The sequence below is a fragment of the Triticum urartu genome, chromosome 5 (assembly GCF_003073215.2).
Source record: "Triticum urartu cultivar G1812 chromosome 5, Tu2.1, whole genome shotgun sequence".
NCBI lineage: Eukaryota > Viridiplantae > Streptophyta > Magnoliopsida > Poales > Poaceae > Triticum > Triticum urartu.
Genome location: NC_053026.1, coordinates 480,049,979 through 480,122,067, shown reverse-complemented (window position 1 = coordinate 480,122,067; position 72,089 = coordinate 480,049,979). Strand labels below are relative to the sequence as shown.

Genomic DNA, 72,089 nt, shown 5'->3' with positions numbered 1-72,089 from the left:
CCGTTAGAACATGTTTGTTAACAAAGGCAGAAGAAACATTTATGCTTAAACTGTTAAACATGACAGGATGGCCAGACAAATATTCTTTGGTGTACGCAATTGCAGGAGAAGAGGAAGTTGTGAGGGGAACTAAGCAATCCCACTCTACATAACCTCTAGGGTCAGGAAAAGATCATAAGTCCTGTTACTTTCCACATTTATGTCTGAAACGGATAAATAGAACTTCTTTACATTGAAGTAATATGAGTATTCTTGGTAGGGGCAGCAGATTTATCTAGGATAAAAAAATGATAAGTGCAAAGAAACTATAACCATACATAAATCTAAAAAAGGAACAAAAAAAAAAACCTGTGGCAACATCACAGCTGTCGTGACTCACTTTCATCTATAAATGAGACATCAAGAGAAGTACACAGAATGGTTACAAACTGATAACTATCTCAAGCCAACAAGTAAAATACGTGAAGAATGAGTAGCAGGCTAGCAGCACCAAGGTTCAAGCTACCATGGCCTTCTCCTCTTTTATATATCATTGAAAGCTCTAACCACACTTGCTGAAAGTCAAAAAACCTTGTGACGTGCAGCCTACATCACAAGGCTACGCCTGAGCATTCAAATAACACCGTACACCTCCACAAGATATTATTATTTTTTCACAATGAACACAAGATATTAGTTTTAATCATTTGTATGCGGCGTTATTAAAGTAAGACAAATATCATAGTGTCTTATATGTCATGTGTATGTCACCCATCAGACAAAGCAGGGGAGGCAACATTTCTACAAGATTCTGAAGTCACTTCTTTACTGAGTTCACTCGAGTGAATTGCAGAAAACCACCACATTGAAGCATAGATTTGCAGAAAAGATTGGTTTACGAATTTCTGCCATAAACCACTGATTCTTGGCCTAATCTTTTGCAACAAACACTACACTAGTGCAGAACCGGACAATAGCACCGGTTCGTAAGGCCCTTTAGTGCCGGTTCGGTAACCGGCACTAAAGGCCCCCCCCCCCTTTAGTACCGGTTTAGCACGAACCGGTGCTAAAGGGCAACCACGTGGCATGAGCCAGCTCCGGGGGCAGGGAGCCCTTTAGTACCGGTTGGTGACACCAACCGGTATTAAAAGGCTGGGGAGTTTTGGGTTTATGATTTCTTTTTCATTTAATTTTGTGTTTTCCATTTAATTCTTTTTTGTTTGCTGATATTTTACGATACTACATATTGTACACGTTATGCATATATATAAATATAATTCTTAGTAGAACCGATCACACACACACACACACACACTTAGCTAGCTATATACAATTTCTCCTAATTGGTGCCTTCGGACCAATGACATTAGCCTAATTGGTGCCTTCGGAGCACGATAACAATTGGAAGTGGTTCATGGGGGCGGTAGCGGGTAAAAGTATTCTCCTTTGGGATCTATGACCCGGTCGAGCAAAAATCCCACTATTTCCTCTTGAATTGCTTCTATGCGGTCCTCTAGTAGGAGGTTCTGTCACACCTCTTTGAACTGTTAAGAAGGATATCAATATGCATGTGTATTATTTGTGTGACTAGATATCGATAATGGTGTAAAAATTGTGAATAGTGTTCTGACAAACGTACCTACTCCTGTCTTTGAGATCTGCTCCTTTCGGACGCCATCATGCGAATGTTCTCGCAAACGTAGTATGCACACAGATTATTCCCCGGCGCCTGCTTCAGGGCCTTTACGAGAATGGAATTTGATCAGATAATAATTAATCAAGCATGATAATTAAAGAGATGGCAGCTAGCTAGTACTACTTAATTACTTACCATGGGTCGATACCATTTCAGATTTCGTTTCCATTGACCTGGAGTGACGCTGATGAACTTTGCCCAAGCCCTGCCCGCCGACAAAGAAAATGAATAAATGGGTTATTAAATAGTTGTTATCAGGAAATGATGAACTAATTAAATAGGCCGAGATATAGTTAATAATGATTGAAATTACCTGTTGACTATCCCCTTCACGATGGTGTAGTCAGTTGGTTTCTTAAGTAGTGAGTCTAGTACTTCAACTGTTCCTTCATCAACTTTAATGATTAACAAGATCCAGTGAAATCTGCATGCACACACGTTTGCATGTCTTAATTAAGCGGGCATATGTAAGCAAAAACATGTAGCTAGCTAGTAGGCAAAAACAGAATTTGTAGTACAAGACAGTGTGACTCACTCGAAGTTGTAAGGAAGTAGTATATCTTCATTGTATTTGAGGCGCTTGAAGAACTCTAGCATGCTTTCCTCTATACTTTTTTTGTAATATGGATCTAATTTCCATGTGTATTCATTAATGGTATTTGGGTCAACGAACCCAATGCCATAACATCCACCTTTTTTCATTTCATAAATCTTCATCCTGCATAATACCACAGAAAAGAATATAGTGAGGATAATTACATGTAATGATTGATCAAAATGATCACTACAGCTAGCTTGAGACTTAAATTACAGAAAGAAATCACTTACAGACAATAGCAACTGACGATAGATTTGTCGAGTGCATCTTGATTGTATAACTGAAATAGTTCTGAATACTCAACGGACACAACTTTCTCATGGTAGTAATGATCCTTCTTGACATTCACCATGAGGGACTCTCGATTGGAATTCTTGGTAATGTCCATGTACCATTGATGCAATTCATACATTCTCGTTGGGAGCTTCTTGACCTCGTCTGGCTCGACCAAAGGTTGGCCCCGGACATATTTTCGTTTTATTTCCTCCTCTCTAGTCGGAGACATGGGCTCGATATCGAGGAGTTGTCCAACAGTGATCTTGAGCATTTCAGCCTGCTCAATATGCTCCTCGGTTATTACCACATCGCCCAGCTCGGGAACGTAAACGGTTTGCCCACAATAATATTGGGCGCGCCTACTCTCATGTGTTGTTGGCACAACAAGCGGGGGGGGGGGGGGTTTGATTGCGCCGCCTGTTCTTCCAGCTGGGGAACGGTTTTACCGCATGTTTTGCCAGCTGATTTGCTCGACCTCGAGCTCGCCTCTTTCTGTAGACGTGCTCGATTTAACTTCCTGAGGTGGCGCTCATAGTCTGTGTCAACAGGCTTGGTAGCTGGTGCGCTAGCCATACGAATGAAGTGGTCAATCTTTTCCTTAGGCACTTTCTCCCTTGGCGGCGGTGGCGGTTTCGGTGCAAAATGGGCTTCCACCTCGGCCTTCGATATGGCTGCGTTTTCCTCCTCGGACTTGTCGTAAGGCCTCTGCGGAAGAGGCGCGAGGATGCTTGGACCATATTGAAATCGCTTGCCTCCGCCTGTACCTCCAGTACTACCTCGACTTGTACCGCTACGCACCATAGCTGAGGCGGCTCTCTTCCGTGATTGCTGAGGCGACGAAGACGGCTGACGTGGCTGAGTTGGAGGAGGAGTGGCCTGAAGCTGTGCCGGACTTGGAGGAGGAGTGGCCTGACGCTTTGCCGGACTTGGAGGAGGAGGAGTGGCCTGAAGCTGTGCCAGACTTGGAGGAGGAGTGGCCTGACGCGTTGGTGGACTTGGAGGAGCGGGAGTCTGCTGATTCGATGGCGGACTTCGACGAGGAGTCGGATGACGCGGTGTCGGTGGCCTTCGAAAGATGATGCAATCCTTTCTCCATAGGATGATACGATGGAGGTCCTCTCCCAGTGTGTGCTCCTCGTCACCTCCAGGAATGTCAAGCTCTAGCCCCGAATATTGGTCCACCACCTCATCAACTAAGACACGAGCATAGCCCGCTGGAATCGGGTTGCAATGGAAGGTTGCCTCGGGGGGATTTGTAAAAGCAACGGCGCCCGCCACCTTCATGGATATGTTCTTCATTTTGAAGTGTAGCTCACAGTTAGTGTTCTCCATGATGTCATCCACTGGGTAGCTATCCAGCAATGCGTCGCCCGGGGCGGAACCCACACTGCTTCTCGGCATGGATGGGACGGTGCTATCCAATGCTGGATCATCCGCTAGCTGCTGCAGCTGCTGAGACCCCCTTTGCTGGCTAAGTGAGTCGATCTGCTCCTGCTGCCGCTAGAATTTGACTGCCAAGTCCGCGTGCGCTGATTCTAGGCCTTGAAGGCATTCATAGTTGTAGGATCGAAAGTATGTCTAGAGGGGGTGTGATTAGACTACTTGACCAAATAAAAACTTAACCTTTTCCCAATTTTAGTTCTTGGCAGATTTTAGCTATTGTAGGACAAGTCAAGCAATCATCACACAATTCAAGCAAGCATGCAAAGAGTATATTGGCAGCGGAAAGTAAAGCATGCAACTTGCAAGAATGTAAAGGGAAGGGTTTGGAGAATTCAAACGTAATTGGAGACACGGATGTTTTTCCCGTGGTTCGGATAGGTGGTGCTATCCTACATCCATGTTGATGGAGACTTCAACCCACGAAGGGTAACGGTTGCGCGAGTCCACGGAGGGCTCCACCCACGAAGGATAACGGTTGCGCGAGTCCACGGAGGGCTCCACCCACGAAGGGTCCACGAAGAAGCAACCACCCACAAAGGGTCCACGAAGAAGCAACCTTGTCTATCCCACCATGGCCATCGCCCACGAAGGACTTGCCTCACTAGCGGTAGATCTTCACGAAGTAGGCGATCTCCTTGCCCTTACAAACTCCTTGGTTCAACTCCACAATCTTGTCGGAGGCTCCCAAGTAACACCTAGCCAATCTAGGAGACACCACTCTCCAAGAAGTAACAAATGGTGTGTAGGTAATGAACTCCTTGCTCTTGTGCTTCAAATGATAGTCTCCCCAACACTCAACTCTCTCTCATAGGATTTGGATTTTGTGGAAAGAAGATTTGAGTGGAAAGCAACTTGGGAAGGCTAGAGATCAAGATTCATATGGTAGGAATGGAATATCTTGGTCTCAACACATGAGTAGGTGGTTCTCTCTCAGAACATATGAGTTGGAATTGTGTATGTGTTCTGATGGCTCTCTCCACGAATGAAGAGGAGGTGGAGGGGTATATATAGCCTCCACACAAAATCCAACCGTTACACACAGTTTTCCAATCTCGGTGGGACCGAATCAACAAACTCGGTCGGAACGAAAAGGTAAACCTAGTGACCGTTAGAGATTTTCGATGGGACTGACATGCAACTCGGTAGGACCGATATGGTTAGGGTTTGGGCATAACGTAATCTCGGTGAGACCGATTACACAAACTCGGTGAGATCGATTTTGGTAATTAGCTAACCAGAGAGTTGGTCAGGCAAACTCGGCGGGACTGATTTGCTCTTTCGGTGAGACCGAAAAGTTACAAAAAGGAAACACTGAATTTACATTGCAATCTCGGTGGGACCGATTTGCTCTTTCGGTGAGACCGAAAAGTTACGAAAGGGAAACAGAGAGTTTGCAATCCCATCTCGGTGAGACCGAGATTCCTATCGGTAGAACCGAATTGCTAGGGTTTGGCAGTGGCTTATGACAAGTGAAACTCGGTGGCGCCGGATAGAAAGAATCGATAGGACCGAGTTTGGCTTAGGGTTTAGGTCATATGTGGATATGGTAAAGTAGTTGAGGGTTTTGGAGCATATCACTAAGCACATGAAGCAAGAGGCTCATTAAGCAACACCTCATCCCTCCTTGATAGTATTGGCTTTTCCTAAAGACTCAATGTGATCTTGGATCACTAAAATATAAAATGAAGAGTCTTGAGCTTTTGAGCTTGAGCCAATCCTTTGTCCTTAGCATTTTGAGGGTTCCACTTTCACATCCATGCCATGCCAATCATTGAGCTTTCTTGAAATAGTCATCTTGGAATAGCATTAGCTCAATGAGCTATATGTTGTTATGAATTACCAAAACCACCTAGGGATAGTTGCACTTTCAATCTCCCCCTTTTTTGTAATTGATGACAACATATAGATCAAAGCTTCGACAAATGATAATAAGCATGAAATATATCGTCGCTTTGAGAAGTATGTGACAAGTAAGAGGTCCCCCTAAATTTGTGCATATTTAAAATTTGCTTTGGACTGCAAATGCACAAAGAGTTAGAGTCATGGGTTACTCTTCCATGTCACATACATCTTGGTGGAGCGCTTAAAATGATAAGAATGAAATACATGCACTCATCACCAAGAAAAGTGAATGATCACATAAGATAGATAAGATAATAACATTCACCAAGCATTAAGTGTAGCTTATGATCAAACACATGATCATCAATGTCTCACGAGCAATGACATAGTATCTCACACAAAAGCAAACAAAGTTCGAAAAACCACCAAATAAAGCAAGAGAGAAAAAAGCAACACACTCTCTCTCGAAGCCTATGATCTATACATTTTTCTCCCCCTTTGGCAACAAGTTACCAAAAGGTTCCTAGAAAATGCATAGTGCTAGATCGACGCTCAGGCTTGATCTTCAGGTGGTGGTGGAGTCCGGAGCACTCCAAGGACGAAGCCTTCTGTAGACATGGTTGGAGTCGAGGCTGAAGTGGACGCTGGAGCTGGTGGAACTGAGGCTGTAGCTGGTGCAGACGTGGTGGCTCTGGGGTCAGCAACTGTCACTGCAGACGACCTCGGACCTCGTGGCACTCTGGCAAAGGCATCAGTTGTAGTCTTGCCTCTCCTCTCCTGCATGTCATCCTGAAGTTGCTCCACTGCAGTCTGAATCTCTGTTACTTTGACATCCAAGTCATAGAACTTTTGTTCCATGATCCTCTCTAAGCTTGCCTGGTTCTGAGTTAGGGTGGCTAGTCCTTGCTCAATCCGCAGGGTGGATGCAATCAAGTAACCAAGCTGCTCTTGTTTGGTTTTCAAGAAATACTCAGATGCCTCCTCTTGAGTTGGCATCTTGGCAGCTTTCTCCTTCCTTGCCTTCTCCTTCTTTGCTTGTGCTTGTGCAGATGATGGTTCATTCTCATTCATGACAACTTGATTATCTTCAAAATCTGGACGGATGGACAGGTGTTCCTTGTCCAATAAGTATATGCCTGTGCCCATCTTCGAGTTGATGAGCTCCTGGATCTGAGGGGCATAACCACAGCTCCTCTTCTGATCTACTGCAGTCCTCTTGATAGTCTCTACTATGAGGCTCATGACCTTGAATTTCTGAGGCACATCAAATATATGTAGCAAGTTAATGGCGTGACCTCTGATCATTCTATGATCTCCAGACTTGGGAAAGAGTGTGTGCCTAAGGATCCAGTTGATCGTAGACAGTCCTGACAACAAGTGTTTTACGGACCCAAGCTGGTGAGTGTCAAGATCATCTACTGGAATCTCCTTGTACATATTTGCCATTGAGTTATGATCCATCTTTTTCTTGGCATAGACATCCAAGTCATCTTCCTGCTCTTCTGGGGCATTGATCAGTTGAGCCCATTCAGCAACTGTAGATTGGTACCTCGTACCTTCAGACATCCAAGTTATCCTACCATCTGGATAGAAGTGTGCTGTGGAGTAGAATTGCATAATGAGCTCCTCGTTCCACTTTGTGAGCTTCTGCCCAACAAAGTCTGCAACTCCACAAGCACTAAAGCTGTCTTGCACTCCAGGATAGTGCTCTTCATTGTCCTTGATGTACTCCCAATCAACCCATCTCATGTCACAAACTATGGGCTTCTTGTCCAGCAGCACTGTCTCATAGAAATCTTGCTGTTCCTTGGTGTGAAACATGTAATCCACAGCAGTTCTTCTCCTTGAAGCATATGGATCTGCTTCTCTCCACTTCCGGAGCCCTGAATCTCTCCTGAGTTTCATATCCTCAGCCACAGGATGAGCATCGTTGTGGTCTGGGATCTTGGGCTTGAGCTTTCTAAGAACTTGCTCTTCATCATCTTCTTCTGCAGCTTCAGGCACTGGGGCCTTGTTCTTCTCAGTTGCAGGTATGCTTCTTGTATTCCTCTTTGGTTTTGGCTTTGGAGCTGGCTTGGCCTTGGAAGCAGCTGCCCCTGATCTTATGGCATCACCCATCAGCTTGGGTGCCTTAGGTGCTGGTGCAGCTACCTCTTCTTCTTCCTCCTCATCTTCCATGATGGAAGCCTTGCCAAGCACTCTGGCTACGGTTTTCTTCACCCTTTCCTTTCTTTTCTTGCCTTTAGCAGCAACTGGCTCTATGGGAGTGGGCTTCTCAGTTGAAGCTCTGGCCTTTGACATAGGCTGCCTGCCTGCTGGCCTTTTGATCTTTAACCCTGGCTTTGTGCCCTGTGCTGGCTCAACTCTGTTGGAAGTTGCTTCCTCTTCCTCTGCCACATAATCTTCATCCTCAGAATCTGAAGTTCTTTTCTTCCTTTGTCTCGTGACAGCTTTCGGCAAATTGCTTGGGGTACTTCTGCTGCCATCATCTGAAGAGCTGGAGGGACTAGTGCCCTCACTCATCTGCACTTGCTGCTCTGACAAGTTCTAGCTGTCACTCTGATCAGACATGTTGCAAACTCTGACTGCTGACCCTGTGAATAGGTTATAGATGAGATAGAGTGGATGAGCATCACAAAATGCAGAGATTTTTGCAAAAGAATGATCCAAAAACTTAGTTTTAGTTTCCCACTGAAATCATCTCGGATCTATCGATTTTTAAACTCGGTGATACCGAAGCAGTTTTGGAACCTAAACTAGTGAACTCGGTCAGACCGAGTCACAGTTCGGTGGCACCGAGCCTGCTAGGGTTTCACAAAGTTCCAAAATCGGTCACACCGATAAGTAATTCTCGGTCAGACCAAGTCTCACTTGTGCAATGGCATGAGCCAAATCGGTGGGACCGAGTTTTTCAATTCGGTGGGTCCGAGATGGTTTCGGTGGAAACCTAACCCTAAAATTTTCGAATCAAACCTAATCTACGAGCGCATTGACTGGATAGGAGTGTTTCAATCATGGCAAGAATCATTAAGAACACAATGTGCTAGGAATCGGACGGGGAATAGCACTGTGATCGAGTCCATACCCTAGTTCGGCGGAGACTCGCTACGGCGGCAACGACAGGGTTGAATTCCGTTGACGGCGATGGAGACCAGCGACTGGAGGCGGCTGGCGGTGAGGAGACGATCCGGAGACCAAGTTGGTAGAGCGAGCTATCGCGCGGGCGAAGGGGTTCAGAGAAATTTCCAAATTTTTGCCCGTGACTATATATAGCCCGACCCTGTCGGTGTGACCGAGTGGAACAACTCGGTGGCACCAAGATGCAAAACTGTATACAGTTGTTGCAACTCGGTGGGACCGAATGGTTCAAATCGGTTGCACCGAGATCGAAAACCTAGATCAACTTAATGATCTCGGTAGGACCGAAAGTGGGGTATCGGTCAGACCGAGAATCATAAAGAGGTTTTGGAAGTTTAAGTCTATGACGAATCGGGGACTCCAAGCGCTCCTCACACAGAGTGGTTCGAATCTGACTTGATCAAATTTTGTGATGTAGCATGAATAGAGTTTGAGACGAGAAAAGCATAGATAGCTAGAGGAGGTTCTTAGGCATTCTTGTCCATCCACTTGGCAAAAGGAAATAAAACCAAACAATCAAAACAACAAGTGGATGTCCTCGAATGAGTAAAATATGCAACCAGCATGCTCACACAATAAGATGGCAAATGAAATATGTGACAAGGCATGCACAACCAATTCTAGCATCTATCAAGCAATTTGCGATGACAAGGTCATCTATATATGAGTATATTGACTTAGGAGTCAAGTGAGAACACTTGATCATAGGTCATACTCATCGTTTAAGCTTAAGTGGGGTTACCACTTTTACATAAAGCATTGTTGTGTTCACATCTTTAGAGTTGCTTTAGCTCAAGTCTTAGAGTAAAGCTCCCCCTAGATGTGATATCCCCCCTTAGAGGGATGAACTAACCTCGGGTTTTGTCGATGATGACTTCATGTAGATGTTGAGGATGTGGATGCTCAATGTTGATGTAGATCACTTGGAGCTATCCATTTGAGTGAATTGCACTTTCAATACCTACATGGGTTAGTCCCACAAGGAACAAACAAGGATATCCATAGACATAGAGTGATGCACACACAAGATGATGTCCATGAAAACTTTTAGGTTACCTTGTCCCTTGTCTTACCAACAAGAGGGTTTGTGACTCCTTGAACTAGTGCAAGATGTGGAAGTTGATTGCACTTGTTCTTGCCAAAATGATAAGAGTGAAGTATGTTGGCGGAGTCACCCTCAAGAACTCTCTAGTTCTTCTTCTTTTGGATCCACACCATCTTGATGGGAATCCTTGGAGTTGTAGTCGTACTTGATGAAGTGGAACTTGAAGTAGTCTTGGGAATCCACTTGACTAAGGTCTTAGGAGCTTCTTCAAATGCATCAATTTCCTCTTGAAGCTTGTCCTTGCCTTTTTTGCTTGTAGTCTTGTGGTGGAAGATCATCTTGAGCTTGTGTCCCCTTGAAAGAAGTATCATACTTCTCTTGTTGAGGAACAAACTTTGTCTTGGGGTATTGATATTCTTACCACTCAACTCCATTGGCATTGAACTTTTTTTCAAAACCAACACCTTGATTCTTCCGGTGCATTCCTTGCTTGCACACAATTTCCTCGAATTGATCAATTTCCTCTTGAAGCTTGTCCTTGCCTTTTTTGCTTGTAGTCTTGTGGTGGAAGATCATCTTGAGCTTGTGTCCCCTTGAAAGAAGTATCATACTTCTCTTGTTGAGGAACAAACTTTGTCTTGGGGTATTGATATTCTTACCACTCAACTCCATTGGCATTGAACTTTTTTTCAAAACCAACACCTTGATTCTTCCGGTGCATTCCTTGCTTGCACACAATTTCCTCGAATTGCTTACTCTCGGCAAGGCTTTTGTACACTCCTTTCTCTATAATTCCCTTCAATAAGCTATTTTCTTGCTCAAGTGTAACTTGGCTAAGAGAATCATTAGTGGAATCAAGAGAACTACTAGAAGCAACAATATTGGATTTAGCATGATCATTGTTACTGCTAGAGGAAGAATCTTTCTTGTTTTTGTTACTAGACTTGACTTGAGGCATGTAAGTGGATAAGAGTAAACGCTTGGCAATGTAAGAAGAACTTTTCTTGCGGAGATCATCATTGATTGCTTTTAAGAACTCATGTTCTTGCTCAAGATTGAGCTTTTCAAAGCGTAATTTCTCATGAGCTCTTAAAAGTTCTCGATGATCTTCGAAGATAGTTTCATGAGCTAACTTAAGAGTGTTTAGTTCTTTAGTTAGACCTCAATCTTCTCCTTATCATTGTCATTCATTTTATCTTGATTAGCATGATTAATTGACGTTTCATCATAGTATTCATCACTAGAGTTGTCAACAAGCAAATCATCACCTAACAAGTCATCTTCATCACTATTGAAATCAACATACTCGGGGTGTGTTACCTTAGGACCTTTGGTCATGAAGCATCTTCCAATTCCTTCATTTGGTGAGTCAAATATGTCGTAGGAGTTGGTTGACACAAGTGCTAGACCAGCAACACCTTCATCTTGAGTATCTTCGGAGTCGGAGTGATAACTTCTCTCGGAGTGGCTGTCGGAGTCGGAGCCGGATACCCATTCACCAACATGAGCTTGATGTCTTCGTTTTGTGTAGCTCCTTGATGATTTTTCCTTCCTTTCCGAATCCTTGCTTCTCCGTGAGTATCTTCGTTCATAACGATCATCTCTACTCCTTCTCTTTCTTGGTGGTGATTCTTTGCTTCTTCCTTTTGGAGAATCTTCTCTTCTCTTGTAGGGAGCCGTACACTCATTGGAATAGTGTCCGGGTCTTCCACAACTGTAGCAGTTTCGCTCTCGACTAGAAGATCTTTTGTCATTGTAGGACCTTGACTTGAAGCTTCTATCTTTGCTTCTACTCTTGTAGAACTTGTTGAAGTTCTTCACCATTAAGCTCAATTCTTCATTGAAGTTTTGTTTCACACTTGATGATGTAGGGGCTTCACATGAGGCTTTGTAGGCACCACTTGATTTGTTGTGAAGTTCCTCTTTATCCTTAAGTGATATCTCATGAGCAACAATTCTTCCAATCACCTCCGTTGGCTTGAGATCTTTGTAATTGGGCATCATTTGGATCAATGTGCACACGGTATCATATTTTCCATCCAAGGCTCTTAGAATCTTCTTGATGATGAATCTATCGGTCATCTCTTCACTTCCTAAGCCGGCAATCTCATTTGTGATGAGAGCAAGCCTAGAGTACATTTCAGCGACACCTTCACCATCCTTCATTTTGAACTTGTCAAGTTGACTTTGAAGCACATCCAACTTGGATTCCTTGATGGAGTCGGTACCTTCGTGCATATCAATCAAAGTGTCCCAAATTTCCTTTGCATTCTCAAGACGGCTGATTTTGTTGAATTCTTCGGGGCACAATCCGTTGAAGAGAATATCACAAGCTTGAGCATTGTATTGCAACATCTTCAACTCATCCGCGGTAGCTTCACGGTTTGGTTCTTTCCCATCAAAGAAGTCGCCTTGCAAACCAACACACACAATAGCCCAAACGGCGGGGTTATGTCCAAGAATATGCATTTTCATTTTATGCTTCCAACTAGCAAAATTAGTACCATCAAAGTAAGGACCTCTACGGTGATAATTTCCCTCGCTAGACGCCATACTCTCCTAGGTTGTGAAACCAAGGCTATGACCACCAAAAGCTATGGAGATCAAAGCAAATGGAGACCAAAGCTCTGATACCACTTGTAGGATCGAAAGTATGTCTAGAGGGGGGGGGGTGATTAGACTACTTGACCAAATAAAAACTTAACCTTTTCCCAATTTTAGTTCTTGGCAGATTTTAGCTATTGTAGGACAAGTCAAGCAATCATCACACAATTCAAGCAAGCATGCAAAGAGTATATTGGCAGCGGAAAGTAAAGCATGCAACTTGCAAGAATGTAAAGGGAAGGGTTTGGAGAATTCAAACGCAATTGGAGACACGGATGTTTTTCCCGTGGTTCAGATAGGTGGTGCTATCCTACATCCACATTGATGGAGACTTCAACCCACGAAGGGTAACGGTTGCGCGAGTCCATGGAGGGCTCCACCCACAAAGGGTAACGGTTGCGCGATTCCATGGAGGGCTCCACCCACGAAGGGTCCACGAAGAAGCAACCACCCACAAAGGGTCCACGAAGAAGCAACCTTGTCTATCCCACCATGGCCATCGCCCACGAAGGACTTGCCTCACTAGCGGTAGATCTTCACGAAGTAGGCGATCTCCTTGCCCTTACAAACTCCTTGGTTCAACTCCACAATCTTGTCGGAGGCTCCCAAGTAACACCTAGCCAATCTAGGAGACACCACTCTCCAAGAAGTAAAAAATGGTGTGTAGGTAATGAACTCCTTGCTCTTGTGCTTCAAATGATAGTCTCCCCAACACTCAACTCTCTCTCATAGGATTTGGATTTTGTGGAAAGAAGATTTGAGTGGAAAGCAACTTGGGAAGGCTAGAGATCAAGATTCATATGGTAGGAATGGAATATCTTGGTCTCAACACATGAGTAGGTGGTTCTCTCTCAGAACATATGAGTTGGAATTGTGTATGTGTTCTGATGGCTCTCTCCACGAATGAAGAGGAGGTGGAGGGGTATATATAGCCTCCACACAAAATCCAACCGTTACACACAGTTTTCCAATCTCGGTGGGACCGAATCAACAAACTCGGTCGGACCGAAAAGGTAAACCTAGTGACCGTTAGAGATTTTCGGTGGGACTGACATGCAACTCGGTAGGACCGATATGGTTAGGGTTTGGGCATAACGTAATCTCGGTAAGACCGATTACACAAACTCGGTGAGACCGATTTTGGTAATTAGCTAACCAGAGAGTTGGTCAGGCAAACTCGGTGGGACCGATTTGCTCTTTCGGTGAGACCGAAAAGTTACAAAAAGGAAACACTGAATTTACATTGCAATCTCGGTGGGACCGATTCGCTCTTTCGGTGAGACCGAAAAGTTACGAAAGGGAAACAGAGAGTTTGCAATCCCATCTCGGTGAGACCGAGATCCCTATCGGTAGAACCGAATTGCTAGGGTTTGGCAGTGGCTTATGACAAGTGAAACTCGGTGGCGCCGGATAGAAAGAATCGGTAGGACCGAGTTTGGCTTAGGGTTTAGGTCATATGTGGATATGGGAAAGTAGTTGAGGGTTTTGGAGCATATCACTAAGCACATGAAGCAAGAGGCTCATTAAGCAACACCTCATCCCTCCTTGATAGTATTGGCTTTTCCTAAAGACTCAATGTGATCTTGGATCACTAAAATATAAAATGAAGAGTCTTGAGCTTTTGAGCTTGAGCCAATCCTTTGTCCTTAGCATTTTGAGGGTTCCACTTTCACATCCATGCCATGCCAATCATTGAGCTTTCCTGAAATAGTCATCTTGGAATAGCATTAGCTCAATGAGCTATATGTTGTTATGAATTACCAAAACCACCTAGGGATAGTTGCACTTTCAATAGTCCAACTTCCTCTGCTCCTCCTCCATCTTCCTCTTCTCCTCCTCCGCAATCTTCTTTCTCGCACGGGTTCTGTAGTCGTCGTTCCAGTCTGAAAACCCCTCATACCACGGAATAGCGCCCTTGCCTCGTGTTCTTCCCGGGTGTTCAGGATTTCCCAGGGCACGCGTAAGCTCGTCATTCTCTCTGTTGGGCTCGAACACCCCCGATCGAGCCTCTTCTATTGCAACAAGTAGCTTATCTTCAGCTCCGTCCAGACATGCCTTCTTCGAAACTTTGCCTGTCTTCGGGTCCAACTCCCCCCATGCGCATAGAACCAAGTCCTGCACCTGGGGGGCCAGCTCAATGTTTCTGGAGTGACACCTGCATCATCCATCTCTTTCTCAAACTTATCCCACTTAGGCATTCCCACCGCATAGCCACCTGGCCCCAGCTTATGGAACTTATCCTTTTTTTGCGGCATTGGCCTTGTTGCTCGACCGTTCCTTAGATAATTCCGAATCCTTGAATTTCACAAAATCGTCCCAATGAGCACTTTGCTTCTCAAGTGTTCCCTCAAATACTGGAGTCTTCCTTCCTCCCTTGACGTACTTGCCCCATTCACGATTCTTGTGGTTGTTGAATGCAATCGCCATCTTCCTAAGAGCAGCGTCCTTGACTTTCTCCACATCTGCATCTGTGAAATGATCTGGTAGGGTGAAATGTTCCATGAGCGTTTCCCAAAGCAGAAGTTTTTGTCTGTCGTCGACAAAAGTAATTCCTGGACGTGGCTTTGCTGGCTCTCTCCATTCTTGAAGGGAGATCGGGAGTTGGTCCTTCACAAGAACTCCGCACTGACGAATGAACTTGTACGCAATCTTCTTAGGCGCTAATGGTTCGCCATTAGGTTTGATGGCCTCGATATTGTACTTTACGCCCTCCTTCAACTTTTTGTTCGGGCCTCGTTTCCTGTTGCGTGAAGATTTGCTCGATCCGGAAGGCTGAAAAAAGAAAGATCGATTCGTTAATATATTTTCAAGTCATTTAAACATGTGATGATCACCAGATGTCTGCTTATATAAATATATATACCTCACCGGTCTTTGTTGTTTCAAGATCAACATTTTCTTCGTCATGCTCATAGTTCACGACTTCATCAATTCGGTCGTCGCGATCGAATATCATATCACCCTCCCCAGTGTTGTTTAGATATTCGGAGCCGTCATAATCTTCTTCATTCTGATTATCATCTGGCCCGCGAGGATTGCGTATGATATTGAACAGGGCCTCTTCTCCCTCTCTGCCGGTATTGTCCGTCATAGGTTTTATTTAACTAATCCAAAAGAAATATATTCAAATTACAATGCATATATGCAATCAATTAATAAGGAAAAACTGAATCAATCATAGTACATAATAAGCATCATCAAATATAATCTCAAATACGTCGTCTCGAATAATAGATATAATCTCGAATACATCGTCTCGAATAATATATATAATCTCGAATAAATCATCTCGAATATTATATATCGAATACATCACTAGCTAGCTAGCTAGCTAATAAAGATCGAATACTAGAGAGTAATCTAGGCGGTGGACAACCAAAGTGAAGGAACCATCACTGGATCATAGCTCGGGTGATCTCCTCAAAGAACCTGCCAGGTATTGGAGAACCTGACGTCCATAGCAGCCACGTAGCGATGGACGTGCTCGTCCTCCTCCCTGACACGGCGACGTACCACCTCCGGCGGGGCCGGCTCCCTCCGCACCGAAAGTGGCCCATGCGAACGCCACCAAAGGAGATCAGGGTCGACGACGGGACCCGGGGCCGGGTTCCTCACCAAGCGTCGCGCCCCTGAAGGTAGCACCTCCCAGTGCGAGCCCAGTCCCGGACATGGGTCCTCTGAAGCAGGACGTCATCGCGAACGGGTCGACGGCGAGGATGCGGGCCGGGCATCGTCGACAACAAATACTATATGCCGCAAAAGTAAAGTAACATTTTCAAATGATGGATTGTGATTTCATATATGAAAATTCTAAATTTTATAACTAAAACTAACATTTCTAATATTTCTATAACTAAAACTAACATTTCTAATATTTCTCTAACTAAAAAACATTTCTATATAACTAACATTTCTATATAACTAACATTTCTAATATAACTAACATTTCTAATATTTCTATATAACTAACATTTCTATATAACTAAGATTTCTAATATTTCTATAACTAAAAAACATTTCTATATAACTAACATTTCTAATAATTCTATAACTAAAAAACAGAAACATTGCTAACATTTCTATAACAATGTGTGTGTATGTGTGTGTGTGTGGTACATGGCGGCCGGGGCAAGAAGCTCACCGGCGAGGCGCGACGACGGGGGGCGGCGACGGGTACGGAGACGGCGACGGGGACGGGGCGGCGATGACGGGGACGGGGACGGGCCGGGGCGCGGCGACGGGGACGACGGGGACGAGGACGGTGACGGCGACGGACGGCGACGGGGACGGCGACGGGGGCGGCGACGAGGGGCGGATGCGATGGGGCAGAGGAGAAAGAAGCAGAGGGAGAGATGAGAAACTGACAAATTTTTTGAAGTGTTTTCTTATATAGAACAACCTTTAGTACCGGTTGGAGCCACCAACCGGTACTAAAGGTCTGTCTTGGCCAGGCCAAGCGGCGGGAGCGGCACCCCTTTAGTACCGGGGGGTGGCTCCAACCAGTACTAAAGACCCTCCCTTTAGTACCGGTTTGAGCCACCACCCGGTACTAAAGGGGGTGCACTGGCGCAGGTGCGGTGCGGCATGTTTAGTCCCACCTCGCTAGGCGAGGGGCGTCAGCACTGGTTTATAAGCCCCAATGCGGTAGCTCCCTCGAGCTCCTCTCCAAAGCAGGCCTACTGGGCCTAAATGTTCTGTGCTGCCCTGTGGGCCTACTGGGCCTTCGCGGGCCTGCATCCTGGCCCAACAACAGGTTGGGTTTCTAGTTGTATGCAGGCCGCTGTGGCGCAGTAGGTGGGCTTTTTTTCTTTTCTTTTTTTGCTTTATTTATTTTTGTTTTATTTATTTTTGAGTTGTTTTTTTGCTGTATTTAGAGTTTCTTTATGAATATTTTTGCTTTAGGTACAAAAAATTACAAACTTTCTGTTAGTACCGGTAGTTTACAAATTTGAATAGTTTAAATTTTGAATTATTTCAAATTTGTGTGAATCACTAGTTTGTGAATAACTTAACTTTGAAAATAGATTTTTCAGTGATTCTTTTTTTTATGTTTAATATTAGTGTGTTTTATCATTATATTCAATTTGGTAATTCTTAGGTTATTTAAAAAATGAAATGCCTTTGTAACGGATGAGTTTTCGTCCGAAACCCTGATACTTCGAAAGAGATTGTCCATTTTGTACACGAAGTGCATCCAGTTTTTGCGGTAACCCTCTCTACTTTTTTGCACATGCTATGTGGGTGAAATTATGATACCATGCCAACTTTCAACCTTTTCTGAGTTCATTTGAAATGCTTTTCAATTTCAGGTTCATTTAGCTAAAAAAAATCAGTAAATGCATGAAAGAATTTGCTTGCACATAAAATTTCTTTGCGTTTCAAATGCCAAAACACATAACTAGCTACCCTAACTATTACAGAGATTCCCTCCTGGGTGTGAAACACAGAAGAAAATGATGATAGTGAAGCCGATCACATCCCAGATCTTTGGGTGTGAAACTTTTTCTTCGCGTGTGTCCCTTTGCGTCGTAGCCATGGAAAATCTTCATCATTTAACTGGATGCTCGGGTCAATATTCACTGTGAATGGAACAATTTCATCAAACTTTTCGTAATCTCCTGACATGTCTGTCTTGTCATCCACTCCCACAATGTTTCTCTTCCCAGAAAGACCTATGTGCCGCTTTGGGTCATCGTACGATGCATTTGCTTCCTTATCTTTTCTTTTTCTCGGCTTGGTAGACATGTCCTCCACATAGAAAACCTGTGCCACATCATTGACTAGGACGAATGGTTCGTCTGCATACGCAAGATTGTTGAGATCCACTGTTGTCATTCCGTACTGCGGGTCTTCCGTTACCCCGCCTCGTGTCATATTGACCCATTTACACCGAAACAAAGGGACCTTCAAACCACGTCGATAGTCAAGTTCACATATGTCCTGTATATAACTATAATATGTTTCCTTTCCCATCTTGGTTTCTGCATCAAAGCGGACACCACTATTTTGGTTGGTGCTCTTCTTATCTTGGGCGATCGTGTAAAATGTATTACCATTTATCTCGTACCCTTTGAAAGTCATTATATTCGAAGATGGTAACTGGGACAACAAATACAGGTCATCTTCAATAGAGGCGTCATGCATGGTACGTGTCTGCAACCAGCTGGCGAAACTCCTGGTTTGTTCACGTGTAATCCAGTCATCAGACCGCTCCGGGTGTTTGGAGCGTAGCAAATTCTTGTGTTAATCCATATACGGAGCCACCAAGGCCGAATTCTGTAGAACTGTGTAGTGTGCTTCAGTGAGAGAATGTCCGTCCATACATATTATTTGTTCCCCTCCTAGCATGCCTTTTCCATCCAGTCTGCCCTTATGCCGCGATTCAGGAACACCAATCGGCTTAAGGTCAGGAATAAAATCAATACAAAACTCAATGACCTCCTCATTTTCATGGCCCTTGGAGATGCTTCCTTCTGGCCTAGCACGGTTATGAACATATTTCTTTAAGACTCCCATGAACCTCTCAAAGGGGAACATATTGTGTAGAAATACAGGACCCAAAACGTTAATCTCTTCGCATAGGTGAACTAGCACGTGCGTCATGATGTTGAAGAAGGATAGTGGGAACACCAACTCGAAACTGACAAGACATTGCACCAAATCATTCTCTAACCTTGGTATGATTTATGGATCGATTACCTTCTGAGAGATTGCATTGAGGAATGCACATAGCTTCACAATGGCTAATCAAACGTTTCCCGGTAGAAGCCCCCTCAATGCAACCGGAAGCAGTTGCGTCATAATCACGTGGCAGTCATGATACTTTAGGTTCTGGAACTTTTTCTCTGCCATGTTTATTATTCCCTTTATATTCGACGAGAAGCCAGACGGTACCTTAATACTGAGCAGACATTCAAAGAAGATTTCCTTCTCTTCTTTGGTAAGAGTGTAGCTTGCATGACCCTGATGTATGCCGTCTTTTCCGTGCATACGTTGCTGGTCCTCCCGTGCCTCAGGTGTATCTTTTGTCTTCCCATACACGCCCAAGAAGCCAAGTAGGGTCACACAAAGATTCTTCGTCACGTGCATCACGTTGATTGCGGAGCGGACCTCTAGGTCTTTCCAATAGGGCAGGTCCCAAAATATAGATTTCTTCTTCCACATGGGTGCGCGTCCTTCAGCGTCATTCGGAACAGGTTGTCCACCAGGAACCTTTCCAAAGACCACCTTCAAATCCTTGACCATATCATGTACATCAGCACCAGTACGGTGGCGAGGCTTCGTCCGATGATCCGCCTCACCTTTGAAATGCTTGCCTTTCTTTCTTACGGGATGCCTGCTCGAAAGAAATCGACGATGTCCCAGGTACACATTCTTCTTACAATTAGCCAAATATATACTGTCGGTATCGTCCAAACAGTGCGTGCATGCGCGGTATCCCTTGTTTGTATGTCCTGAAAGGTTACTGAGAGCAGGGCAATCATTGATGGTCACGAACAGCAATGCCTTTAGGTCAAATTCTTCCCCATGTGCTCATCCCACGCACGTACACCTGTTCCATTCCACAGTTGTAAGAGTTCTTCAACTAATGGCATTAGGTACACATCAATGTCGTTGCCGGGTTGCTTAGGGCCTTGGATGAGCACTGGCATCATAATGAACTTCCGCTTCATGCACAACCAAGGAGGAAGGTTATACAAACATAGAGTCACAGGCCAGGTGCTATGGTTGCTGCTCTGCTCCCCAAAAGGATTAATGCCATCTGCGCTTAGACCAAACCATACGTTCCTTGCGTCATCTGCAAACTCCTTCCCATACTTTCTTTCGATTTTTCTCCACCGCGACCCATCAGCGGGTACTCTCAACTTTCCGTCTTTCTTATGGTCTTCTCTGCGCCATCGCATCGCCTTGGCATGCTCTTTGTTTTGGAACAAACGTTTCAACCGTGGTATTATAGGAGCATACCACATCACCTTGGCAGGAATCTTCTTCCTGGGGCGCTCGCCCTCGACATCACCAGGGTCATCGCGGCTGATCTTATAGCGCAATGCAATGCATACCGGACAAGCGTTCAAATCCTTGTACTCACCGCGGTAGAGGATGCAATCATTAGGGCATGCATGTATCTTCTGCACCTCTAACCCTAGAGGGCAGACAGCCTTCTTTGCTTCGTACGTACTCGCGGGTAATTCGTTGTCCTTTGGAAGCATATTATTTATCATTACCAGCAACTTTCCAAATCCCTTGTCAGATACACCATTCTCTGCCTTCCATTGTAGCAATTCCAGTGTGGTGCCCAGCTTTTTCTTGTCACCTACGCAATTCAGGTACAACAATTTTTTGTGATCCTCTAACATGCATTGGAACTTCTTCTTCTCCAAATCACTTGCGCAGTTTCTCTTTGCATCGGCAATGGCCCGACCTAGATCATCAATGGGCTCATCCGATGCCTCTTTTGCAGCTTCTTCCCGCATTGCCGGCTCAGCTTCTTCCCGCATTACCGGCTCAGCTTCTTCCCTCATTGTTGTATCATCGTATTCAGGGAACCCATGGCCAGGATAGCTGCCGTCGTCCTCTTCTTCTTCATTGTCTTCCATCATAACCCCTCTTTCTCCATGCTTGGTCCAAACATTATAGTGGGGCATGAAACCGGACTCAAACAGGTGGACGTGAATGGTTCTTGACGTAGAGTAATTGTGACCATTCTTACAACCAGCACATTGACAAGGCATAAAACCATCCACCCGCTTGTTTGCCTCAGCCGCAAGCAGAAAAGTACGCACGCCATTAATGAACTCAGGAGAGCATCGGTCATCGTACGTCCATTGCCGGCTCATCTTCAATACACAGCACCGAAAACACCAAATTAATACAATACATAAAGTTCATACATAAAGATCATACAACACTTAAATGCAACAAACAAATAACTCTCTAGCTAAAGAATTTAAATGCAACAACAAATGCGATCAAGATCGCAACTAAGATAACAATTGATCCAACAGCATAAATGATACCAAGCCTCACTATGAATGTCATATTTTCTAATCTTTCTAATATTCAAGCGCATTTTCTCCATCTTAATCTTGTGATCATCGACGACATCGGCAACATGCAACTCCAATTCCATCTTCTCCCCCTTAATTCTTTTCAATTTTTCCTTCAAATCCTCGTTTTCTCTTTCAACTAAATTTAACCTCTCGACAATAGGGTCGGTTGGAATTTCCGGTTCAACTACCTCCTACATACAAATATCTATGTCAACTTGATGGGCATAATTTGTCATAAACACGAAATGCAATGAATAGTTCTAAAAGAGAATATACCACATCCGAATCATAACCCGGACGAGGGCCGACGGGGACGGATATCAAAACCATGGCACTATGTATAACAAACAACGTATGGGTAAGATAATTATACGAGTAACTATATATCCAAATCACACAAACATCAATTTTTTATATAAAACTTCATGAACAAGAGGCTCACCACAAGGTGGTGCCGGCGACGGGACGTTGCGGGTGATCGACGGTGGTTACGACGGAGATTTAGAAGGCACTAAGTAAACCACACCTACATATGCAAACTAAGTGTTATTTTTGACCTCAAATTGCATATAAATCAAATACTAGCACATATATATAATTCCTCCCAAATTACTAAACTCAAAAATCAATCACTATATAAAGCATTGCACGAGCTAATCTAGCAATGAGAGATGAAAGGACAAAGTTGCTAACCTTTGTGATCATTTGAATGGATGGGCCCCTTCAAATCTTGACAAATTTTGGGCAAAATGTGTGATGAGCTTGAGAGGAAGAGGGAAAAGAACAGAGAGGAGAGGGTAAAGGGGAAGAACAGAGCGAGCTCGGGTGGACGAAGGGTCTATGTAGGACGACCTTTAGTACCGGTTCGTGATACGACCTGGTACTAAAGGTGCTGGAGGGGCCCCGGACTGACAACATCCTGCCACCACTCACTTTAGTACCGGTTCGTGGCACGAACCGGTGCTAAAGGTTTGCCACGGACCGGTACTAATGATGTCCGCCCGCCTAGCCGTTGGAACCGACACTAATGGACACATTAGTGCTGGCTCAAATTCAAACCGGCACTAATGTGCTTCACATTTGACCCTTTTTCTACTAGTGCTAGTTGACGGTTTTGTCCATTTTAATGATGATTATGATAGATAGAACCCACTTTGTGCTCACGTGGCATAACGGTTCATTTTAAATGGCATTAAACGGGTCTTTTTGTCAAAAAGTCCTCCCCTTTCTGAAAAAACACCTCTCTTCCTCCCCGATCCAGATCGGGATCTGGCTCTCCAACACACCACGCCCTCTCCTCCTCCCGCTAGTTCCTTGGCCGGAGCTCCTTCCTACCTCTCTCGTACTCCTGGTCGACTCCCTGCTCGTGGAACCAGCCCGGGGTGCTTGCTGGTCTTGAGGGCCCTGAGCCTCAGCCGCCGCAAAGAACGCTGCCAGTGCCCCGTCCAGTGTGAGCCATGAAGAACCACCTTGCCCCCCCGCCGCGAAGAAACATTGTCCCCACCGCTGGTGCCCTTTCCAGTGTGAGCCGTGCGCGCCACCGTGAGCTGCACGCCGCACATCCTCGCCATCGTGGTCGTCGGGACGGAGGACGGAATGCCACGCTGGTCCAGCCACATCCTCCGCCGTTACCGAGAGTAAAAGCGGCGCGGCGTCGCAGTGTGTTGAGAGCATGCTCGAGCCGGTTGGCGTCCAACCGCAAGGCCGTCGCCGGCCTCTTCCGAGCCGGTGCAGCCGTGGTGCTCGAGCAAGGACGACGAGAGTGCAATGACCGACGCGCGGACCTGTTTGTCGCCGGCGACCTGCTTGCCTTCGCCTCCAGCAGGTCGCGGCGCTCGGGGAGACGCAGTTCTCATCGCCCAGCGTGGTGCTCGACCTAGACGCCGGCAAGGTCCATCCTCCACCCCAAGCCGGCGACGAGAGCCATGGGCGCCGTGATGCAGGTTCTGTGCATGTGGGTGGGGCTAATTGCGTTTTTGTTTTATGATTGAGGGGTCTCTATGTAAAATTTTAGGGACTAGTTTGTAATATTAGACCAAACGCCGTCTAACACGAGCCGTTACGCCATGTCATCAAATGCGGGCCCCACATGTCATAATCGAGGTTAAAATGCCCAAAGCGACCGGTTAGTGTTTTTTTGCAAAAAATTAGGCTGAGAATAATCAGTGATTTTTGTCAAAAATTCGTAAACCAGTGTTTGCAGTTTTCTGCAAACCTAGGCGTCAATGTGGTGGTTTTCTGCAATTCACTCAGTTCACTCCATACTTCTTGGGCTGTCAATCGGTTGTTTCGTCCGAATTGACATCCTGAAGTAACTTCCCCTATTTAAGAAAACATGATTGAGCACAATTATGAGAGTTCCAATGGAAGCTGTAACAGAACATTACTGAAAAATGAAGTGCCGGCACCGGTAGACCCGAAATCAACAAGGAATCAAGTGTCTCTCTTCCATCACTCCTGGTTCTTCTTTTCTTTCTCCTGTGAGATCACCATCGTATGTTCTCGCAGCATATATATTCCCAAAACTGAAGTAGAACAAAAAATAAACTCCACATGTTCAGTCATCATCACTAATGGAAAGGGTCCAGAAGGGGTGCACCCTCTAATCCTCTATAAATCGCGCACGCTCTACCTAGACCCTTAAACCCCTTCGCCAGTCTCCAACCCATTCCCCTCTAGGGTTTTCCACCATGGCGTCGGCCACACGCGCGCTCCTCTCTAGGCTCTCGCCCCTCCCCGCCGCCGCCTCCCGCTTCCTCTTCCTGCTCGCGGCCGCGGGGAGTGTCCTCCCGGCCGTTCTGGTCCCGTCCCCGGCCCTGGCGCCCGGGGCGGCGACCAGGAGATTCGCGATGCAACCTGCTAATCCGTCCCCGAACCGCAGCATCTGCTCCCCCGCGGAAATCAGGACCCCCCTCGACGACGGGTGCGACTTCGAGCACTGGCAGATCCAGATGGTGGCGCCCCCAGGCGACAAGGCCAACCCTGACGTACCCCACGACGAGATCATCGCTGGCTACATCAAGACCCTCGCTCAGGTCATCGGAAGGTATGGTATGCCCCCCTCACCCTTGATGGGTTCTGGATCATGTTACGAACCTACTTCTCTCAACATAGTACATGGGTACGGGATATAGCTCTCACTACGGGCAAATAGCTCCCATGCAACGTCGTTGGTGTGAATTGTCTCTCATGCGACGTCGTTGGCTGTAATAGCTCTCATGCAACATCTGCGTTGGAAAAAATAGCTCCCATGCGACACACCATTTACGCGGCTAGTTGGCTGTTAGTTAGGCTGAGGTTTGGTTAGGACACTGGGGTTATGTGCTCTGATTGGTGGGGTCCACCTATGGCCACGTAGTCAAGAGTCAACCGTCCACGACTCGACCGGTGACTGTGTGACCGTGCTCAACTCGCCCGTGTTGGACGGGCCCGTGCTGGACTGGGCGAGCGGCGCCGCCGTAAGCATCTTCTCCAGCAGCGGTTTCTTCTCCGCGGCGGCAGCGGTTTCTTCTCCGCGGTGGTGGAGCGCATTTCTCGGCAGCAGTAGAGCTATTGCGAGATGAGCCCGAAACCCTAGTCCCACTCCCCAGAATTTTGGGGGATCTGTGGCCTCATGCTGCCCTCTGTTTCTTGGCGATTTAGAATCGGGCTCCATTGGATCCGGGGGTTGTTTCTTCTCCGCGGCCCGGTGGCGGAGCGCCTTTCTCTGCAGCGGCTATTGCTAGTGAGTATTTTCCAAACACTACTCCCATTCCACTGAATTTTGGATACATCTATGGCCTCATGCTGCCCCTGTTTCTTGGCGTTTTAGAATCTCGATTGGATAGGAGATGGAGCGAGGACTGGATGAGATGGAGCGAGGAGACAGTGCTTCAAATCGGTAATGCCACCCTCTTTTCTTGGCGATTTAGAATCGAACTCGATTTGGTAGTGACTGCCGCCGCTGTCTGCCATTGACAAAACAGGGGAGGTTCAGGTTCTGCCACCACATTCGCAATTATAGTGGAATTTTTTCCCTGTAAAGCCAAGCTCAGTGATGGTAGTGTCCAAGACATTGATAGAGATACCACCGTGAGGTTGGATGTCGAATTTGCAGATGTTGATCCCCAGGAATTGGAGAGCATGAAGGAGAAGGCCGTGGGCAATTTGGTGGAGAGAATTGGGGAGAGTATTGTTTGGGGTCCAGAACAAGAGGTATCTCTGCAACGTTTCGATAACTATAATGGTGAATATGTGAGAATTGAAGATGGAGAATCCATGGTTGCTGAAATTGATCAGCAAGAAGGGTGGGCAAGCAAACAAGTAACATTTTATGCAAAGCTAATTGATCTGCAAACTCATTCCAGAGTTGGTTATGTGCCATCAAAGATGGCTGCACAGATGGAAGATGATGAGTGGGTTTCACAAAAGAAGATGTTGGCATTGTTAACTGAACCGAATGTAGTAGCTGAAGATATAGGGATTGATGCAGATGGAGAGGAGGGAACCCATGGTGCTAGGAAGATTGTTGTTGACTGGAATGTAGTAGAGTTGAATGAAAAAACAGATTTGGTCATTACACCAATATCTGACATTGATATGGCCGAAATGTTTGGCATTCAAGTTGATGATAAAGATAAGGAGAAGGATGACAGTTCTTTGCCTGCTGAAGGTAAAACAGGCCCTAGAAATGCAAATGAGGATGAAGAACAACTGATGAGAGAGGCTGCAGATGATGTGGATGATGTAGATGATAATGAGCTGGTTTGTTTGTATGATAAAGAGAACCCAGTTATTGAGGTGGGAAAGTTGTGGCTAAGCATGAAGGAGTTTAGGATGTCTTTCAGGACCTATGCAGTGAAAAAAGAGTTTGATGCCAAGACTATGTGGACTGATCGAAAGAAATTTTATGCTCGGTGCAAAGGTTATGATGGTGGTGGCAATCCTTGCAAATGGTACTTGTCTGCCAGACTACAACCTGATGGAAGTACAATAAGGGTAAATCAAATACCACACCAGCATACATGTATGACCACTTCACAGAGAGTTTCAAAGATGACATCACAGCTTTGGGTTATAGAGAAGATTACTCCTATTTTAGCCAAGACTCCAAACACTACTGCAAAGAGGCTTAAAGTTGACTTGGAGAAGCTGTACCCCATCTAGCTGCAATATACCACAGTGTGGAAAGCAAAACAAAGGGCCATGAAATCATTGTATGGTGACGGGGCAAATACATTTAGGATGTTGTATAGTTTTAAAGCAGAGGTGGAGAAGAGGTCACCTGGGAGTGTGGTGGAGATAGATACAGAGGTAACAGAGGATGGCAAGGTCAGCAAGTTTTTTTATGTGTTTGAAGCCTTGCATAGATGGATTCAAAGCAGGTTGTTGTCCATATTTGAGCATAGACTCATCTTTTTTGACTAGAAAGTGGAATGGTCAGTTGGCTGCATGCAATGCTCTAGATGGACACAACTGGATGTTCCCAATTGCAATAGGAATGTTTCAATCAGAGACAGAGGCATCATGGATATGGTTCATGATGCAACTGAAAAGATGCATAGGGCCAGTTTCTCCTTTGGCCATCCACACAGATGCATGTAAAGGGTTGGAAAATGCAGTAAAAAATGTTTTCCCCCATGCTGAGCAGAGGGAGTGCTTTGGATATATGTGGATGAATCTGATAAAAAAATTCAGAGGAGATGAATTTGGGCGCATGTGGCCAGCATCAAGATCCTACACCAGACAGACATATTCCTATCACCTTGGTAAGATATTGGCATCATGTAGTGATAATGAATTTGCTTCATGATTGAACACCCACCATTCTCTGTTGTGGTATAGATCAGGTTTTAATACTGCCATAAAATGTGATCATATCAATAACAACTTGGCAGAAAGTTTTAACAACAAAGTGAAGGATTTGAAAGACTTGCCTGTGCATGACATGGTGGACCAAATAAGGATCATGATCATGCATTTGTGGGAGTTGAGAGGAAAAATTGCTAATATTTTGGAAGGGGACAAGCTTCCAGCAGTGGTACAACAGGTGGTCAACATGAGTAGAAATCTTTCACATCTATCTGTTGAGAAATCTTCCTTGTGGGGTGCTGAAGTTAGAGATACAAAGAGTGGCAAGAGGCATGTGGTAAATACTGAGTTGCATGAGTGCACTTGCCAAGAGTGGCAACACACTGGAAAACCATGTGAGCATTCCATACTTTTTTTGGCATCTAAACCCAGGTTAAATATGCACCCATATTTGCATGAGTATTATTTAGTACAAAAATTCAAAGCTGCATATGCAAGTCCAATTCCTGCACTGACTGACCAATCTCAGTGGCCTGAGGTGGAAATATAATTTACCTTGTGTCCCCCTGTCACTAGAAGAAAGGCTGGGAGGCCTAAACAGAGCAGATTCAAAGCTTGGTTTGAGAAAGGTGGTTGTAGTAAGAAGGGAAAAAAGGAAAAGGAAAAGAATGATAAGCCCAAAAGGGCTAAAAAAGGTAACAAAAATAGGTGCAAGTTGTGTGAGGTACTTGGGCACAGAATTGGTTCATCCAAGTGCATCTACACTCCTCAGAGGCCAAAGTATGTTTATGTTACTGTTTTTGCAAGTTTTTGATTTTGCTACTTGTTCTAGTATCTAACCAAGTCAAATGCTTTATTTTTTAGGAGGAAGCATGCAGAAAAAGCCCCACCTCTTGTTGTTAAACAATGCTGGCCAGTGAAAAAAGCAAGACTCAATGGCTTTAGAAGGAAGAGCACTAAGCAGATAATGTTTGGTGACAAAGATATGGAGCTAACTGAAACTGTTACTGCTGAACATGAGCTAAGTGTTTCTGTTTTGGACTATGTGATGCATACTGAATCTGTTTTGCAGGCGCTAGGGCAATCTAAAACTGTTGCAGATGAAGCAACTGTTGTGCTGCCATGCGACTGCTTTGACAACTGTGTTGCCATGTTTGGAGGTTGTGCTGCCAAGTGTTGAGTTGCAAACTGAAGTAGTTGAACAATGTGTGCCATCTACTCAATCTGCAGAAGTGCAAACTGAAGAAGTGGGACATGGTCAGGTGCAAAAGTTGAGGGGGCCTAGTGGAGTTGGCAAGAAAACCAAGGGGCCAAAAAGCAAGAGCATCAGCATCAACAAACTATGCGCCGTGGAACCAAACAGTGGAAAAAGGAGAAGAAATCGAGTGGTAGAAAGAAGCAAAAGAAATAGAGTCGAAATCATTCAAATTTGATGTGAAAACTTAAGTTTATTGTCATTTGATGTGAAAACTTATGTTCTTTCATGTGAAAACTTATGTGCTATGATGTTGATTTGACTTGAAATAAAATTCAAATTTGAACCGACATTCAAATTTGAACCTATCTCCAATATTTTTTGAGTTCATTTGTTTGTTCTGTGATGTTGCATCGTTTTATGTACTACTATGCACTTTAGTTCATAAATCCAACCCTTTTTGTGAAGTCCAACTCATAGTCACTGAAAATGTTGTCCAAACAGGCTCCAAAGTAAGGAAAACGGCCCCATTTCTAAGCAAGTTTTTTTTGACCTTCTTAAAATCACCCAAAAAAGATTTTCTTAGCTTATATTATACCTATATAGGATCAATACGAAGTCTCACCTTTTTTTGAATAAGTATTCATATTATTTAATTTATTTTTGAAAAAACACCCTTTAATACAAAGTCAGCAATAAAACAAGTTTAAAAATTTAAAATGCAAAAATAACTTCAGATCCTCCTTAGTCACTCTAAAATGAAGCTAAGGTGATGTTTTTGATTTTTTTTGCATTTTCAAAACCTCAAACCCTCTTCTCACTCCTTTGAACTCTATGCAACCTCAGTCGAGATAGTCCAATTTGTGAAGGTTTTTTCATGCAAAGATCATTAGATCAAGTTTATCATTTTATATCATAACTATGTAACATAAAAAGGCTATATGCGCAGGTTTTTCATTTTTTAGATTTTTTTGAATTAGTTATACACATTTGAATGTTTGGTCAAACCTTTCAAAACCCCGTTGACTGCCTCCAAAACCCATGTAACCCTAGCGCCAAACGTCCACCGTCGATCTAACCCTAACGCTAAACTACGACCGTCGGAGCGATCCGTGGGAGCCCTGATTCTCCAATCTGATTGGCCACCGTTTTTTCTCTCTGACGAACAGATAACGTTGAGCGGGGGAGCATCTAAGTGACTGTTGGGCCGAGCGGATCGGGCCCGGCAGAGCCTGGCGTGCGTGCGCACGGCCGTCGAGAGGGGGGGCTGCATGTGAGAGGGTCAATGACATGTGGGCCATCCCTGTCCCATGCATGCCATGCAACGTCGCAGCCGAGCTATTTTGTGCTAGTGTGACACAGCCTAGCCATTTGCATGCGGGCTTGCATGCACGCATCGACGCAGTAAAGCATGGCAGGGGCGCAGCGTATAGGTACGTCGCATCTAAGCTATTTTAACAAATGCATGCTTGAACGAGACGGACGTGTCGGTGGTGCAGCTCCTTTTTCAGTGTCACGCGCGGATGAACGGGCCTGTGCCTCTTTGGATGCTCTGCCCGCCGTTTTTTGAATTAATGCCCGCAATTACTTATGCCAGTGCGAACGGAGAAGAGAAAACGATCGAGAAGGCACTGTGTACACATTGACCACGGCTGCAACGCGGCTATAAAAGGGCACCATTTCCTCATCCTCTCACACTCATCTCTCAAGCCTCCTCCCCTTCTTCTTTTCGAGCCAAATCCACCACTCGAGCCACCATGAAGTTCAATGGCCCTACCTACCGTCGCCCCCGCACCGTGCCGGAGAGGCAGTACCCGGCCGGAGTCATCGTCGAGAATAGCCTGAGGGTGTGGGCCATCTCAAGGTGGAGGGGCCCTAGAGAGTTGACTCGCTTCTTCCTCCAAGCCGGCTACCGCCACCTCCCTCTGGGCACTCCGCCCATGTTCCACCTCCACGAGCAGTATGATGGCAATGCCAACGGCTTCGTCATCGGCCTCTACGTCACCTTCACCAACCCCTACGATGCTCACCACCTCCTCGGCGAGGTGTTCTGGTGTGGATGCGAGTTTATCGCGTTCACGACCTACAACATCTTCACCAACTTCCACCACATCTTCCCTCACCCCAACGGCATGCACACCCTCCCCTACCAGATGCCGGAGAACAACGAGTGAGGGGCGCCGGCTAAGGAAGAGGGGCCCAAGGAGGAGGGGCCAAGGAGTTGTTCAAGTGCGAGTCTTCTATCTATCTAGTTTGTGTTTGTGTTGGTTCGGGCGTGTGTGCCTGTGTCTTCTATCTATCTAGTTTTAATTATTTTCCTTTCATGTTTTATGAACTATATGTAGTGGGGGGGATGCCCCTCTATATGTTCTATCTATCTATGCTACTAGGGTACCCGATGCCCCTCTATCTATCTATATGTTTTTTTGGTCCTAAAGTTTCTCCATTGCATTTTATTTATGTGGCCATGTGTACTAAAAATGCACTAAAACATGATCCAATCATATAAGTTGTTGTTAGCACGTGTCTAGTTAATTATCTTCCTTTTATGTTTTATGCACTATATGTTGTAAGGGGATGCCCCTCTATGTTGTAAGGAGATGCTACTAGGGGCACACTAGATGTCTTCTTTTTTGAGAGAGGCACAACCTTTTTCGTTTGAAACACACGAGTAAAAACTTTGAAAACACCATAGCACAAGTCAAAAAAAATAATTAAAAAATGGTGCTTGGTTGAAATAAACTAGAACCAAACAATTGCAACTTTTTTGGTTCACAAAGACTGCAAGTTAGACTGCTAACCAGAACCAACCTTTTGTTTTAGCCGAAACAACACGGGACCCTACCATTGGAAACGATAGCTTATGCATAAAAATAGCTCAAATAATTATCAGATGAGTTATCTCAAAAAAGGTGACTGCAGGAAACTTAAAATTTGTGAAATAACCTAAAGCCGAAAAGATATATCGATGTCAATGACCGTGTGCACTTTTTTTGCACTAGCTACACTTCTTTTATCAATGGGCCTGGATATGTTCCATTCGGCCCTGCCTAACTTCTATTGGGCCTGGCCTTTTCGGGCAACTTTGGACGAACCTTTTTTTCCTTTTCTCCCTCTATCACTGAAACTGAAACTGATGATGAACTGAAGAACTAAAAAAAACGGAGCCGAAACAGAGTGGAGAGGACATGCTGAATTCGTACAACGCAACACTTTTATTCAAATATACATATCATTACGATTACAAATGATGCCCAATCTATTCACTTACGACTAATTATCATCACATAAACAAATGCGAGAGCAATTACACAAACATAAAAAAGTCCGGCCATCAGCCCCATCAAATTGCCCTGCTTCTGCAATTTGATGAGTTTCTTCATCTGCTTGTTCAACTTCTTTAGCTCTGCCGTCACTACTGCATCCCCCACAGTAGCCCCAATGGAATGGGCAGATCCACGGGCCCCAGATCCAGACGCGCCCAATCCAAACTTGCCCAACTTCTCCGCCTCCAACGGTAAATCGAGCTCCCCTGATGCACCCTCCAGTTGAATCCGCTCTATGTACTCATCTAGCCACTCAAAATGGGTGCATTGCTTCAATTTCTGAAATTGGAAAGATGAACCCTAAATCCCAAATCCGATGAAAAATGGGGAAAAATTGGGCAAACATGAAATTGGGAGACAAAAACCAAAATTGGCATATTGAGAAGTAAAATCTCACCTTTCCCTGCTCTGGTTTGCTCTCGCATTTCACGAATTCCCGCCCAAGGTTGCCATTCTTGTCGGTCGTTGTGACTAGCCGCTTCAGGGGTGCGATACGTGGGCATGCAGGGCACCTTGTCATGGGCGCTGCGCCATAGCGCGGCCATGAGCGGCGGGAGGCTGAAGCGGAGCTCGACATTGCTAGGTCGCGGCCCGGAACGGCGTTGCTGCGCGTCGTCGCTGGAGAAGAACAACAACAATGGGGGGGGGGGGGGGGGGGGGGGGGGGGAGGGGCTCGGGTGCTGCACGCCTCGGGGCACGGCTCGGTGTCCTCTTGTACCAATGCTAACCTGGATAAGTTAGTGGGTCCCACGCTATGGGTCCCGCTCACCTGACCAATGTTGAGTTGGATAAGTTAGTGGGTCCCACGCTGTGGGTCCCGCTCACCTGATTCGAGTTTTAAACATGTGTTTTTGGATTAGGCAGAAGTGTCGCATGGGAGCTATTTTTTCCAACGCAGATGTCGCATGAGAGCTATTACAACCAACGACGTCGCATAAGAGACAATTCACACCAACAACGTCGCATGGGAGCTATTTGCCCCTCTCACTACTCCCTAGAGATTGTAAAGAGATAAGAGTTTACGATGGAAAGAACACAGAATTAGGGGTAGAAAGAAGAAGAAGCAGCAGCAGCAAGGAGGAGGATGCGATACTCTCGTCTGATACGAGGGAAGGAAATAGCCGGAGGAGGAAGAAAGCCAAAGACAAGTTCTATTCCCTTTTCCCGTGTGTGACTTGCTTCCTTACGTAGCAGCACCAGTTTGGTGCCCATCAGCATACTGCATTGATACATAGGGCCGGGTTAGGGCATCTCCAACGATAACCTGCAAATTTCCTTCCTCATCTGTCCACGGACAGGGGATAAGTTTGTGGACAAGGATACGGAAGACCGCCATCCAACCATAGCCGTAAATGTATGTCCGTCTTTGTTAAATTTTAACCGCCAAATAACCATAATTCCCTTTTAAAAACTGTGCTTAGTCGCTTTTTGTTTGGCACAAGGCTATTAATCCGTGTGACAGTGTAGTTTCCGCCAAAGCTAGCTGCTTCCGCCACTGAACTAGCTTCCTTCCACCAAATGGGTTTGGTCATTTTCAAACCTTCCGCCAAAAGGCCAAATCTATTTACAAAGCTTCCGCCATTTCGCCAACGTGTGATAAAGAACCTTAATAGAAAACTAATCATCTTGTCAAATGATAATAATATGGCAAGAAATAACCTTCAGCCAAATGCCCAAATATATTTGCAAAGCTTCCTCCAAATGCCCAAATACTAATCACCTTCCCTAATGCTAATCATGTGGCAAGAAGTAACCTTCCGCCAAATGCACAACTTTATTTGCAAAGCTTCCGCCAAATGCCCAAATACTAATCACCTAACATTGCTAGCCTTCCGCCATCCGAACGAAGAGGTGGGGTACGTGGCGACTTTTGGTTTGTCATGAGGATGTCCGTCCTCCCGCAAAATTCCCCATATTTGTCTCCGTTTTGCGGGAGAAAGTACATCCGGACCGTGCCGCAGACTGATACAGAACCATGTTGGATGGCTTCCGTGGTCCGGACAGCATGGTCCGGACGGATGGAGGCAATTCGAGGGTCGCCTTGGAGATGCCCTCATGACAGATCGGGATTGGAGAAGTGTAAAATATGTATGTTACCTGTTTTGTGTCATTTTGTCATTTATACGATGCTTTGTATACATGTTCATTCAAGACTCACCTTTGTCATTTATGCTGATGGTGATTCTTACTTGAGGATCATGCTTACTATTAGATTTCATTAGACATCTGTTGCAGTTTTACCATTTTGTAATATTTTTGTTTGTCTCTCACGACCATAGCAGCATATTCTTTCGAGGACAGGGACGGAGTTCTCCTTGATGTTTTGGTTGTCTCAAATATTATACAATGTGTTTCAATAATTAATGTACTATTTATAACATATTTGTATGAACGTATCTCAAATCTGTCATATGTTCCAGTGAAGACGAAGCTAGGATGAAGATCTACTCTGTGTCAACTCGACATTATTTTGCTTTTGGAGCTCTAGTATCCGAGGAAATCACCCAAAAACTCAATGGTATTGGACATTGCATGAAATTATTTGTATGCGATCTATTTATGTAAGTGACTTCAAATTTTCTGGTTTTAAACTCATGCCACTAAATCATTAATTCAGAGTTGCCTAATGTCCGCTGGATTCTTCCTGATTCATACCCTGATGTCAAAAAAAGGTGTACGGAGGTAATGTCAATGTGCTTCCTATCTGATTAAGTATCATTCACCGAAGTATTTTGAAATGGCTACCGTAAAGATTTACTAGTCTGTTCTTTAACTTGTTTTAATCTGTTGACTCCTTGAGATGGGAGCTTTAACTTGTTTTAGTCTGTTGTGATCGATCGGGCAGTGACCGAGTTATCCGCCCAGAGGTTTGGGGAAGGTTTATTGAGGGGTCCGATTGTGTATGCTCTTATCATAATAGTAATTGTGCAATATTTGGCACAATATTAATTGTATTGCACATTAGTATTATGCAAGATATAAATTGTATGTTAATATTAAGTAGGATAAAGTTTCTTGGTTAATGCTCACGTTCATATTAGGCATGATAGTAATTAGAGAAGGGTGCTAAACATATTTAGTGCTAAACATGTTTAACGCTAAATATTAGAGCGACCGAGACCATTGGTCTGCGTTGTATAGTGAACGAGTGAGATTTGTTGAATCTCCGTAACTCGCTCTTTTTGTATTGGCATATAGATCAAGTATTTTTTGTCATTCTATTTTGGCCTTCTGAGTCCCTTGACTTCTTGAGATGGCATCTTTAACTTGTTTTAATCTATTGTCTTACTCTTCCCCTGGATGATTTAGGATTGTGCACTATTTTCGGTTTCATCTATGTCCATATGGTAAGGAGATCTGGGTGTATGTCTTTTTGTATTTCAGGTGAACCATTTATAGATGGAAAAGTTGTTCCTTACGACCCCAAATATCATGAGGAGTGGGTGAGAAACAATGACATTATGAATCGACATGGATCATGTAACTGTTACAAGTGGCGTCACCACTTTGAAAGGAGAAGGGAGAACACACAAGGCAAGACTGCTAGCTCCGCCAAGTTACTAGCCCCCCCACACTTAATCCAAGCCACCAAGGCGGTAACTACCATGTGTCTACACCCAGATCTCACGTGCCTATGAGGGCAGGGGCGGCCAGGGAGGCACTACCAATAGAGAACACTCCTAGAAGAGCTTCCTCGTACGCAGGAAGTTATGCATATATTGTCTATACCTACTGGTCTCCTCAGACGTAGAATTACTACAAGCTTAGGTATGTTCTCATTTCTCTATTGAAACAAATACAGGGCCGACCACTCTTTCACATCGATCTAGAACTTTGTTATTTGTGAAGGAAATATGCCCTAGAGGCAATAATAAACCTATTATTTATTTCCTTATATCATGATAAATGTTTATTATTCATGCTAGAATTGTATTAACCGGAAACATAATACATGTGTGAATACATAGACAAACAGAGTGTCACTAGTATGCCTCTACTTGACTAGCTCGTTGATCAAAGATGGTTATGTTTCCTAACCATAGACATGAGTTGTCATTTGATTAACGAGATCACATCATTAGGAGAATGATGTGATTGACTTGACCCATTTCGTTAGCATAGCACTTGATCGTTTAGTTTGTTGCTATTGCTTTCTTCATGACTTATACATGTTCCTATGACTATGAGATTATGCAACTCCCGTTTACCGGAGGAACACTTTGTGTGCCACCAAACGTCACAACGTATCTGGGTGATTATAAAGGTGCTCTACAGGTGTCTCCGAAGGTACTTGTTGGGTTGGCATATTTCAAGATTAGGATTTGTCACTCCGATTGTCGGAGAGGTATCTCTGGGCCCTCTCGGTAATGCACATCACTTAAGCCTTGCAAGCATTGCAACTAATGAGTTAGTTGCAGGATGATGTATTACGGAACGAGTAAAGAGACTTGCCGGTAACGAGATTGAACTAGGTATTGAGATACCGACGATCGAATCTCAGGCAAGTAACATACTGATGACAAAGGGAACAACGTATGTTGTTATGCGGTTTGACCGATAAAGATCTTCGTAGAATATGTGGGAGCCAACATGAGCATCCAGGTTCCACTATTGGTTATTGACCGGAGACGTGTCTCGATCATGTCTACATTGTTCTCGAACCCGTAGGGTCCGCACGCTTAAGGTTTCGATGACAGTTATATTATGAGTTTATGATTTTTGATGTACCAAAGGAGTTCGGAGTCCCGGATGAGATCGGGGACATGACGAGGAGTCTCGAAATGGTCAAGACGTAAAGATCGATATATTGGACGACTATATTCGGACATCGGAAAGGTTCTGAGTGATTCGGGTATTTTTCGGAGTACCGGAGAGTTACGGGAATACGTATTGGGCCTTATTGGGCCATACGGGAAAGAAGGAAAAGGGCCTCAAGGGTGGCCGCACCCCTCCCCTTGGTCTGGTCCGAATTGGACTAGGGAAGGGGGGCGCCCCCTTACTTCCTTCTCCTTTTCCCTTCCTCTTTTCCTATTCCATATGGGAGGTGGAATCCTACTAGGACTAGGGAGTCCTAGTAGGACTCCACACTTGGCGCGCCCCCTCCTAGGGCCGGCCTCCTCCTCCCTTGCTCCTTTATATACGGGTGCAAGGGGGCACCCCAAACACACAATAATTGATCATTGAGATCTATTAGCCGTGTGCGGTGCCCTCCTCCACCATAATCCTCGATAATATTGTAGCGGTGCTTAGGCGAAGCCCTACGACGGTAGAACATCAAGATCGTCACCACGCCGTCGTGCTGACGGAACTCTTCCCCGACATTCTGCTGGATCAGAGTCCGGGGATCGTCATCGAGCTGAACATGTGCTAGAACTCGGAGGTGCCATAGTTTCGGTGCTTGATCGGTCGAGCCGTGAAGACGTACGACTACATCAACCGCGTTGTGCTAACGCTTCCGCTTCCGGTCTACGAGGGTACGTAGACAACACTCTCCCCTCTCGTTGCTATGCATCACCATGATCTTGTGTGTGCGTAGGAAAATTTTGAAATTACTACGTTCCCCAACAGTGGCATCCGAGCCTAGGTTTTAGGCCACTACAAGAAATATGTCAACTTGTGACCACCACTATTGGTCACTGAATGGTCACAAATTTCCATTTGTGACCTTTTTGTGACCAAAAACATAAGGTCAAAAGCTGGCCGTCATAAACTGACATTAGCGACCTTTCTTCTGGAATGGTCGTAAACGTTTATGACAAAAAAAAAGGTCGTAGATTTAACGACCAATTGTTTTGGTCACTAGCAATCCGACCACACCACGTCAGATCCACCGTGGCAAGCTGACGCGGCAGAATTACGACCAAATGAAAAGGTTGTAAAATAGAATCAGCCCGGTCCATTTTAGCCGTCTTGATGGGCCAAGCCCAATAATTCAGCCCATTTAATTTCTCTCTCTTTATTTTGCTTATCTGCATGGGCCTGGCCCAATAATTTGGCCTTTTATTTTCTGGGAATGGAGCCTTTTTCTGATGAATTTTTTATATTCCACTATTGTTTTGGGCCACAACCTTTTTAGTCTAGTTCGAATTTGGGCCTTGGCCTTTTTATTTTGTGTTATGAAGCCTTTTGTAATTTTTTTCCTACAGTCATTTCTTTTTTTAGGCCCAAGCCTTTTTAGTCTAATTCTTGTTTGGGCCTCGGCCTTTTTAGAGCCCAGGTTCATATTTTGCATGACTTCAGAAAATGATCCACAAGCCAAGGTTCACAAGATCCACATAACTATAAACAGGCCCAGGTTCACAAGATCCACAAGTGATCCATAAGGCATAAAACAGCCAGGTGCAAAACACTACCAGATGCAAAACACTACCAAGTGCAAAATGCAACAAACACTACCAAATGCAAAACACTACCAGATCCACATAAGTTCACGACCTACTACGGCATAACTTCACATCAAGTTCAAAGACAAACTGCACAGCAGGTTCAAAGACCATCAAACTGCCTTAGCTCCAAAGAGAGCCATCAAGTGGGCTAACTGCTCTTCCTGCTCTTGAGACTTCTTGCGCAGCAGCTCAAGTTCCTTGTCGCGTGCAGCTTCAGATTCTTCCGCCTTCATCTTGATTGCCGCCAATTCTTCTTGCATCACTTCAGCTTGAAGCTCAGACCTCTCCAGCTTCTGCTCAAGGTCACGAACATGAGCGGCCACTTCAGCAGTTGCTTTGCCGGAGTTGTTCCTAGATGACTGGAGCCCAACATTCCTGAGGAATGTGCTTTGCTTGACTTCGGTCTTGAGGACTTGTTCGACAATTTCAACAGCAGACTTTGGCTCTTCACCTTCTGGTACCGACGCGTCCTTCATTTTTTCCATCTCAAGCTAGCATATGGAGGAAAATGATAGGCATTAGTGGGAGATCTATTTCACATTTTGCAAACCAAACCAAGCAAGAGAAACCAAACCAGCACACAAATGGATTATTTGAAGTAACCAAACCAGCACACAAAATCTATACAAGAAGATGATGACTAGTGACCTGGAGACATGCAATTGGAACAATATGATCACTTCATTAAGCCTAGAATGGTGGTTCTATATAAGATGGCTTCCCGAGTGAGCCGATCATCAAACTAACATTCAGATCAAATATCATCATATCATAAAAAATGCATCAAATAGCTACAGCAAGTTCTGATATCTTTGTTGAACTATCAAACAACATCAAAGCATGGAACATAGCGTGTGTTCTTGACTGGCTCCGAATCAAACAACATCAAATCATCAAAGCTGGCTATGAATCAAACAGGGCAAAGCATGGAGTGACTTACTATAGCAGTCTTGACTGGCTCCGAAAACCCGTGCTTCTTGCTGTTGTGGGTGGCCTTAAACAAGTCAATCGTAGACAGCTCCTCACCCTTACGCTCTTCTTTCTGAAATGTTTTTCAACAAAAATCAAAATTTTATTCAGCAAGAATCAGAAATGTTATTCAATGAGGATCAAATGGTAAGGTCTCTAGAGAAGAGTTCTCACAGTGGCAAAAATGTGTTCTGTGTAGTGCCTGGAACCAGTTTTGTGATTGTACACGACTTTTTCTCGATTCATCTTGTTCGACACACAGGTTTCCTACAAAAAAGCATACTGTCAGCATGATCTAGCACTAGCGTATCATGTGCAGAACATAAAGCATCAAACAAAGCAGAGACAAACCTTGTGTCTTGGGATAGACCACATCTCCACCAGAGCTTACCATTCACCATCCGTTAGATCAGGCACCGGAGACTTAATGCTGACTTTATTTGCGGCTACGGTATCAAAATACTTCTTCTTGATCTGATGGCATCTGTTCTTTGAATATTTCTGTAGAATATCTTTCCATGCGGTCTTGATGGTCTCCGAGTCCGTGTTCATCTCAAAATTTGCCTACCAAGATAGCAAACAAGGTAGGAACAATATTAGTGATCATGCATAGGTGTAACAGAAAATAGATAGCACATTAACTATGAAACAAGTAGCTTACAGCATCTTTCCCAATGTAGTTCTCCAATAGACTAGCATTTTTTTGTATAGCTTGAAGTGAGGAAGAACCGGAAGATGGCTTTTTGCAACGAGTCCACACTCAGAAGCAAGCTTTGCTGCCTGCAGAGGCTTCTCTGGACGCATCATCCCTTCGGCAATTTGGATAGGCACCTTGCTACCAAGCGACTTGGTGATCCTCTCTAGCCCTTTGCCCTTTCTAAGTCTAGTCTTGGGAGTCATTGCATCTGAAAATGAAACTGAACTCATAAATTAGAATAGAAATCGACAAATGCAGGAATCGACAAAAGCATACATGATCATTCTATTTGGAAAATGCACTAGTAAAAGATAGCATTGCAAAGGTCAACTTGCCTGATTGAAGCACAAGCTGCTGTTCTTCTTCATTGATGACAACGTTCCTGTCAATAGAAGGTGCAACAGGGCTGAGGTCTGTGTGGACAGTGCCTGCTTCATCAATGCAGATGGTTCCTGCTTCATCTAGGCAGACAGTGCCACTTCCATCCATGCTGAGAGTGGTTCCTTCATCCATGGGCGGCAACTCATCACCCATTTGCACCGAGGTCTGAGAGTCCATGTGCAGCATACTTTCCTGATGGTCCGTCGCAGTCGCCATCCTTGCTTTCTGCCTTGTGACTCTATCAAGGGCAGGTCCATCAGGTTCCAGGATCCTCTTTTTTGTCCTGGAGCTGGGGCCATCACCCTTCCCGGAGGCATTGCAGCAGATGTTTCTGAGCTCTTGTTCTTCTTGCTGACTGTCTTCTTAACACCAGGCCTCTTCGTCCTAGATTCCTTCAGTGCCTCATATAAATAGCACGGGAAAAAGCATTAGATCACAAGAGAAATATGTGAGCACAAGGAATAACATAGAATAACAGAACCCCAACCCTCCAAGCAAGACAGAGTTTGCACCTTAACAATCTTGTTCAGTACAACATCATCCACTTCCTCTCCATCAATAACTTCATCCTCCTTAGGATTGTACTCTGGGTCATCATTGATAACTCCACTACCCTCTTGAACCTCATCACTTCTACCTTCTTGTACACCATTTGTTTTCCTAATCATCGACGCTATTGCACCGATGCCAAGGGACTGGAACATCCAATTGTTCCTCATGATATTTCTAGCCCTAACCTTCTCGTACTCGGTGAGAGGCTCTTCTTTGCATGATAAAGGAAACATAACTATTAGGTGAATGTTTGGAATGCATGGACAGGCAGCCAAACATATCTTATGAAATTTTAATATCATTTAATCCTAGTTATTCAGGTAAGGAAGACTAACAGCACACAGGCACAATTAAGCCAGCTTATTCAGATTGCAGCAATACATTTCACTTAGCATATTAAGACACAGATTTTATGAAATTGATAGTATAACCACAAGGAGCAAGTTTCATACCAACGGTTGGCCTCATGCTTGACCTTGTCATCCTTGCCATGGATGATCTTGACGTGGTGCTTGCAAAATAGAATAAACAACAATCAGATACAACAGGGATAAAGTAAAATGATGCACTTGTATCAATAAAGGAAAGCATTTGGACCATCATGCACATACATGTAATACATGTGAAACAAACTTGATGGATCAACAATACAGTGATCTAGTGTTATTAATTAAGAAAACATGTAAGTGCACTAAACAAGCATGCATGTACACTAGTAGCAAGCAAGCAAAGTACATAAGTGCTACTAATACAAGCAAGCAAGCAAAGTGCTACTGATAGAAGCAAGCAAGCAAAGTGCTACTGATAGAAACAAGCAAGGAATGAAGGAAAATGAAGAGAAGGAAGCAAGTACTATTGATACAAACCCTAATTAATAAGCAAGCGAGTAGATTCTTCTTCAAGTGCTAGTGATACAAGCAAGTAATGCTGATGGAAACCCTAATTAAGCATGTATGCCAGCAAGCAACATGTATGCTAGCAAGCAAGCAACATGAACTAGTGAATTGGTGTCATGTACACATGCTTAGACAGTCTGACAGCAAGCTAGACGAGTATATCATGAGGACCTTCAAAACAACTAGATGTTGCCACTGGTAAAGCATGAAACAACTATACTTGCAGTAGTACAAAAGTAGATGAAAAAACTATACTCAACTATTGATTATGCTGCCTCTACACACCAAAAATGGCTACAGCCTAGATGACACAAGTTAAGACATTTTGACAATTAGAATCAATTAGAACCAAATGAACCACCAGGAGGTCCTAACCCCATGAACCCTAACCCCATGAACCCCATGAACCCTAACCCTAGCCCCATGAACCCTAACCCTAACCCCATGAACTAGAGGGGGATCATCCCCACACAACAATTAAAATGAACCCTAACCCCAAGAACAAGGACCTACCGAACCAACAGGAGATCCTAACCCTAGAAAATCCTAACCCATGAGGGGATCTACCAGAGGGGAGATGGATCGACCAGAGGGGAGGTGGATCCACCAGAGGAGGGGAGATGGATCCACCAGAGGAGGGGAGAAGTACCTAGGGGGAGATGATGTTGACGATGCAGCGGTGGTCATCGTCGATCGCGCCGTCGTCGATGTAGCTGCCGTCCTCGTCGATGTAGTCGATTGCGTCGTCGTCAATGTGGGCGGCGCAGCGGCGGGGCGGCGCAGGGGGGGGGGGGGGGGGGGGGGGGGGGGGGGGGGGGGGGGGGGGGGGGGGGGGGGGGGGGGGGGGGGCAGGGGGGTGGGGGGGGGAGGGTTCGTCGTGGATAGGGGAGGGGAATGGGGTAATTTTAGGAGGGAAGGGAGGGGATCCCGCGTGTTAGTGGGAGAGGGAGTGGTGGGTCCCGCCTGGTAGTGGGAGAGGGAGAGGAGGGAAATTTTGGGAGAAGGAAATTTTGGTGGAGGGAAAATTTTGGTGTGGGAGGGAAATCCTTTTGGGTTTGGGTGTAGAAAAAAATAGGGTTTTTTTGTAAATTTTGTAGAAATCAAGGATAAAATCATACCGAGTAGCTGAAGAAAACGCCGGTATTGCAAGTTTAGCATTTTTGCTAGTTGGTAGGCCACATTTGATGATGTGACGCGGAGGTCTCCCATCTTTTTGATTTTTTTTTCAATTTTTTATGGTGTTTTCAAAAACCGGCCGATTTCGTCACGGCGGCCGTCCGTGGCTAGGGTTTGAGCCATGCAAATTTGTTATCGATTCTGTGATGAAATGCCTACCTATGAAGCTAAAAAGCATTTTTAGTGAAAATAACGGGCAAGCTATGGAGGACCCGCAGTTCAAATTCCAGCCGGTTCCAGCTGAATCGGTCGAAGGTGGTCTGAATTGCCAGGAGTAGCTACGAGGGTCGGAAATGCATGCTTTTTGGCGACCGTCCGTAAAACAGGGTCTACTTTGAGATAGACATGGAATGGCGCCGTTTGGGGTGCCCCTCCTTGTAGCCGCTTCACGAAAAACGCATGTCTTTTGCATTCAAAAAATGAAAAACGGTTTTTTTTGTTAAAAAACTTGGAACCTCGCTTTGGCAACATTGTTTGCCATCACAAGACGGAGGCATGCGCCCAATTTGGGCATATTATCAGAAACTATTCAACGGATGCGGCCATATCATTGCTAGTTTGGCTTGAAAGCCATGAATCTTTGTTCATGGTAGGTCGTTTTTGAGAACACTTTTTCAAGAAAACGCCGGTATTGCAAGTTTAGTATTTTTGCTAGTTGGTAGGCCACATTTGATGATGTCACGCGGAGGTCTCCCATTTTTTTGATTTTTTTGAATTTTTTACGGTGTTTTCAAAAACCGGACAATTTCATCGCGGCGGCCGTCCGTGGCTAGGGTTTGAGCCGTGCAAATCTGTTGTCGATTCTATGATGAAATGCCTACCTGTGAAGCTAAAAAGCATTTTTAGTGAAAATAACGGGCAAGCTATGGACGACCTGCAGTTCAAATTCCAGCCGGTTCCAGCTGAATCGGCCGAAGGTGGTCCGAATTGCCGGGAGTAGCTACGAGGGTCGGAAATGCATGCTTTTTGGCGACCGTCCGTAAAATAGGGTCTACTTTGAGATAGACATGGAATGGCGCCGTTTGGGGTGCCCCTCCTTGTAGCCGCTTCACAAAAACGCATGTCTTTTGCATTCAAAAAATGAAAAATGGTTTTTTTGTTAAAAAACTTGGAACCTCGCTTTGGCAACATTGTTTGCCATCACAAGACGGAGGCATGCGCCCAATTTGGGCATATTATCAGAAACTATTCAACGGATCCAGCCATATCATTGCTAGTTTGGCTTGAAAGCCATGAATCTTTGTTCATGGTAGGTCGTTTTTGAGAACACTTTTTCAAGAAAACGCCGGTATTGCAAGTTTAGTATTTTTTCCAGTTGGTAGGCCACATTTGATGATGTGACGCGGAGGTCTCCCATTTTTTTGATTTTTTTTGAATTTTTTACGGTGTTTTCAAAAACCGGCCGCTTTCGTCGCGGCGGCCGTCCGTGGCTAGGGTTTGAGCCGTGCAAATCTGTTGTCGATTCTATGATGAAATGCCTACCTGTGAAGCTAAAAAGCATTTTTAGTGAAAATAACGGGCAAGCTATGGAGGACCCGCAGTTCAAATTCCAGCCGGTTCCAGCTGAATCGGCCGAAGGTGGTCCGAATTGCCGGGAGTAGCTACGAGGGTTGGAAATGCATGCTTTTTGGCGACCGTCCGTAAAATAGGGTCTACTTTGAGATAGACATGGAATGGCACCGTTTGGGGTGCCCCTCCTTGTAGCCACTTCACGAAAAACGCATGTCTTTTGCATTCAAAAAATGAAAAACGGTTTTTTTGTTAAACAACTTGGAACCTCGCTTTGGCAACATTGTTTGCCATCACAAGACGGAGGCATGCGCCCAATTTGGGCATATTATCAGAAACTATTCAACAGATGCGGCCATATCATTGCTAGTTTGGCTTGAAAGCCATGAATCTTTGTTCATGGTAGGTCGTTTTTGAGAACACTTTTTCAAGAAAACGCCGGTATTGCAAGTTTAGTATTTTTGCTAGTTGGTAGGCCACATTTTATGATGTGACGCGGAGGTCTCCCATTTTTTGATTTTTTTTGAATTTTTTACGGTGTTTTCAAAAACTGGCCGATTTCGTCGCGGCGGCCGACCGTGGCTAGGGTTTGAGCCGTGCAAATCTGTTGTCGATTCTGTGATGAAATGCCTACCTGTGAAGCTAAAAAGCATTTTTAGTGAAAATAACGGGCAAGCTATGGACGACCTGCAGTTCAAATTCCAGCCGGTTCCAGCTGAATCGGCCGAAGGTGGTCCGAATTGCCGGGAGTAGCTACGAGGGTCGGAAATGCATGCTTTTTGGCGACCGTCCGTAAAATATGGTCTACTTTGAGATAGACATGGAATGGCGCCATTTGGGGTGCCCCTCCTTGTAGCTGCTTCACGAAAAATGCATGTCTTTTGCATTTAAAAAATGAAAAACGGTTTTTTTGTTAAACAACTTGGAACCTCGCTTTGGCAACATTGTTTGCCATCACAAGACGGAGGCATGCGCCCAATTTGGGCATATTATCAGAAACTATTCAACGGATTCGGCCATATCATTGCTAGTTTGGCTTGAAAGCCATGAATCTTCGTTCATGGTAGGTCGTTTTTGAGAACACTTTTTCAAGAAAACGCCGGTATTGCAAGTTTAGTATTTTTGCTAGTTGGTAGGCCACATTTGATGATGTGACGCGGAGGTCTCCCATTTTTTTGATTTTTTTGATTTTTTACGGTGTTTTCAAAAACCGTCCGATTTCGTTGCCGCGACCGTCCGTGGCTAGGGTTTGAGCCGTGCAAATCTATTGTCGATTCTGTGATGAAATGCCTACCTGTGAAGCTAAAAAGCATTTTTAGTGAAAATAACGGGCAAGCTATGGAGGACCCGCAGTTCAAATTCCAACCGGTTCCAGCTGAATCGGCCGAAGGTGGTCCGAATTGCCGGGACTAGCTATGAGGGTCGGAAATGCATGCTTTTTGGCGACCGTCCATAAAATAGGGTCTACTTTGAGATAGACATGGAATGGCGCCATTTGGGGTGCCCCTCCTTGTAGCCTCTTCACGAAAAACGCATGTCTTTTGCATTCAAAAAATGAAAAACGGTTTCTGATTTTTATGGTGTTTTCAAAAAACGGCGGATTTAGTCACGGCGGTCGTCCGTGGCTAGGGTTTGAGTCATGTTTTTAGCATTCAAAAAATGAAACTTATATTGTTTCATACATGAGCATGCACAAAACCCATAATTTTATCTTTCATCCATGAGCATGCATACAAAATTTCAATTCCCATCAATTACCAAACTGAATATTAATTGTTAAAAACATGACTTGTTTAGATGACACTGTCATACAACATCCATGAGCATGCACAAAATTAAACCTGACATACTTAACATTGACATGTTCATATTACACTAACAAGCTTAAACCTAACATCCTGAACACCTTCTTAACATCTTCACTCCTCCTTCTTCTCCTTCATCAACCTGATGCGCTCAGATTGGCGAATCCCAACGCGGATGTACTCCTCTACCACAATTGGCATGGTCCTGTCGCCAAGCTATGGGATTGCAGGCGTCGCCACCATCGCGAGGTCGTCGTCCGCCACCACCATAGCAAGGTCGTCGTCCGCCACCACCATCGTGAGGTCGTCGTCCGCCACCACCATAGCAAGGTCGTCGTCCGCCACCACCATAGTAAGGTCGTCATCCGCCACCACCATAGCAGGGTTGTCGTCAGCCACCACCATAGCATGTTCGTCGTCAGCCAGAATAGGCTTCTCCTCGTCATCCCCGCTCTGCGCCTCGTCATCCCCGCTCTGCTCCTCGTCGTCATCCCCGCTCTGCTCCTCGTCATCCCCGCTGCTGCTCCCATTGCTTGGCCAAATGCAACAAAGTGTGAACATGGTTTTGTCGTCATGCAGGTAGAGGAATCCAAAAGGACAGGAAGAAGAGAGGCAGAGAGCTTACTGGCATCGTCGTCGTGCTGATAGTACATGCGGCACATGGTGTTGTCGAACATCTTCACGGTGAACATGGCGTCGCCGTCGTAGCGGAAGACAAGGAAGTACCCGAGCTGTAGCTCATGGGCGCGGGCGAAATGCTCCCAGCCGGGCCCTAGGTACATGTGGCCTTCACCATCAAACACCACCAACACTTCCCACAGCCCGTGAAGCCCGCTGCCGGCCTCCCACAGCTTCACTTTGTGGGGCTCACGGCCGGCGAGCATCTTCGCAAACTTGTCAGGCAGCCTCTGCAGCGAGGGTCAAGCAGTGGTTAATTGTGGCAATCAAGCACTAGACAGCAGAGTGATGATAAAGAAATGAGTGATGATAAATATACCTGCCTACTGCAAGATTTCTCAATTACAATCTAGAAGAACTCGAAACCTTCCAAGCCAGCCATCTCACTTCTACTCTAAACAAGCAATAGGAAACAAGCAATAGTAAATTAAACAACATGACTGGACAGAAATAGGAAACAAGCAGCATTATAAATCAAAACAATAGAATAATTACTACATGTGTTTGCCAGGGCCTCAATTTGGAATACTACTATAAATGGCAATGGCCTCAATTTTCTCCTACTCTATCTTGGCAAAGGGGCAATGAGTAGAAGAAGAATGTAATGTTTCCATACTTGAGCATGTTCAGTTTAAAAGAATATAAACAAGCAAGAATGCATGCATGCATATCAAATGTTGGCATCTACTACTGCTACTACTCTGCCCATATTCATGCCGGTCACTACACCTGCATATGCATGAATCCCACTGCAGCACAAGACTTGTCAACAAGAATAACCACAACAGCATGTTCAACCACAGAATTCAACAGCAACAGAATTCAACAGCATGTTCTGGCAACAGTAACAGCATGTTCAACATAGAATTCAACAACAACAGAATTCAGTTAATTCAGTTAATTAACCACAGAATTCAACAGCAACAGAACAGCATGTCTATCACACTACCTACCACAGCAACAGTTAATTGCTGTCAGGTGACTACCAACAGCAATAACATAGTAATCAAATAGCAATTCAACCACACTAGATCCACCAACAGAGCATACTAAATCCACCAAGAACAATATGCCTAAATCCACCAATAGATGCCTAGTATGCATAACAAATCCTAGATTCTCAAACCCTAGAGCAGAAGAGAAAGGAGAGAGGATATGAAGCGGATGGCTTACCGTGGCGGAGTCCGAGAAGAAGTGGTCGCCGGCAGCGTAGGGCAAGCCACGCGGGAGGCGTCGAACCAGCAGAGGCGCCGGGGGGGCGTCACCTTCACCCTAAAAAACATCCTAATCAAACCCTAATCCGGCGGCAAGAACCCTAATCTATCATAACAGTAGATAGGAAGAGTAAGAGGAAGCAGATTCATACCCACGGCGACGGAGAGTCGGCGACAGAGAGAAAGAAGCTGGCGGCGGCGGTGGGAGAGGAAGAAGCCGGTGGCGGCGGAGAGGTGGAGCGGGTCGAGTGGATAGGAGGAGTGGAGAGGGGGAGTGGGGAAAAGAGTGGATAGGAGGAGCGGGCCCAATTGTCAGCGAGTTGTTTGATATATTGAAAAGGGTGGGCATAGAGTACAAAACCAACAACCTCTTCCTAGCCCAGTGGTAGAAACCAAGTGAACTAAGCGCACGGTCGTGGGTTCGAGCCCCCCCGCACGCATATTTTTTGGCCACGCACATATTTTTGGTAGCTTTGGTATAATAGCAAAATGGCCCACTTGTCAGTGAGTGGGTCGAGTGGCCCACTTGTCAGTGAGGTGTGTGCTTGATACTTGACTAGTTTGATATAGTCAAAAGGGTTGGCATAGAGTACAAAACCAACAGCCTCCTCCTAGCCCAGTGGTAGAAACATAGTGAAACAAGCGTATGGTCGTGGGTTCGAGTCCCCGATGGCGCATATCTTTTTGCTCACAATGAAATGGGTTCAGTTGAAGCAAAATTCAGTTAAAATAGCGCAAAATTCAGTTGAAGCAAAACCAGACATCATCCACTTCAGTTCAAAAAAACTACTACATGATCACAAAAACTACTAGACAACATTTTGTATGATCACCAAAACTTGAACTAAATGATCACCAATATCTAAATGATCATTTTGCAATCTTTTGCATTACAAGACAACATTTTGACAACATTCTGAGCACAACTTCATTTTGCCATCAGCTCCATGCTATAAGACCACACCACTACAGCCATCAGGATCACACCACTACAGCCATCAGGATCTTCAAGCATTTTGCTACCTGGAGATAATTGTAGTACATCAGGATCACCATGCATATGCACAAGAAGGAAAACTACAGAGAGTTAAAAGGATCACCAAGGAGACCAAATTTACCTTCATGTCCATTCGCTACTCATCGTCGTCGATACAAAAACAAGGAACTCTATGCCCACTCCTGTTTTCCTCATCATCACTACAATATTGCAGCATAGTATGATCAGTCCGGTTTTCCTCATCCTCGCTTTCATGTCCATCCTCTACCACCTTTCTTCTTTTCTTGATGCCTTCAACTGTTGTAGCACCAACGATCACATGTTCCCGGTCCCTTCGCACTCTGCTTTGCACCGGAACTTCCATAGAGTCATCATCAGCTTGCAACGGAACTTCCGTAGAGTCATCATCTTGGTATGTTAGTCCACCATCACCAAGGCCCTTTTCCACTTCAGTTTCAGTCACACTCCACAAGTGTCCGTGCCGAAAGTTTTGCACAACTCGTCATTTTCCGTGCAAAAGAGTGTCTGGTAGATAAAACACCATTGTGCTTGTGTTGTTAGAATAAAGGGATCACTCTTATACCAGCACCTTGCAGTGTTGATGCTTTTGAAGTGGCCATCATATTTGACAAAAGAGTCTCTCCTCTTCTTGCTACCAAGCTCAAACCAGTCACAGCGAAATAAGACAACCGAGTGATGGATGCCTCCATAGAGTTGTACTGCAACTCTATGATGCTTCTCAACTGACCATAGAAGTCAATGATCTCACCATCATGTGACCCCTCAGTGATGATTCCACTATTCTGTGTCTTCCTTTTTTCCTCGCGGTCAACGGTGTGGTACCGGACACTGTCAGCAATGCATGCTGAATACACTCTCACTCGCTTATCCGGTAAGCATGCCAAAGCAAATAGATCATCACTGACCTTCTTCTCCTCATGCAACTTTCCAATCTGCACAAATAAACCATTTAGCAAACAATGGTATTTAACAATGGGTGAATAACACAGAAAACATAAAACATGTGTCTAAAGATCTCACATGATTCTTAAACCACTTAGCAAACCCCTTGGCAACCCTTTTATCAACATTGATATTGCTTTCTTCCTGATATAACTCTTCCTTGCATTTCCTGCAATGCCAACAAAACATGTGAATTAAAACATTACGCTGGTGCCAACCCAAGCAAAAAATATATATAATGAGTGCACAAGATATAACGTACTCGATATATGGTAGAACCTCGGCGCAATTGCTGAGCACAAACAAAACCATCTTGTCATACTCATCACCAGCCTCCAAGTATTGTGAGGCTCCAAGAAAGTTCACACCATGGTTGAAAACAGAGACATCACCACTTTGCGAATCAGACCGCTCTCTATTTCTGCCCGGCCGGTTCCATCTTGTTTCCACATCACCAAAGTATCTAGAGCAAAAAGTCAAGCACTCGTCAACGACATATGCTTCAGCAATAGAACCTTCAGGTCTTGCCGTGTTTCGCACATAATGCCTACAAGTAAGCAGCCTTCTTTCGATTGGGTACATCCAACCGTATTGCACATGGCCTCTAAGCATTTCCTCTTTGGGTAAGTGCACCGCCAAATGGACCATCACGGTGAAGAAAGCTGGAGGGAAAATCTTCTCGAGCTTGCAAAGAATAATTGGGATTTCTTTTTCAAGTCTTTCGAGGACAGTTAACTTGAGGGTTTTGCAGCACAGTTCTCTAAAGAAATTTCCCAGCTCAGCAACCGCTTCATATATATATCCTTGTGCATGATTCCTCGGAGGCCCGCTGGTAAAATCCTTTGGAGGAGGATGTGACAATCATGGGTTTTCAGTACTGAAAGCTTGAATCCATCAGAAGTAACACACTTTGCTAGGTTAGCAGCATAACCATCTGGAAATTTCACCGCTCTTAGGAATTCACAGAATGCAAGCTTTTGTTCTTTATTCATTGTATACCATGCTCGTGGAATTTCAAATGAATCTTCATCTTCATTGTGCTGTAGATGCAAATCTTCTCTTATGCCCATGTCCTCCAAATCAAGCCTAGAACTAACCGTGTCCTTTCTCTTCCCTTCAATGTTCAGAAACGTCCCTAGCAGATTCTCGCATATGTTTTTCTCAATGTGCATTACATCGAGATTATGCCTTAATTTCAGATCAGCCCAGTATGGCAGGTCCCACAAACAAGACCTCCGGTCCCAACATTGACCTTCCTCACGCTTTCTTTTCTTTGCGAGCTTTCCTAGTCTTACATCTTTCACCTTTTCAAGTTGCTGCTCCAGCTCTTCTTTAGTGAATTCAGCTGGCTTGTCACGGGTTTCATTCTCACCATTAAAATCTTTGCTTCTTCACCAGCGATGGTTTCGGTGAAGAAAGCGGCGGTGCCCAATATAGCAGATCTTGCTCCTTATTCTCTTTGAGCAAGGGTCTTTGTCACAATGGACACAAGCCTGATAACCCGCTGTGATCCTCCCAGACAGAGTGTGCAGAGCCGGGAAATCATGGATGGACCATATGATCGTAGCACGTAGATTGAACTTTTCTTCCAGACTCAAGGTATCGTATGTAGGTACACCAGTCCAGAGCTGGAGCGGTTCTTCTACGAGGGGCTCCATAAAGACATCAAAATCCTTTCCTGGAGAATCTGGACCCGGGATAAGCAATGACATCATGAAGTTGGACTGATCCATGCATGCCCATGGTGGCAGGTTGTACGGCACCACAAAAACTGGCCACATGCTATAAGACGTGCTCATGTTCCCAAACGGATTAAACCCATCTGTGGCAATGCCAAGTTTTATGTTCCTTGGATCTGCAGCAAAATCTAAATGTATACGGTCAAACTCTTTCCATGCCTCTCCATCCGCTGGATGGCTCAGCTCATTGTCCATAGGTTGCCGCTTTAGCTTGTGCCACTGTACCTCACGCGATGATTTCTTCGAGATGAACATCTGATGCAGCCTTGGTATCAAGGGAAAGTGCCTCAGTACAGGGAAAGTGCCTCAGTACCTTCTCCGGTATTGACTTCTTCCCATCAGCATCTTTCCACCTAGATGCATTGCATTTTGGACAGTTGTCATGCTTTGCTAAATCCTTCCGAAACAAGACACATTTATTTGGGCACACATGTATTGACACATAACCTAACCCCAGCCTGCGGATTATGCTCAATGCTTCATCATAAGATCTGGGAACACAACTATCAGGGAATTGCAAGCTCAAAATATGGAGTATTGCGTTGAATGAGGCATTGCTAATCCGGTAGAAAGACTTGATGTGGAGTAACTTCACGGTGAAGGTAAATCTTGAAAATTTACCCCCTTCATGAGCTGCGCGCTTCGCCTCCTCTAACACCTCAGCAAACAACGATTTCTGTCCATCAGCATGATCTTCAGCATCGTACAAATCCTTCAATAGGTCAGGAATCCTATCATCTTCATGCCCATCCTCTTCCTCCAAAACAGTATTATCTCGCAAAACCTTTTCCATGAAATCAATGCCAGCATCACCACCACCCATCATATGAGGGGCCTCTGTATCAGCTTCAAAATGTTGAGGTTGTCTGTCTAAAGGTTCTCCATGATATATCCATCTATCATATGTGCTGGACATCCTATTAAGAAGCAGATGATCTTCCACTCTTCCTTGAGCCATTCTTGGACGGTTGAGGCATTCACAACATGGGCATCGTTGGCAAAATTTGCCCGAACAAATGCCATGAAATCATCAACTCCTTTCATATGTTCTTTCGAAAACTTTCTAACTCCTTCTCTAATCCATCTTCTGTCCATCTGCCAAAGACAACAAATTGTTGCAACTTAGCAAATCAATCTAAGTGCATCAACATTAATTAATGAAAATGGAGGGAAGTAATGGAAGCTAAAATTCTAGAAAATTTTATATGCTAATTGCCTAACCACAAGGCCTGAAGAATTCTTAACAAACAAGCTGAACAATTCCTAACAGTACATCAAGAAAATTCATCTATGCAATATCTACCAAACAAGCAAGCTATCTCCTAACTACTAACAGTGCATCAACAAAATTCATCTATGCTGAAGAACATCTGACTGAAATCCATCTCCCACTGCTCGGGTGACGAGAGAGGAGAGGGGGGAAGAGGTGAGGGGTGCATACCGGGAGGTGTGCTTGCGGCGGCGGCGAGTCCCCCATGCTCGGCGAGCCCCCACCACCGTCGGTCGGCTACGCCCCTGCTGGCCCCCGCCTCCACGCCCTGCCTCGCCTCCGCCCCCTGCCGGCCCCGCCCCCGCCTCCGCTGCTGGCCCCGCCCCCGCCTCCGCCCCCTGCTGGTTGCTTCCGCCGCGAGGCCGTGGGCGAGGTCACCTGCGGCGAGGCCGTGGGCGAGGTCACCTGGTTGCTTCCGCCGCCGCCCGCCGCCACCTGGTTGGAAGACCTAGAAAAACGCTAAGTGTTGCTCTGTTCGATGCCACCCGCCGCCACCTGGTCGGAAGGTCCCACTTGTCACTGATACGTGAGATCCGTGGTTTTATATACTATATGGAAAACTACCCACACATTAGCAACAATCTCTCTCTAGCCCAGCAGTAACGAACGAGCGAACCCAGCTCGAGGTCGTGGGTTCGAGTCCCCGCTAGCGCATATTTTTTAGGGAATTAAACGCTCGTGCACCCACCTGTCAAATGGGTCCCGCCTGTCAGTGTTGCAAATCGTTGCTCTGTTTTATGCCACCTGGTCGAAAGGTCCCACTTGTCAATGATACGAGAGAGCCGTAGTTCTATATAATGTATAGATAAACTCCCAGATGTGAGCAACTGTCCCTCTCTAGCCCAGCGGTAGCATGTGAGCAAACCAAGCGCGAGGTCGTGGGTTCGAGTCCCTCCTCGTGCATCTTTTTTGGGCGAATTAAGCGCTCGACCCCACCTGTCAAATGGGTCCCGCCTGTCAGTGTGTGCCCCGTCTGTCTGTTGAATATTAAAACTCAAGCAAAAATGACACCTAGACAGTGACACATAAGCGAGGTTGCTGAGGTGGCTGCCTAATCATCCTAATTCATTCAAACTCAAGTGTAGTGACCATTTTATATTGGTCGTTATCAGCTAGGCATGAGGCAGTGGACAGTGCTACTAGCTTTACGACCATTTCCTCTAATGAAATTATGACATTTCTGACCAAAATGGTCGTTATGGTTTAGGGTTTAGAGCCCCCTAGACAGCTTTTGACCAATTGGTCTAAAATGGTCATAAATTTATGACCAATTCTTCGAGGGTCACTGACAAAAGGTCATAAGTTGACATATTTCTTGTAGTGTGCGTTGATGTTGTGCACGAGTAGAACACAAGTGATTTGTGGGCGATATAAGCATACTGCTTACCAGCATGTCATACTTTGGTTCGGCGGTATTGTTGGATGAAGCGGCCCGGACCGACATTACGCGTACGCTTACGCGAGACTGGTTCTACCGACGTGCTTTGCACACAGGTGGCTGGCGGGTGTCAGTTTCTCCAACTTTAGTTGAACCGAGTGTGGCTATGCCCGGTCCTTGCGAAGGTAAAAACAACACCAACTTGACAAACTATCATTGTGGTTTTGATGCGTAGGTAAGAACGGTTCTTGCTAAGCCCGTAGCAGCCATGTAAAACTTGCAACAACAAAGTAGAGGACGTCTAACTTGTTTTTGCAGGGCATGTTGTGATGTGATATGGTCAAGACATGATGCTAAATTTTATTGTATGAGATGATCATGTTTTGTAACCGAGTTATCGGCAACTGGCAGGAGCCATATGGTTGTCGCTTTATTGTATGCAATGCAATTGCGCTGTAATGCTTTACTTTATCACTAAGCGGTAGCGATAGTCGTGGAAGCATAAGATTGGCGAGACGACAACGATGCTACGATGGTGATCAAGGTGTCGCACCGGTGACGACGGTGATCATGACGGTGCTTCGGAGATGGAGATCACAAGCACAAGATGATGATGGCTATATCATATCACTTATTTTGATTGGATGTGATGTTTATCTTTTATACATCTTATTTTTCTTAGTTCGATGGTAGCTTTATAAGATGATATCTCACTAAATTATCAAGGTATAAGTGTTCTCCCTGAGTATGCACCGTTGCGAAAGTTCTTCGTGCTGAGACACCACGTGATGATCGGGTGTGATAGGCTCTACGTTCAAATACAACGAGTGCAAAACAGTTGCACACGCGGAATACTCAGGTTAAACTTGAGGAGCCTAGCATATAACAGATATGGCCTCGGAACACTAAGACCGAAAGGTCGAGCGTGAATCATATAGTAGATATGATCAACATAGTGATGTTCACCATTGAAACTACTCCATCTCACGTGATGATCGGACATGGTTTAGTTGATATGGATCACGTGATCACTTAGAGGATTAGAGGGATGTCTATCTAAGTGGGAGTTCTTAAGTAATATGATTAATTAAACTTTAATTTATCGTGAACGTAGTCCTGGTAGTATTAGCATATCTATGTTGTAGATCAATAGCTCGCGTTTAGCTCCCTTGTTTTATTTTTGGTATGTTCCTAGAGAAAGCTAAGTTGAAAAATGTTAGTAGCAATGATGCGGATTGGATCCGTGATCTGAGGTTTATCCTCATTGCTGCATAGAAGAATTATGTCCTTGATGCACCGCTAGGTGACAGGCCTATTGCAGGAGCAGATGCAGACGCTATGAACATCTGGCTAGCTCAATATGATGACTACTAGATAGTTTAGTGCACCATGCTTAACGGCTTAGAATCGGGACTTCAAAGACGTTTTGAACGTCATGGACCATATAAGATGTTCCAGGAGTTGAAGTTAATATTTCAAGAAAATACCCGAGTTGAGAGATATGAAGTCTCCAACAAGTTCTATAGCTAAAAGATGGAGGAGAATAGCTCAAGCAGTGAGCATGTGCTCAGATTGTCTGGGTACTACAATTGCTTGAATCAAGTGGGAGTTAATCTTCCAGATAAAATAGTGATTGACAGAATTCTCTAGTCACCATCACCAAGTTAGTAGAACTTCGTGATGAACTATAATATGCAAGGGATAATGGAAACGATTCCAAGCTCCTCGTGATGCTGAAATCAACGAAGGTAGAAATCAAGAAAAGCATCAAGTGTTGATGGTAAACAAAACCACTAGTTTCAAGTAAAGGGACAAAGGGAAGAAATGGGAACTTCAGGAAGAACGGCAAGCAAGTTGCTGCTCAAGTGAAAAACCCAAGTCTGGACCTAAGCCTGAAACTGAGTGCTTCTACTGCAAAGGGACTGGTCACTAGAAGCGGAACTACCCCAAGTAATTGGCGGATAAGAAGGATGGCAAAGTGAACATAGGTATATTTGATATACATGTTATTGATATGTACTTTACTAGTGTTTATAGCAACCCCTCAGTATTTGATACTAGTTTAGTTGCTAAGAGTAGTAACTCGAAACGGGAGTTGCAGAATGAACAGAGACTAGTTAAGGGTGAAGTGACGATGTGTGTTGGAAGTGGTTCCAAGATTGATATGATCATCATCGCACACTCCCTATACTTTCGGGATTAGTGTTGAACCTAAATAAGTGTTATTTGGTGTTTGCGTTGAGCATGAATATGATTTGATCATGTTTATTGCAATACAGTTATTCATTAAAGTCAGAGAATAATTGTTGTTCTGTTTACATGAATAAAACCTTCGATGGTCATACACCCAATGAAAATAGTTCGTTGGATCTCGATCGTAGTGATACACATATTCATAATATTGTAGCCAAAAGATGCAAAGTTAATAATGATAGTGCAACTTATTTGTGGCACTGCCATTTAGGTCATATTGGTGTAAAACGCATGAAGAAACTCCATGCTGATGGGATTTTGGAATCACTTGATGCTTGTGAACCATGCCTTATGGGCAAGATGACTAAAACTCCGTTCTCCAGAACAATGGAGAGAGCAACAGATTTGTTGGAAATCATACATACTGATGTATGTGGTCCGATGAATATTGAGGCTCGTGGCAGGGATCATTATTTTCTGATCTTCACAGATGATTTGAGCAGATATGAGTATATCTACTTGATGAAACACAAGTCTGAAACATTTGAAAAGTTCAAAGAATTTCAGAGTGAAGTGGAGAATCATCGTAACAAAAATGAAAGTTTCTATGATATGATCGCAGAAGTAAAATATTTGAGTTACGAGTTTGGCCTTCAGTTAAAAACAATGTGAAATAGTTTCACTACTCACGCCACCTGGAACACCACATCATAATGGTGTGTCCCAATGTCATAACCGTACTTTATTAGATATGGTGCGGTCTATGATGTCTCTTACCGATCTACCACTATTGTTTTGGGGTTATGCATTAGAGACAGCTGCATTCACGTTAAATAGGGCACCATCTAAATCCGTTGAGACGACACCGTATGAACTATGGTTTGGCAAGAAACCTAAGCTATCGTTTCTTAAAGTTTGAGGTTGCAATGCTTATGTGAAAAAGTTTCAACCTGATAAACTCTAACCCAAATTGGAGAAGTGCGTCTTCATAGGATACCCAAAAGAAAATGTTGGGTACATCTTCTATCACAGATCTGAAGGTAATATATTCGTTGCTTTGAATGGATCCTTTCTAGAAAAGGAGTTTCTCTCTAAAGAAGTGAGTGGGAGGAAAGTAGAACTTGATGAGGTAACTGTACCTGGTCCCTTATTGGAAAGTAGTTCATCACAGAAATCTGTTCCTGTGACTACTACACCGATTAGTGAGGAAGCTAATTATAATGATCATGTAACTTTAGATCAAGTTACTACCGAACCTCGTAGGTAAACCAGAGTGAGATCCGCACCAGAGTGGTACGGTAATCCTGTTCTGGATGTCATGTTACTTGACCATGACGAGCCTACGAACTATGAGGAAGCGATGATAAGCCCAGATTCCGCGAAATGGCTTGAGGCCATGAAATCTGAGGTGAGATCCATGTATGAGAACAAAGTATGGACTTTGATTGACTTGCCCAATGATCGGCGAGCCATTGAGATTAAATGGATCTTCAAGAGGAAGACAGACGCTGATAGTAGTGTTACTATCTACAAAGCTAGAATTGTCGCAAAAAGGTTTTTGACAAGTTCAAGGTGTTGACTACGATGAGAGTTTCTCACTCATATCTATGCTTAAGTCTGTCCTAATCATGTTAGCAATTGCCGCATTTTATGAAATCTGGCAAATGGATAAACAAAACTGCATTCCTTAATGGATTTATTAAAGAAGAGTTGTATATGACGCAACTAGAAGGTTTTGTCAATCCTAAAGGTACTAACAAAATATGCAAGCTCCAGTGATCCATCTATGGACTGGTGCAAGCATCTCGGAGTTGGAATATACGCTTTGATAAGTTGATCAAAGCATATAGTTTTATATAGACTTGCGGTGAAGCCTGTATTTACAAGAAAGTGAGTGGAAGCACTACAACATTTCTGATAAGTATATGTGAAAGACATATTGTTGATCGGAGATAATGTAGAATTATTCTGCAAAGCATAAAGGAATGTTTGAAAGGAGTTTTTCAAAGAAAGACCTCCGTGAAGCTGCTTACATATTGAGCATCAAGATCTATAGAGATAGATTAAGACGCTTGATAAGTTTTTCAATGAGTACATACCTTGACAAGATTTTGGAGTAGTTCAAAATGGAACAGTCAAAGAAGGAGTTCTTGCCTGTGTTACAAAGGTGTGAAGTTGAGTAAGACTCAAAACCCGACCACGGCAGAAGATAGAGAGAGAATGAAAGTCATTCCCTATGCCTCAACCATAGGTTCTATAAAGTATGCCATGCTGTGTACCAGACCTATTGTATACCCTGCCCTGTTCTTGCCTGTGTTACAAAGGTGTGAAGTTGAGTAAGACTCAAAACCCGACCACGGCAGAAGATAGAGAGAGAATGAAAGTCATTCCCTATGCCTCAACCATAGGTTCTATAAAGTATGCCATGCTGTGTACCAGACCTATTGTATACCCTGCCCTGAGTTTGGCAAGGGAGTACAATAGTGATCTAGGAGTAGATCACTGGACATTGGTCAAAATTATCCTTAGTGGAATAAGGATATGTTTCTCGATTATGGAGGTGACAAAAGGTTCGTCGTAAAGGGTTACGTCGATGCAAGTTTTGACACTGATCCAGATGACTCTAAGTCTCAATCTGGATACATATTGAAAGTGGGAGCAATTAGCTAGAGTAGCTCCGTGCAGAGCATTGTTGACATAGAAATTTGCAAAATACTTACGGATCTAATGTGGCAGACCCGTTGACTAAACTTCTCTCACAAGCAAAACATGATCACACCTCAGTACTCTTTGGGTGTTAATCACATAGCGATGTGAACTAGATTATTGACTGTAGTAAACCCTTTGGGTGTTGGTCACATGTTGATGTGAACTATGGGTGTTAATCACATGGTGATGTGAACTATTGATGTTAAATCACATGGCGATGTGAACTAGATTATTGACTCTAGTGCAAGTGGGAGACTGAAGGAAATATGCCCTAGAGGCAATAATAAAGTTATTATTTATTTCCTTATATCATGATAAATGTTTATTATTCATGCTAGAATTGTATTAACCGGAAACATAATACATGTGTGAATACATAGACAAACAGAGTGTCACTAGTATGCCTCTACTTGACTAGCTCGTTGATCAAAGATGGTTATGTTTCCTAACCATAGACATGAGTTGTCATTTGATTAACGAGATCACATCATTAGGAGAATGATGTGATTGACTTGACCCATTCCGTTAGCATAGCACTTGATCGTTTAGTTTGTTGCTATTGCTTTCTTCATGACTTATACATGTTCCTATGACTATGAGATTATGCAACTCCCATTTACCGGAGGAACACTTTGTGTGCCACCAAACGTCACAACGTAACTGGGTGATTATAAAGGTGCTCTACAGGTGTCTCCGAAGGTACTTGTTGGGTTGGCGTATTTTGAGATTAGGATTTGTCACTCCGATTGTCGGAGAGGTATCTCTGGGCCCTCTCGGTAATGCACATCACTTTAGCCTTGCAAGCATTGCAACTAATGAGTTAGTTGCAGGATGATGTATTACGGAACAAGTAAAGAGACTTGCCGGTAACGAGATTGAACTAGGTATTGAGATACCGACGATCGAGTCTCAGGCAAGTAACATACCGATGACAAAGGGAACAACATATGTTGTTATGCGGTTTGACCGATAAAGATCTTCATAGAATATGTGGGAGCCAATATGAGCATCCAGGTTCCGCTATTGGTTATTGACCGGAGACGTGTCTCGGTCATGTCTACATTGTTCTCGAAACCGTAGGGTCCGCACGCTTAAGGTTTCGATGACAGTTATATTATGAGTTTATGAGTTTTGATGTACCGAAGGAGTTCGGAGTCCCGGATGAGATCGGGGACATGACGAGGAGTCTCGAAATGGTCAAGACGTAAAGATCGATATATTGGACGACTATATTCGGACATCGGAAAGGTTCTGAGTGATTCGGGTATTTTTCGGAGTACCGGAGAGTTACGGGAATATGTATTGTGCCTTATTGGGCCATACGGGAAAGAAGGAAAAGGGCCTCATGGGTGGTCGCACCCCTCCCCTTGGTCTGGTCCGAATTGGACTAGGGAAGGGGGGCGCCCCCTTCCTTCCTTCTCCTTTTCCCTTCCTCTTTTCCTATTCCATATGGGAGGTGGAATCCTACTAGGACTAGGGAGTCCTAGTAGGACTCCACACTTGGCGCGCCCCCTCCTAGGGCCGACCTCCTCCTCCCTTGCTCCTTTATATACGGGTGCAAGGGGACACCCCAAACACACAACAATTGATCCTTGAGATCTATTAGCCGTGTGCGGTGCCCTCCTCCACCATAATCCTTGATAATATTGTAGCGGTGCTTAGGCGAAGCCCTGTGACAGTAGAACATCAAGATCGTCACCACGCCGTCGTGCTGACGGAACTCTTCCCCGACACTCTGCTGGATCGGAGTCCGGGGATCGTCATCGAGCTGAACATGTGCTAGAACTCGGAGGTGCCGTAGTTTCGGTGCTTGATCGGTCGGGCCGTGAAGACGTACGACTACATCAACCGCGTTGTGCTAACGCTTCCGCTTCCGGTCTACGAGGGTATGTAGACAACACTCTCCCCTCTCGTTGCTATGCATCAGCATGATCTTGCGTGTGCGTAGGAAATTTTTGAAATTACTACGTTCCCCAACAATTTGTTGCCGAATTCTAATAGCAACATGCTCTCTTTGTGTTTGTTCTATCGGTTTACTTTTCTATCATGTAATTGTGTGTATACAATGATACAAATGGGTTGGCATGTCTTGTTATGCTCCAATTGTTTGTAGCAGAACTTGAAATTCATGTTCTGGGAGCGGCTGATGTCCGAGCTCCTTTTGGTGTTTGAGCATTTTGAAATAACGATAAACAAGTGCATTCGTATTCACTCCATTTGTAGAAACAAATGTCGTTTCTAGAAACTACTTTTCTTTGCCCTTTCCCCTCGGCTCCATTGATTTTTGACTAGAGTCGTGTCAGCATTTATATGAAGGTGTTGTACGATTATTGGTTTGTTCTAGGAAATCCAACCCATATTTTCGCAATGGTTGATGGTTGAGTTATTGGCTTTACACATTTGACTAGTCTTCATCCTAAACCTAGCTAGGCATTTAGGTTTTCCCTTGTTTGGGCGAAAATTGTATTGTTGACTATCATATAGGCCTGCTGACTACTTGTACAATGGAGGGGACAAAGGATGATTACCTGGAGCACCCCATCCCTTTTTAGTTTTGCACCTCATGTTCTAGGGAATTTGGGACTGAAGGTGATTTAAACTTGGTGTAGTGACATTGTCAACCAGGTTTTTTTCTTCGAAAAGTGTCACACTAGTCAAACCACACCAGTATGCCAAGCCTTTTTTCTGGCGCACTCAAGAAAAGGGGGGGTGCTTTTGCAAGTGCTCGAGAAAATAGGGAAACACTAACATTCAAAAAATCAACTTCGGTCGTGTCGTCCTCTCCCTCGCGCGCGACACGTGTTCATGTGGCCCCACAACTGTTTATCTCCTTCACGCGTTATTTTCATGCGAGAGCTCTCATCCAGCAGTTTTGTTATTCCCCCATTCCCATTTGCTCGATTAACACCATTGACGTACATGTTCGTATCACGTACCACCATCGAACACCACCTCTACAACATGTTCTAGCATGGTGCCACGAGCTCCACCAACAAACCAGTCTTGCAGATGCCACTGCTGGAAAAAAACCGGCTGTCAGTGTTGCAAGCAAGGTGACACTTGGTCACTTTAGAGGGCGTCGCCGGAGGCTGCTTCCGCAGATCGCTGCTGCATGGAAGTTGCTCAGAGATGCTAGAGTGGAGGCTAGTGTTGCAGGGTCGTACTCCATTCCATTGGACGATGATCGTGCCGGTGTTGCAAATATTCTGTACAGAGCGTGACGTGGGTCATGTTGCAACCGGCGTGCGCAACATGGCTCATGTTGCAAAAGGGGTTCAGATAATACGGTGATGAATGAGCACAAATGTTTTTCCCAAGCGCAACATGGGTCATGTTGCAACCAGCGAGTGCAACATGGTGCATGTTGCAAACCAGCGAGTCATAGTGAATGAATAACACGTATAGATTGGGCACCTGCCGCGTGCAGGATCCAGCGGCTCTGGAGGTGGCCGATTCGATCCACACTTTAATCGGCCGACATGTAGCACGCATCATCGATAAAACACTCGCTAAACCCATCAAATTCAACAGTGATCAACTGTGCTATATGTTGGCTGACTGGTATTTTGCAAAGATCGGACGAGCGACAAGCCGTTGGATCTAGTGAGCGACAACTGTTGGATATGTGCCATGTCTACCAGCTGATGAGTGTTTCAACATGATCCATGTTGCACTCAAAGGTTTGCAACATGTCCCATGTTGCGCTCGGAGATTTACAACATGGGTTCTTTGCATATGAGCCATGTTGCACTTGGAGGTTTGCAACATGACGCACGTTGCGGTTTGAGGTTTGCAACAAGGCCTTGCAGCACACCGTCCTGAGCTCGCCGCGGTTGCGGCGCCGCTTGCAACAGTCTTAGAGTGGCATCCGATAGCTCACAACACCATCGTTGGTGGCCATAGGGGTTAGACCCATGAAAGCATAGGGAGGCGATGCTTGCAACATAGAATTTCTACTGACATAGCTTCACTAGGTTCCGGTTGGGGGTGGGGGGGGGGGGGGGTGGGGGTGTCCCTTATCGAAAACATGAACTGTTGGCACACCTGAAACCAAGGAATCAAGTGTCTCTCATCCATCGGTCCTGATTCTTCTATTCTTTTTCGAGTTTTCTATGAGATCATCATCGCCGCTCTTTTACCTTGTATCATATTCCCATCAATGAAGCAGAACAAATAAAGCTCCAAATGTGTCTAGTCATAACCAGTAATGAAAACGACACCTGATTCAACTTCGCACATTGTGTAAGAGCATCTCCAGCCGTTGAGGCCCCCAGGAGGCATTTTTTTTCGCCGCCTGGGGGCTACCGGCGATAATTTTTGCCTGGGTGTCAAAATGTTTCCACTCATAGTCCCCCCACCCCCACATCTGTCTCTCCTCCGCTCGGCCATGGAGGTCGAGGCGGCATGGCCCTGCTCCTCCTTCTTTCTACCCAGCAGCATGACGCCACCAAAGAGCACGCGCAGCTCCCGCCCGCCCAGCAACAGCCGCAGCTCCTCCCGGTAGCCCGAGTCCATGGACACGTCCCGCTCGATGACCTTCACGTCATGGGCCTCGATCGCGGCGCGCACTGCGTTGCACTCCTCGAACGTCTTGCGGATGCCGCAGAGGGTGGTGGTGTAGAGCACGACCGCGTCCGCGCCGCCGGGCGGTCACTTGCCCTCCGCCACGATCGCCGGAATCACCTTCGGCTGCTTGGAGACCCGTCGCATTCGACGCCGCCCCGGCCATGCAGAGGCGGGCGCGAGCTCCGCCCCGGCCACGGGCGCGGGCGAGCTCCGCCACGCACAGGCGGGCGCGGGCGCGGGCGAGCTCCGCGTCTGCTCTGCTCCGCGCGTCGGCCCTCGAGCGCGGCTCCGCCCCGCTCAGCCACGCCGATGCCACACCGATCTGGCCGTCCCCACTCGCGCGCTGCTCCGCCTCGCCTCGGGCGCGTCCGACCTCCTGCGCACGGCTCCGCGGCACTCCCGGCCGTCCCCGGCTTGGCCACGCCTGGCCCTCCGTCCGCCCGCGTCACCGCGCCTCCTTCGCGCGGCTCAGCCCGTTCCAGCCCAGCGCCCCGCCGATGGACCACGCCCCGGTGGCTCCCTGCGCCCGCTACCGTGATGGGCCCGGCCGGCTTGCCGCTAGCCGACCGCGCCGCCTCGGGTCAGCTCCGCCTTTACCCGCGGCTGGGTTCTACGCCTCGCCTCCTCCTGCTTCACGCCTCGCCGGGTCGCCTCGCCTCCGCCTGCTTCACGCCGGCCGGCTCCCGCCGTAGGCAGCTGCCCGTCGCGGCCGGCTGCCCAAGTCCGGTTGGGGCGCGGACGAGCTCTTCCTCGGCGCGAGTGAGGGAGTGAGAAGAGAGTTCATTTTTTCTTGCATGTTGCATGTGGTGGGCCTACGCAGGAGAAGGAAGGAGAGAGGCTGGCAGTGGGCCTTGCAGCAGCTAAAAATAGCGCCGACGCCCCCAGCTGATGCCCAGTTTTCTGTGTTTCGCTTGCCAGCGCCGGCCATAGTTTTCGCTATTACCGGCGCAAAACGATCACGTGGGGGTGCGGCTGGGACCATTTTTGACCGCCGGCGCAGAAAAAATGCTCCTGGGGGGCTTCCTAGGAGGCCTGGTGGAGATGCTCTAAGGGCGGACCAAGATGGTGGCGTGTACCCAAAACTTAAGGGTGGAGACGGGAAGAGCGCGGGCGGCGGAGAAGACCCACTGTCCGCGGTGAAGCCGGCAGCTCCAGCCTCTAGAGCACGGCGTGGACTGCAGGAGAGAATTTAGAGCGGCGTTGGGATTGGAAAGGGTGGAAGTCGGTGCACGAGAGTGGCAGCTTGGAGAAAAGAGACGATCGCCTCTCCAAAGGCCGCACTGAGAGGTACTTCCTCCGTTTCTTTTTAGTTTGCATAAAAGATTTGGTCAAAATTAAACTTTGTATAGTTTGACTAGCTTTGTAGGAAAAGATATTGACATTCACACTATGAAATCAATATTATTATATGCATGATGAAATTAATTTTCAGAACATATAACTTTTGTATTGTAGATGTTGGTATTTTTTTCTATAAAATTAGTCAAACTTTATAAAATTTGACTTTGACCAAATCTTATATATGCAGACTAAAAACGAAACGGAGGGAGTACACACGAGAGTCAGACGACTCACGGGCCCCTCTATAAATCGCGCACACTCTCCTTAAACCCTTACTAAACCCCACCGTCCCTCTCGACCCCATTTCCCCATGGACACGCTAGGGTTTTCCACCATGGCGTCGACATCGCGCGCGCTCCTCCTATCCAGGCTCTCATCCCTCCCGGCCGCCGCCTCTCGCTTCCTTCGCCCGCCCGCCTCTACGGGGACCTTCCTCCTGGCGGCGCTGGTCCCGGCCCTAACACCGGCACCCGGGGCAGCGGCTAGGCGGTTCGCGGCGCAGCCCGCGGACTCAGCCTCAAACTGCAACAACCGTGCCCCCGAGGACAGGCGATCCCCGGGTGTGACTACGAGCACTGGATGGTCATCATGGAGTCGCCCCCCAGGCGACACCAGCAACCCCGACATCCACCGTAACGAGATCATCGACGGCTACATCAAGACCCTCGCTCAGGTCATCGGAAGGTATGCTGCCCCCTCACCTCACCCTTGATGGGTTAGTGGATCTGGATAGGGTAAGTATGATAAAGTCATTTATGCACTATTTATAGCATATCTGTTTCTCAAATCTATCCTATGTCGTTGCAGTGAAGACGAAGCAAGGATGAAGATCTACTCTATGTCACAAAGTTTCTCTGTAGGTCGATCTACATGGAACCTCTTATCTTCAGCCTTCCGACATTGCTTTGAGATCCGTACTCTCTAGCTAACTTACAACAAGAATATTTCTCTTTTTTGTTTCTCTCAAATGAAAGAACATATAGACTTGAAACTTTGTAGATCAAACAAACTTTACAACTTCAATGTGTGAAAAAACTTTCAGATTTTTTGGACCGACATAAATATACAAAATAAGGATTTTTTTGTTAAAAAAATAATTTTTAGCATTTAAAATCCATGAAAAAAATCTGAAAGTTTTTTCTCACATAGTAATTATAATGTTTTGTTGTCCTGGAAAGTTTGAAGTTTATACGTTGTTTCGTTTGAGAGAAACAAAAAAGACAAATATGCCTGCACGGATCACAATGCAAAAATGAATGGCTAAGATAAGGGGTACCATGTAGCTCGACCTACATAATGTTTTTCTTTTGGTGCCCTACTATCTGACGAACTCGCCGGCAAACTCAGAGGTATATTGATCATTACATGAAATTCGTGTATGTGATCTTTTTATGAAGGTGACTTCAAATGATCTTGTGTTAAATGCCACTAATTTATTATTTTCAGAGTTGCCTAAGGTCCATTGGGTTATTCCCGATTCATACGTGGATGCAAGAAATAAGGACTATGGAGGTAATGATTATGTACTATCTGACTAAATATTCACTATAATAATTTGAAATGGTTGTTGCTTTTTCCCCTCACTAGGTAACAGATTTACCACTCTGTGTGGTACTATATGATGTTGTGTTATGATGACTATCTCAGTTGCAGGTTCCAGATCTAGGAATTTTGAGAAAATTTCCTTTAGCACATGTTTTTAGGAATTGTATTCTTACTCAAAAGGCTTAAGATTGTTATCCTGTCAGAATATTTTTTTCATTTATTAATTAACGATCATCATTGGTATCTTATTTGTGCTGCTAATTGCTTCTGTACCCATTTGTATTATAGTTAAGCATTTAACTGTTTAGTGATGAACATCTCATTGTTGTTGTCATGTGGAGTTTTCTAGTATTTGAGTGTAATCTTGACTGCTCTCTGTAACTTCATTCCTATAGTATGTAGTAAAGGATGTCACCAATATCTAAGATATCTATTCAACTCACAGAAATGGTGAATGGTAACAACTTTGTTTATTTTTAATTGAAGTAGGAGCTTATGTTGGCCACTGTAACTTTTTGGCAGGCTACCAACCAGTAACTTCTATCTTTTGATGAAACCTGAATATTACACAGTACACTCAAAATTGATATGACAGTGCTTCTATAGTTGCTAGTTTTTGTTTAAAATATACATCGCCCCCCTAGTGGTATGATATTTTGGCTGCCGTTTTCTTTCTTATTAGGAGTTATACCCTAGATTAAAGATGCAAATCTATATATAATGAGTATCTAGCCTATCAAGTGCTTTGTGCAAGATGATTTATCGTATTCGGAAGTGTTTGTCATTCTGTACTGGCATTTTGAGCCCCTTGAGGTGACACTTTCAACATTTTAACCTGCCATGTCTTCCTTGGATTATTTGCGCTTGTGCGCTTTCTTCAGTTTTCATCCCTGTCCATATTGTAAGGAGAGTGTATCTGATGCCTTCTCTTGGAACCATTCATAGATGGACAGGCTGTTCCTTACGACCCCAAATACCATGAGGTGTGGGTGAGATACAGTAAAATTGGCACCTAGTGTACTCATAGGCATCCCAACTTTAACACACAGTCCTACCGGAGCGGGCTTGATCCACCAAGTTACCAGTTTCCCCCATAGGCAACCCAAGCCACTAATGCGGCAAATTTGACAATTTTGACCTGTGGATGAAATCATTTCACAAAATGAACTGTCCCTAAAAACATTTCACTCAGCTGACCTTTTTGGGCCAGGCGTGCAGTCAGTCAGGCGCTGCACAATGTAGTGTGGCGCCTTCGTATCGGGCGCCACTCAAAAAGGTCAGCTGAGTGAAATTTTTTTAGGAGCACTTCATTTTGTGAAATGATTTTATTCATAGGTTAGAATTGTCAAATTTGCAACACCGCCCCACCTGCTTACGAAGGCAGGGACGGGCCAGGGAGGCAGAAAACTGCTAGAAGATTGCCGGTAGGAAAGTTACTACGGATTTTATGCATATATTCTCTATCCATGCTAGTGTTCTGAGAAACAGAATTACTAGAGCTTAGGCAAGTGCTCCCTTGTTTCTCTCCATGTTGAAATAAATACAGTGTTGAGTAAGTTATTCGTATGGTGCCAGGATAAACAAGTGCCTCATGGTGCCAGGGTTTAAAATGTTCCTGCCGTAATGTATAGCAACAAGTTCTTTGTGCCATTCCTGACTAGAGTGTGTCACTGCATTTATGCCATGTTTCACCATCGTTTTGTTCTTCTGCGGCTAGTCAGTCTTCCATCCCAAACCAAGCCAAGCTGCCAGGGTGTGCCATGGCTTGGGCTATTGTGCATAATATGTATCCAAATTGTGTTGTTTATTATCCTTTGGGCCTGCTGGCTACCTAGACAATGATCATGTCTTGGCCACCGGCGCCGTATGCAATTTGTAACAACATTTTGTTTCTCTTAATATACAGGCAGTCAACTGCCAATTCATCGGAAAAAATATATGAAGGGGACTAACAGATGATCACCTGGAGCACCCCGTCCCTTTCAATTTCTTCACCCCCAGTCATTCGAGTGGTGCCATAACACAGAGGAGGCTACTCCACAGGTCAGAAATGTTAAACTCAGACATGCAGGCTAGCAAACCGCACCAGGAGTCCTCGGTTATTTAGCTAGGAGATGTTTATCTTCTATAACTATAACTCTATATCTACCTAGCTTATTCTCCAAGTTGTAATCTCTCCCGTATCTCAACTGTATGCGATCTCCAGGACTCGCACCCCTGCCTAATATATACGCAGCGTCTCCTCTAGTCGAGGTAAGACGTTTTCCGCTATCACACATGGTAGTCAGAGCCTTCCTTTTCCCATCTGAAGCTTTTGTCGAATCCATCTAAGCCTAGCCATGTCTTCCTCCTCCGCCTCCGGTGCCTCCTCCTCAAACCTCAATAGCCAGGTCACGGAGAAGCTGTCCCGCACGAACTACGTGCTATGGCGAACACAGATCACCCCCCAATTGCGTGGCGCCAGCGTCTACGGCTACGTCGACGACACCACACCGGAGCCGGCGAAGCTCCTCATCACCACCAAAGACGGCAAGGAGACTTCATCACCCAACCCTCTCCACCCTGTATGGGTCCGGGAGGACCAGCATGTCCTTGGCTTCCTGCTGGCCAACCTCACAAAGGAGGTTCTGGTGACGGTGACCACGGTCACCACGGCGAGCGCGCTCTAGACGATGCTCGCTACCATGTTCTCGTCGCACTCGGCGAGCCGTATCAACAACATCCGCACCTCCCTCATCAACGCGCAGAAGGGTAATCTCTCGGTTGCCTCTTACTTTGCTGCTATGCGCGGATATGCAGATGAACTAGCCGCGGCGGGCAAGGCCATCCAGGATGACGAACTAGTCTCCTACATCATCCACGGGCTAGACACCGATTACCAGCCTCTGGTATCTGCTCTCGACGCTTGTGTCACCCCCACTCACACTCGATGAACTCTACGCCATGCTCTCCAACTTCGACCAACGCATGGCTCATTACCACGGGTCCGGCGGCGGCGGCTTCAAATCTTCAGCCAACATGGCATCGCGTGGGCGGGGTGGCGGCTCCTGTTCATGTGGCCCTCCTCGCAACAAAGGGCGATCTGGTGGCGGCGGCGGCAGTGACCGTGGCTCCTCTCCTCAGCGCGCAGGCGGCAGAGGCCGTGGCCGTCGCGGTCTTGGCAGCGGAAACAGGACGCGCCCCGACACTCCATGATGCCAAATCTGCGGGAAACCTGGACACACAGCAAGGGATTGCTGGTACCGGTACGAAGAGGATGATGATGATTCCCAGGATGATGACAAGGTTGCTGCGGCGGCTGATGGGTCCTACGGCGTCGACACAAATTGGTACGTCGACAGCGGGGCTACAAACCACATCACGAACGAGCTTGAGAAGGTAACCATGAAGGAGAAATATCGCGGCAAAGATCAAATCCATACTGCCAGCGGAGAAGGTATGGGTATAAGTCACATTGGTCACTCTATATTTCGTACCCCTAGTCGTAAACTACACTTTAACAGAATCTTGCATGTCCCTAGTGCACACAAAAATCTTCTTTCCGTACATAGAATTGCCATTGATAATCATGTCTTTCTCGAATTTCATCCTTTTTTCTTTTTGATCAAGGATCAGGCAACGAAGAAAATCCTCTATCAAGGTAGATGTGTTCGAGGGCTCTATCCGTTATTCTGGAGTTTAGAAGATTCAATAAGCAAGCTTGTGGTGCTATCAAGCTGTCGTCTACTCGATGACATGATCGTTTAGGACATGCCTCTTTTTCTTTAGTTGAAAAGTTACTTAGGAAAAATAAGCTCCCGTTTGTTGGTGAGCGTCATGCTGAAACTATTTGTGATTCATGTCAACGAGCTAAAAGTCATCAATTGCCGTATCCCATCTCTACCAGTATTTCTACCAAACCATTGCAACTTATTTTTTCCGATGTTTGGGGTCCAGCCCCCACTTCCGTTGGTAGACATACGTATTACGTCAGTTTCATTGATGACTACAGTAAATTTTCTTGGATCTATCTTCTTAAGAGAATATCAGATGTATTTCAAGTTTTCCAAAATTTTCAAGCGCTCATTGAATGCAAGTTTGATAGCAAAATTATCGCTGTCCAATCTGATTGGGGAGGGGAATATGAAAAGCTAAATTTCTTCTTCCAAAATCTTGGCATCTCACATCACGTGTCCTGCCCGCATGCTCACCAACAAAACGGGTCTGCTGAACGCAAGCACATGCACATTGTCGAGGTTGGTCTTGCTCTTTTAGCAGGTGCCTCCATGCCTCTCAAGTTTTGGGATGAAGCTTTCCTCACGGCTGTTCACATTATCAACATGCTACCTAGTCATGTCATTAACAATGAAACTCCGGTAGAAAGACTTCTTCACACTAAACCAGATTATAAGTCTATCCGCGTCTTTGGGTGTGCATGTTGGCCCAACCTACGTCCATACAACACTCGCAAACTCATGTTTCACTCAAAACAGTGTGTCTTCCTAGGATATAGTGCCCAGCACAAGGGGGTCAAGTGCCTAGATGTCTCCACTAGCCGTGTCTATATTTCACGTGACGTGGTCTTTGATGAAACCAAATTTCCGTTCGCTGACCTCCATCCCAATGCTGGTGCACTCCTAAGGAAAGAAATCCTCCTTTTGCCTCCTCACCTCACTAGTTTTGATCAAGGGGGACCGAATATAGATGATTTATTGTTGACTAACCCATCTAATGAAGTGCATGAGGTTTGTGTTGATGAAACAGAAGAAATCCGTATGGAAACTGAAGAAAACGGAGCTCCAACAGTGCCATATCCCATGTGTTTCACCAGGGGAGACAACCCGCCCTCGGGATCCGCTTGGCTGCAGTGAACCGAATCAGCCTCGGGATCGCCTCCTGATTCTGCGTCAGGGGCAGGCACCGCGGGATCGCCTCCTGCTGTCACGGCTGGCTCAGGCGCGTGCGTGGCATCTTCCTCAGGCCCACGTGCCGGCCCCACGGGGGTCCCGCAGGCACAGGCGCACAACGCCCCGCACCAATCAGGCGGTACGAGGTACGCCAGCCAACCCGTCACGTACACGCGGCGCGATGGCGCGCGGCGCAGGGCTGGCGGTCCGACCGGCACAGCAGCCCAGGCGGATGCGGCGGATGCGTCATCATTATG

General features: G+C 45.3%; 1 protein-coding gene and 1 pseudogene across 1 annotated transcript; both read left to right on the top strand.

The window, feature by feature from the left end:
• Window positions 1–24,361: 24,361 nt before the first annotated feature.
• Window positions 24,362–35,733, top strand: LOC125507195 (multiple organellar RNA editing factor 8, chloroplastic/mitochondrial-like). The gene is made up of 5 exons (XM_048671853.1): window positions 24,362–24,717; window positions 34,403–34,500; window positions 34,600–34,654; window positions 35,335–35,462; window positions 35,627–35,733. Exons 1-5 carry the CDS (start codon window positions 24,362–24,364, stop codon window positions 35,731–35,733), a joined length of 744 nt encoding a protein of 247 aa, XP_048527810.1.
• Window positions 35,734–65,735: 30,002 nt separating this feature from the next.
• Window positions 65,736–68,898, top strand: LOC125507194 (annotated as a pseudogene).
• Window positions 68,899–72,089: the final 3,191 nt, after the last annotated feature.

Bases quoted from the DNA above. Each gene is read 5' to 3' on its own strand.
- LOC125507195 (XM_048671853.1), top strand. From the start codon at position 24,362: ATGGCGTCGGCCACACGCGCGCTCCTCTCTAGGCTCTCGCCCCTCCCC. The intron at 34,501-34,599 runs GTATTGGACATT...TCATTAATTCAG, and splicing joins AATCACCCAAAAACTCAATG to AGTTGCCTAATGTCCGCTGG. The intron at 34,655-35,334 runs GTGTACGGAGGT...CCATATGGTAAG, and splicing joins TACCCTGATGTCAAAAAAAG to GAGATCTGGGTGTATGTCTT.